Source organism: Puntigrus tetrazona, chromosome 14 (genome assembly GCF_018831695.1).
Source record: "Puntigrus tetrazona isolate hp1 chromosome 14, ASM1883169v1, whole genome shotgun sequence".
Classification (NCBI taxonomy): domain Eukaryota; kingdom Metazoa; phylum Chordata; class Actinopteri; order Cypriniformes; family Cyprinidae; genus Puntigrus; species Puntigrus tetrazona.
In genome coordinates, this window is record NC_056712.1 from 9104573 (window position 1) to 9172779 (window position 68207).

A 68207-nucleotide genomic window follows, 5' to 3' on the forward strand; every position below is an offset into this window, starting at 1 on the left:
GTTGGGACCCCTGAAACTGCCAGATAGAGGAGACACAAATCACACGCAATATGACTCCGGACAGCTGTGAAGATCCAGCAGCTCACAGAAAAAAGAGAAAGCATATCTGCAAGACAGAGTTGGACAGCAGCAAACTTGTTCATGTCCTGAGTGTGTGTGTGTGTGTGTGTGTGTGTGTGTGTGTGTGTGTCGTTTGCAAGAACTCAGAGAAACAAGAGAATAATGCAGAACAACAGGCCCGGGAGGAAAAACAAGTGACACAAAACAGTTTTATGCAGCTCATGTCAGAATTGTCACGCAACAACTTCTCAGATTTCGATGCCGAGGTCTGATCATTTTTAGAATAGAAAATGTAAATAAAACCAGAATAAAATAAAATAAATAAATACTATTTCAGTTTTTCTACTTTAAAACTAATTCAGTGTGTTACTTGCCATTTCTTTTTATAATTCATATTTACTGTAAAATTTACTACTTAATGTTTTTTTTAGTGCAATTCTAAAAACAGCACTAATATTCCATTTAATAAATCTGATTCTAAATCTTAGTCTGACTCTACATTCAGATTTTTAGCTCCTGCTTATGCTTAGAATTCTAATATGAAGCCTCATGACGACACTGTTTTGGTATTGTTGTTGTTTTCCCAAACGACGCAATTTATGCGAAGGGGTTAGCGAATCAGAATAGAGGTAATTTGCATATGTAAATAAGCACTTTTACGTCAATAATGCCTATTTCCGACTTAACGCTCAATAACAACAAATATGTCATATTATGTAACTTATTTCACTATTTTAATTACGGGAAAAAATCTAGCAAAAAAACATAACATTACTGATTAACATTCAGAGGGGGAATAAAATACTGCAAAGTTGCAAAACACGGTAAATGAGAAGATGCAAATGCTTTGGTCGTGTTAAGCCAGATATAAACAAAGCGCCACTGTGCTGAGATTATGTATTAGTCAGCTCTTCTGTCTTCATGAAATTATCACATGTTTGCATGTCCTGCCCTTCAGATGCTGTCTGTATTTATCATTCATCTCTCCAGCATATGCACACATATTTCTTTGCCTTGGTTGAGTCTGTTTATCATGCAGCTGGGTGGCATGTGGAGGACCTTCAGAGCCGCAGACGGGTTCTCCTCTGGAGGATTTTTCTCATATGCTTCAAAGACGGACTTCTCCCCACTCACTGAACTCAACAGATTTATACAAGAGGTTCATTACAATAATGTACTCTCTACTGGTGCCAATGAAAAATGTGTAACTTTGGGATTTTGCTGATTCAGGGTTTAAAGGGATCATTGAAAAATAAATCCATATATGAATTTCCTTGACACTGGGAACTATGTAAAAGATGTTTGTCTTTAAAGAAATTATTACTTTATCAACAATAAATAAGAGCCATTTTTATTAATACATAAACGCTTAGTCTTTTCTGTTTTTTTAATACATATCTAAAATAATACATACCTAAATTTCTTTTATAATTTCTAATAAAAATTCAACATACTAAGAACTAAAAGACTCTTCAAAGAAATTGTTTTATCATCAACAAATAATAGCCATTTTCTATTATTAATAAACTCTATTCTCTATTGAACTTTTCTATTTTTTATTTTTTTTTGAAAATGTGTCATTTTGTTTTCAGAAAAGCAGCACAACTTTTTTTCCAGCACTGATAATAAAAAAGTTCATTAATTAGCACATGAATTAGCATATAATCATGCTGTAATGTACATCACAGCAATAAATTACAATTTAAACTGCAATATTATTTGCACTGTATTTTTGATCAAATAAATGTAGTCTTGGTAAGCTTATTTCAAAAATTCTTACTGACCCCAGACAAAAAAATTTACTTGTTACACAATCACATAATTTCCTACATTAACCATTATTTAAGTCAGCTCATTATAACAGAAAAACAGAATTGTGTGTGTGTGTGTGTGTGAGTTGTCTGGTTCAGTGATCTGTCCACTATTTGATATGGATACAAACTGTGAAACAGATTAAGAAAGAAACAAGACTAATATTAGCGTAGATGACATTGGGTTTTAGGAGTAGTGTTCCCGGATCCGGCTGATCTAATTAATGCAGCCTAGCAATCTTAAATGGATTTGAATAATAAAGCGTATTAGTGTGTTGTTGTGTAGGCTAGGTTAAAAGATGTGTCTTTAATCTAGATTTAAACTGGCAGAGTGTGTCTGCTTCCCGAACAGAGTTAGGAGATTGTTCCAGAGTTTAGGTGCTAGGACAGGAAAATGATCTGCCGCCTGCAGTTGATTTTGATATTCTAGGTATTATCAAACAGGCAGAGTTTTGAGAACAGCAGCGGACGGGCAGGACTATAATGTGATAAGAGCTCGCTCAAGTATTGTGGAGCTACACACCATTCAGGGTAATTGTATAAGGTATTAAAATCTATCCGATGTTGACAGAACCGGGCTGATATGATTGTACTTCCTAGCTCTAGTAAGGACTCTAGCTGCTACGCTTTTGGACTAGCTGAAGTTTGTTTATTAGAACAACCACCCAATAAAGAATTACAACAATCTAACTCGAGGTCATAAACACATGAATTAACATTTCTGCATTTGACGCTCCTAGAGCTTAAAAGATGAAAACAGTCTGTTTAATTCAGAGTCTGAAATGGTTTTTATGTTGTGGTGTGCTTAGTGGTCCAAGTCTAAAGGGTCTGGTTTCAAGACTCTGCAATTTTAAAGTTTCTAGAGGTCTAAAGTCTGTCTTTAATGCAATCTAATGGGATTTTTCCAGCCATGCAAATATAAACGCTTAGATTTAATAAGATTAGTCCTTGACATAAGCAATATAAATAGTGCTGCACCACTAATTATGTTATTAAGGTAAGAAACCCTTGAATAACATTTTAAGTGAACAACAATTAGTATTGTAAAATATAGTTTTTAGATAAGCAGAATGAAAAAAAATACAAAGAGTAACTGATCTTTTTTATCTCACAGTTCTCTACTTTTTCATTACAATTCTGTTTACACCTTCTTTGAATTATGAGTTTATATCTTATGATTATGACTTTTCCCCATACAATCCATACATTTCACAATTCAGACTTTTTCCTCACAGAGTTTATATCTAGTATAACATTTTGTCTAATTCTAACGTTACATTATATTCATGGACTTCTGTTTCTGCCACAGAAAAAAAAGGTAACAGATTTTCACAATTCTCGTTTTTTCTTGTATTTTTTGAGTTTGTTATATCTATGATTTTCTCCCTCAGAATCTAGTTTATTTTTACTTTAGTAATTAGTTTTGTACTTTTTATACTTTTATTTTGACTTTTGTTATCGGAATTCTCTTTGTACCTCAAAATTCTACATTTATTTAATTTGTTTTCTAACAATTCTCAGCTGATATAATTTTGACTTTTGAGCTGTGAGTTTATATTTCACAATTCTATCATATTAATTTAAATATTTCCTTTAAATTCTCTTATTTAATATAAAATAGTGATATAAACTCGCATTTCTGAGAAGAAAACCTGGAAATGAGATGTAAACAAGGAACTGCAAAAAAAAAAAAAAAAAAAAAACCAGTGTGTGTTTACATCTTACAGTTCCTCATCTGTTTTTCTCAGAATTGCAACAAATAAAATGTCAAAATTTTAAAGGAAAGAAATTCTCTCTCTGGCATAAACAGGGAAATCCATATGAACCATTAAGTATTTTAAATAAAATAAGAAAGTAAAATAAATAAAGTTAAGTGAAGTAAAATAAAATACAAATTTAATAAAAAGGGAAAACAAAAGGGAAGGAGCTGTGAAAACTACAGAACTGGTGTCAAGGTCACCCTGCAGCCAGAGGACAGATAGCTCTCTCTCTCTAGCTACTGTATCATTCCTTCCACTTGCTTGTTTGTGAAACATTCAGAAGTCATTTGAATGCCAAGAACTACATTCAAAACAGGACAAACTTTGTCTTTTTTCACTCATCTTTCAGCGCTTTCTCTCTGAATAACAATGTAGACCGGAGCAAGCTGAGAGTCGTGTTGCGCTACCGAAAGCCCTTTGGATTTGACCGCCTGGGATGAATATTCATGCTTGCTGCTCCTCCTCCTACGCGCCTTCTCTTCTCCATTCGTTTTCTTTCTTTATTTTTAGGTCAGAATCTAGTGGAGGCGTTCAGGACAAAAACAGCTTCCATTAAGTCTTAACGATCATCCACAAACACACAAGGAGGTGCATTAGAGAGCAGATTCCAGACTTTGCAGTGTCAGCCCGTTTTCGTCCGGCGAGATGCCCTGTCCACTCTGAGCTATTGTCTGGTGTCTAATGAAAGTCCACCACTGGGCCTGGAAGAGGTTTTTGTTGGTTTGTAGAAGTGGACAGAACGCTGAGGGGTTTGTGATCTCAGGTGTGCCTCAGCTCTGCAGTGGTTGCACTTTTCTTATGCCTCTCTTATAATTTAGCCCTATTCACTCCTGCTGAAGAAAGCGGTGTCCGTTGGGTATAGGTTTATTCTCAGTGTTTCTTCAGTTTTAATGTGATAGTTTTATGAGCGCCTCTGGTATGTGATGTAAACAGTTTGCAGTTTCTGAATAAAAGAAAAGATCCAAAAGGAGGTCACAGAAATGTCATACACTTTTATAAACAAAGGTACTTTACTGGCATTGATGACTCCATGAAGAACCTTTAAAATCTTCCTTAAAAGTTTCCATTCCATAAAAGGCTTTGTTATAGTGGAATAAAATTCTTCAGATGATTAAAATAGCTTTTAACAATTTTTTAAAGAACTGCTCACTGAAATGTTTCTTTTGAGAACCAAACATGGCAACGCTGGGGAAAACAGCTTTTGGAGAACTTTTTCAGTTCTTAAAAAGAACCATGTTTCCTTTAAAAATGTAACTGAAGAAACTTTTTTAGCTGAATGGAAAGATTCCACAATTTCGAAGAGACACAGGATAATCTGACAGTGTTGCATCTATTCAACCCTTCACCAACACCGCTCTCTCACTTGTGTGCATTTATGTGTGTTTGGAGAGGATTTGTAGGGAAGAAGGGATCTTATGCTTTCAAATCAGTGGGGAAGCACGATCTGGTTGTCAGGTTACTTAGAGAGCCAGAAGGTTAAATCAACATAGGCCCCCTCCCTACCCTCTTGGGATTTGGCATTGGTGCTTAGAGAGCCCTACAAAACTGCCCCCTTTGAGACCTTGCTGTCATCTGAGTTGAAGTTTCTTTCTATAAAAACCCTACTCCTGACTGCATTTGCCTCAATCAAGAGAGTGGGGCCTGCAGGCATTTTCGGTCTACTAATTGTGCCTGGAGTTCAGGCCAACGGATTACAGTTCAACACTGAGACCCCGGTCTGGCTATGTGCCCAAGGTTCCTACTTCACTCCTTAAGGGGATCAGGTGGAAGTGAACCCGGTGTACAGAGACAAGCCCTAGCTTCACTCTGTCCCGTACGCACTGCTACAGTATGTGGATAGAATTCAGAGCTTCAGGACCTCAGAACAGCTCTTTGTCTTTTAGGGTGGACAGCAGAAGGGCAATGCTGTTTAAAAGCAGAGGATGGCCTCTGGGTTGTGAATGCCTTCACCTTGGCCTGTGAAGCACAGGTGTTGCCTACCTGCTCAGGGTACATGTTCACTCCACTTGTGGTGTCGTGCATCATCCTGGGCGCTGGCCTCGTGGTGCCTCGCTAGCAGACATCTGTAGAGATGTGGGTTGGGTGACTCCTAACACGCTTGCTAGGTTCTATAGCTTGCACGTAGAACCGGTTTCTCCAGTGTTCTCACTCAAATGGGTATTGGCACTGAGAGGCTCAGCGCGCCGTAGGCTTGCGCGCCATCATTACACCAATTTCTTCAGAGAGTTCCCTGCCCGAGCAAACCCTGCACTCTCTAGCACTCTGACGCCAGATGTGGCGAAGCATTTGGCCTTTTAGCTAATGAATTCTTGAAATCTGGGTGTCAGTGTAGTGCCCATAGGAGTAACTCTGTTGGGATCCACGGTACACTTACTAGGGCCGTGTTTTTCCTGGCAGACCATGTTCTCTAAATGATGCATCCTAAGCCATCTCAGAGACTTTCATCATGCATAGGCCCCTAAAGGGAATCACTCCGTGTGCTTCCCAGTGTTATCCAGTCCTACTCTTTGGGTTTCTGGAGGAAAAGTAGTAGAGCCCTGTCCTATTGGCTGCCTTATATGAAGGACCAGGAGGTCTACACAGGGCACTGGAAGGGGCAGCTCCTGTAGCGGTTTGGTAGGATTCCCAGTTTGAAAAGGAACATCTCAGTTACGTATTTAACCCTTGTTCCCTCATGGAGGGAACAGAGACGCTCACATCACGCTGCCACAGCCGGTGTAACACAGCTGAGCTGCCGGGTCTAGCTCGGCTCTCAGCAAAAACATGAATTATGCGTGCACTAGAGCCCTGCATTTAAGCCCAGTTTCAGATCATTTTTGTGAAGCCCTCCTGTTCAAGATGAGAAGGCAGAAAGCACATATTTTTAAAATCACGCTTTGTTGATATTGTCAGTGCACACAAATAAAAGTAGACCCTTTTTTTAATGATGTATTACTGTTACCATTACCAGAGAAAATGAGGATGAAGACTATAAATGCCACTGTCTTTGCTTTAAAAACAAACTTATATTTAATCTAACAAAAAAACTGCTCCAAACATTTATCTAAATTAACTTAATGAAAATAAAACAAAATCACACAAGATAATAATTTTCCCATTCCATTAAAAATGCAACTATTTTAATAGCTAAAAGAGTAGTATAAGATGTTTTGGTAAAGAGGAGAAAATACGGGCTCGGGCCAGTAATTTGATAAGCTGTTGGACACAGGCTGGTCAGGGTCTGAGCGACTTGGGCCAGGGCTAGGCTAGGGCCTAAAGTTGAGGCCTGCAGGGCTCTAGCATGCACCAGAGGCTCACTTATATGTACGCTCTGATCAGCTGCATCTGGATGCAATCAGCTCAAGCCAATGCTCAATTTTTCTGCAAATCCTTTTTATTTGATTGATACATTCAAAATACTCTAATATATTGAGATACTGGATTTTTGAATGAATGAATCTAAAATATATAAAAGTTTTACTTTTGAAATAAGCTAGCAAAAATAAATAAATAAAAATCACTATATTGTAATGTTTTGAGATGCAACCTGTAATGATTTACAATTTGCAAATGGTTTAAGAATTCTCATCTGTGTTTATGTATGCGTATAAAACATGCTTCTGACTTTATTTTGAAAACAAATATCCTGCAAAACCAGCTTAAACCAGCACAAACTAGCCAGACCAAACAAAGAGAAGGAATCCTGCTGGTCTAAACTGGTCAATTCAGCAGGACTGTCTGAGGAAAACAGTATTGATCTAAGATCCCAGACTCCTTCATCAAGACGAAAACTGATTCTAAATCAATACTCACCTCAATCCAGCTTGAGACCCGATACAGTGAAGCGCCGCATTTTCATTGCATTTAGCTTTCCATTACCGCTAAGCAGGAACCTTTGACCTGTAATCTTACCAACATATTGGGTTACAATAGAGAGGTCAGCAAAAGTAAAGTTTGATTGAAATTTAAGTCATTATTCCCTGAAAAATGCCAAGTCATGTTAGGGTCGAATATGCTATAAGACTTGAAATACAGTGCTGCTTTTATAGTGTTTTTCATTAACTATTCCTTCACCATATTCAATTCAAACAACTCATCACACATGGCTAACTACTGTAATATACTTACAGGCAGTGTTGGGAATGTTACTTTTAAAAGTAATGCATTACAATATAGCATTATTCCTAAGAAAGTAACTAATTATGTTAGTTACTTTTAATGGAAAGGTGTGACATTATTTTTGAGTAACTTTTAAATATAAGCAGGTTTGACGGTTTGTTTTAATTATAAGATTTTCTATTTATAGGAAATGTAGAAGCCCTTTCACACCAAAAAGGTGTAATGAATTAACCATAAACCGACGGAAAAGTGAATTCAGAATACAGAATACAGGAGGTTCAATACTCTTCATCAATTAAAAAAAAAAAAATGAAGCACAATTCTACAGTCAAATGTAGTAGTCTCCAAAGTCAATAAATGGCAAAACCTTTGAAAAAGTAACGATGATATTTCCTTGTAAATAATCTGATTACACTGCTTACAGGTGCGTATGAAGGTAACTGGCTGCTGAAAAACAAGAAACGTCACTGTTGAACATTAGTGCTGTATGCTATTTAGATTTGAACTTTCAGTGTGAAAAATCATCTCGATCAAGTCTCAAACATTACAGTCGCCATTCATTCACTATTATGCATACTGTCCATTTTAGTCCATTTCTTTGCTGTTTAAGGTAGGACGGAGTGTTTTTAAAGTTTGAGCTGAAGGTAATTGCTCAGCTGGGGCGATTTTCCGCTTCTATATTACTCCTGCTGATGTGCTCCTCCACTGAATAGGATTTGTTTTGGCTCTTATGAAGCAGTATAGACGTTTCATAAGCTACTATTAAACTGTAGCTCTAAACAAAAGGCCTAAAGAGACCCAATCCATCTTCTGCTTTAAATGACTCCAGCAGGCAAATTGTTCCTTCCATTAGATGCCTGTGGTAGCAGGCAGACTCCAGCTTTCTCATTCTTTCTTGGTTTTCTATCACATCAATCTCCCATCGACCGCACCCCACGAGTAATTACAGAGGAAAGCAACGCTTGGGAAAGCAGGTGCTTTATTTGGGAGAACGGTTCAAAGATGCTCTGCTTTACAGCACAATGGAGATGAAAGTATCACAAAACAGGAGCAGAATAAATATTGATCTTTGACAGAATAGAATAATGATGCTTTTCAATCACAACATTCATCCTATTAGAGAAAAACTGAAGACTGAACTGTCTTTAGGGAAAGTACATAAACAAAAGAGAAAGAACTGGCAGATAAAAACGCTATTAACTTACTAATAAAAAGGACTGCTAAAATCAACATGAAACTGAAGTCACAATGCATTTTAATTTTATAATGCAATGTTTCTGAAAGAAGTCTCTCATGCTATCGAGGCTACATTTCAAAAATACATTACAATATATTTTTTATTAGTTAATAATAATATTGTGAAATTTTTCTATTTGAACATATTTTAAAATGTAATTTGTTCCTGTGACGCAAGGCCGATTTTTCAGTGTCTCATGATTCTTCAGAAATCATCCGTATTACCATTATAATGCATTATATAGAGTTCCTGAAAACAGGATAAAATCTAATACAGGTGCAAAACCCGGTAAGATGTCGAAACTGATCACGCTTGAGAATACGATCCAGTCACAGGAAGTAAAACAACGGGGTTGCTATTTTCAGCTGCGATCCGACAAGCACAAACAACAACAAACCAAATAAAATCAAACAGATGAAAACGGACCGGATGGAACACGCCCAGATCTCCACGGTTCTATCACACCGCCAGTTTACAGCTGCATTTCTTGGCGGGTTTTTCAATGAAGTAATGGGTGTCTGCTCAGAGGTGTTCGCCCCGCCCCCGCCAGCCCATCTGCACACTGAGCTCTGCTTAAATGAGGGGAAATGACTATCTCTGCCCGCCATCCTCCGCAGGTGAGCCGCAGCTCTTCTATAAGCTTCATTCTCCTCATAAACACAAACCTTTGGCCCTTGACAGCCCCGTTATTACACTCGCAACACACACGCTACACAGACGTATCCCATAAATCCTGCTGAGGCTGAGAAAGCTGAAAGCTTTTCCAGGTGCTTAAACCTACAAACACACACACAGTTTCAAAAGCGAGAATTTAAATAGAGAAACTTTATCCAGAGAGAGAGAGAGAGAGAGAGAAAGCAGCGCTGAGGCTCACAGCACGTCACATGACGCTCGACTCCTGCAAGAAAACATCTCTCTGTGGGAGAGTGAAGTAAACATCCATGAAAGCCGGAGAGAAGAACTGCATTAAATCATTTACTTAATTCACTTTTTTGTTTTGTTTTTCAGTAAAAACCTTTTTATAGCAATATTTTCACCCAAGAAATTGCATAGGATATTAAGACTTGTTTGCAGAGAATATATATATATAGATACAGTCACTGAAAAACAAATCTTAATTCTTGTTTTAAGAACAAAACAAAGTGTTTAAGCAGAGCACGGCACTAATAACGAAAAGGTCACGGGTTCGATTCACTTTGGAGGATAGTGTCTAGTAAACAAATAAATGCAATGCATGTAAATAAATCTAATATAATTTAGGTTATGCTTAAAACAACAAGAAATGTTTAAAATATGTTTCACAAACTTTCATTGTTGTACAAATGTCTAGATATATTTAAAAACAACACTAAAGTGCTGATCAGGAAGATTTTATGTGCTCTTTTATATGCATACCTGAGATGGTCAAAAGGTCTACCATTTAAAAGCTTGAGCTCTTTAAAATAATTTTGGTCCCATTATATATTAGGTGGTCTTCAAAAAATAAGTACAATGCACTTATTGTGTTCATGTTTTATTGTAAAACATGTTTGCTGCTATTGAGGTGGGGTATGGATATGAAAAGGTTTAAGTGTTGGTTAAGTGTGATTACAAATGCAATTGCAGACGTTAATTACAGATGTAATTACATATATATTTATAAAAATAAGTACAATATAAAAAGTTTGTTTTACCGAATTATTCATTTAAATGTAAGTACATAGTAGTTAAGGCCACCAAATATGAAGTGGGACTGATTTTTTTTTAAGTTTAAAGTCAATAAGGCTGCACAGAGCAAAATACTGTAATATTGTGAAATATTATTACAATTTAAAGAACCGTTATGCATTCGAATATATGTTTAAATGCAAAAATCTTCAGCATCATTACTCCAGTCATCAGTGTCACATGATCCTTCAGAAATCATTCTAATATGCTGATTTGGTACAAAACAAAATAGGATAAAATAAAACGTAAACATTTATCAGAACACAGAATTGGTATCACTATTTGTGCATTAACTCTCATATTCATTTCTAATGCAAATGCGCAACATTAATCTGATCGATCCATTGGTTTAAACCTCACCCCGATTCTCTTCACTCAGTGTTAAAATCTGAACTACTTTCCACAGTCACGATCCGATATGAATCGGGAATGCTTACGGATCTCTTCCTCCTGGTATTACGGACCCATTTCACTTAAAAGTAATCAGAAAAAACACAGACGTCAGCTGCCTGTGTAGGCAGCAAGACAGCTCACTGCGAGAGGAATCGCAAGAAGAGGAAAATAAGGGAAACAACCCACAAGGTAGAGCTGTGGAAAAGTGGGACAAAAACAGAGTATGAAGACAGTATGAGAAAAAGAGGCAGTGACAGTCCAGACGAGAGAGTGTGTCTGAATGTTGTGGAGCGGCTGAGCTCTGCTCAATGACTGATAAGAGCTCAGAGAGCAGGGGGACACAGTCTTTAAGGACACCGGCAGGAGACGGATGGACAGTAAACCACATTAAAAAACACACACTAACTCTCCTGTTCACTGACAGAGAGAGAGATGATGATGGACGGGTAACAGAGAATCAGTCTCGGGCTTTAATTCGAGAGGCTTTCATACATTCTCACATCTGCTGCCTGCGGTCTTGGCCGCTTTCTCAACCGACCCACGACCGCTTCAAAGCAAGCACCGAGAGAGTTAGTGAACTCTGGTTATCACATACCGAGGTCAACAGCAGGAAGTCATTTTAAAAAAAGAATAAAATCCATTATAAAGCATTGCGAAAAAGAATTACGAAAGAGAACTAAATATTAAAGAAATAGTTCAACCAAAAATAAAATCTGGCTAAAAATGTAACCACCTTCAGGCGAGAGATGTAGATTAGTTCGTTTCTTCATCAGATTTGAAGAAGCATTGCATCACTTGCTCATTACATTGGATGCTCTGCAGTGAATGGGTGCCGTCCGAATGAGAGTCCAAACAGCTGATAAAAACATCGCAATTATTTAAAAAGTATTCCGCAATTTCTTATAAACATGCAACTTGTCGCTTCGTAAGCCATTCATGTGAATTACTGTGATGTTTTCCTGTTTGGACTCTCATTCTGACGGCACCCATTAACTGCAGAAGATCCATTGGTAAGCAAGTGATGTAATGCTAAATTTCCTCAAATCTGTTCTGAAACAAACTCATCTACATCTTGGATGGCCTGGAGGTGAATAAATAACTATCATTTTTTGGTGAACCATTGCTTTAAATTAAACAAGAAACTGCAAAACATCAAATAATTCACCACACACCACAAATCTCACAGCAGTAATAAATTAATACTTGTCATACAGCTCTCTGGAATTCTGATTAGTCAATCATAGTATTACATGTTTTTTTTTTTTTTTTTAAATGACTCCAATCGCTCCACGCTCTTTCTTTGCACATAAACAAGTAATTTGAACTAAAATAAATATTTAATGTGCATTTATTTATTTATTTATTTGGTAAGCTGCTGTGCAATAAGCAGAATAATGCTCAGTCGCCTAGTCATGATTGCAGAATAAACACACTTGCTGGGATTTAATTAGCCATAATGACTGAACACTATCCCTTATATAAAACGGAGGATAATCATTCAAATGTGAAATACTGAGCATTTTTAAAACGTACAATTAGTGCAGGGTTTCTAAATCAAGCACTCGGGAACACAGTGTGATCAGAACTGAATCCCAGAGGTCAGACTAAACCTCCAGACTGCGTCCGCTCCAGTGGGACAGACTCCACGCTCTCCACTCTTTCCTGGAGGACGCTTGCAGTTCAAAAAGGCATTAGGTTACAGAATCAACTTCTCCAGCCAATAAAAAGGTCAGAGCAGAGCACGATTCACTGGGAGGAAGCAGACATCTCAAAACGCCCACTTACTTCACGGTATCTGCTACGGTTATGGATTAGAATCTTCTTTTAACAGTTTTAATCTTGAACTGCATTGTCCATCAGCATCCTGATGTTAGGTAACATTACAGACTTCTACATAACAGAAACATAATAAGGAGAAACATAAAAAAATCTATGGTTCCTTCACATTTAATATAGCAAAACAGAAACATCCATACATCACATAATATAAAAAAAAAAAAAAAGAAAAATCGCACAACTACTTTTAAAGTTGATGATAGTAATAAAAAAAATGTTTGAATGTTGAATGATTTCTTAAGGAACATGTGAAAGTGAAGACTGGAGTTTTGACTTTTGCATCTAGGGAATATGTTACATTTTAATATATATTTCACAGGATTAGTGTTTAATAAAGTATTTTAGCCTTTTTCGAAAAACATTTTGAATGAAGGCTACTTTTGAATTGTACCGTATGTCAATAGCATCAACAAAATAAATTAAACAGTCCATAACTATAATGGAAGCTAAACTTAAAACATAAAAAAATTAAACCAGAAATTTGCCATTCAGAGCATGTTTGTTTAATACACAGTCACATGGAGCAGATTGTGACCAATGAGATTTCACTATGAACGGAGCTATTAAGCACAATGTAATGAAAACAGAATGTCACTGATTAATAAGTGACCTTTAACATAACTTGTACACAGCAACTGTATCGAAAAATCAAGAGGCAAAACTGTGAATCAAATATTAAAAAGCATGCAGAAACGAATTACTCCCAATCAGAAAAGGTTTTGTTTTATTACTAACCAGATCTAAGCACTGAGATAAAGAAAACACTTATACCGAGATAAATCAGTTTACAATTCACATTCCCAACAGGCGGATTAAATGAAAACGTCACGTAGCTGTGTTTAGATATGATTTAAAAGACTTTTAAGATCCCTTAAAGCTTTCAAGTGCATGAGGAGTTTACATCTGCTGTGATCTCAGCGAGGGGAGAGTTATTAATGATGCATCTTATCTCGTATTATTCTAGAGGTGAAGCAACGGTCAGGAACGGAAATTGCAAGATACAAAAAGAATTACACTCTCCATTATCTGTAAAGCTTTAGGAAGAAAACTGCATAGAGAATGAGAGAGATTATCATATGTACGCCCCACAAGTCTTCTCATAAATTATCTGCACTATCGAAAAACCTCAAAAAATATAAAAATAATTTAATCACACACACACACAAATGAGTAAAAGTCAGTAGAGCGAGTCGAATCTCCAAGCAAGCTCTGAATTCTCAACGTTGACCTCATTCACAGTAGTAGAATTACCGAAATCCTTCTCCCATCGCTTTTTCTCTCAATTCTCCTTTTGGTACACAAAACTCAACTTCACCGTTTGTTCTGTACCTGAGTTTGGCTTTGGTTGTCCCTTTGTATTCACGGTCTGGCCGAGCTGCCCTGATCCATAAAGGTGAAAAACAGACACACGGCGGTGGTGATGAGGGTGTGCATGGCCTCGCACAAGAGTTTCTGGAGAAAACGCCCAAATGAAAAAAAAAAAAAAAAAGTGGTATCGGAGACTAGTGACCAGAACCACGTAAAACACGGCTGGGATGGACCGCAGGAGAGCGAAGCAGTAGCTGCCATGACCAAGACCCATTACAGCCCTGAAAGAGAGAGAAGAAGACCAGAATAAAGATGTGCTGTATGATGTGTGTCATTATATAAGACTATAGTCATAAAACCATCAGGTTTCATTGACTGTGGTTCATTCCTCAGTTAATGCTAATGGAAAAGCTATTACTTCCTTTACTAACGTTTGATTATGTGTTATGTTTCACGACAAATGTCTATGGTACATTCATTAAGACAAATGCCACCTGCCATGGTCTGATGGGGCAGCCATCAGCTGGTCTAGACGCAATTATTGGACATACTAAAAGATAATGGGACATTAATGAATTTGAATAGACTGGATCAGGCTAGCCTAGACTGTGTTAGACTGGACTAGATGGGAAGGACTGGAATGGACAGGCAGAGCTGGATCTGTGTGGATTTCCAAGAAATTACTGAAATATGCTGCACTTAACTGAAGGGGAGTTTATGCTAGACTGGACTAAACTACTTTAAACTGAACTGGACTAGACTTGACTTGAATGGCCAGGACCGTACTAGTATAGACAAGATTGGATGCCCTTAATCTATAAACTAGACTGAATCTAACAGATTAGACAAGATTTCATTAGAATTAACTCAGTTAGACTGGACTAGAAGGGATTGAACTGGACTAAAAACAAGAAGACTAGACTATCATGAACTGAAGTTTGCTATGCTAGATTAAATGACCTCTAGCACTGTGTTGCACTGTATTGACTGAGCTGATAACACACCTCAACCTATAAATTGGAGTTGATAACAGACTGGACTGGATTAGACAATTTTGGACTGAAATGTATTGGACTGCATAATGACTGACTAGAAAGGGCAAGACTGAACTTGAATGGAGGTGAAGTGGGTTAGATTAAAAGGCCTCAAACTATAACTAAACTGACTTCATTGCAGTGAACTGAACTGTAGATGGTTTTACTGGACCAGACTGACCTATATTGCACTGAATTACTGAATTACTAGTATGGACCGAATTGGGTTAGGCTAGATTAGATGGCCTCAACCTGTAATCTAGACTTTAGTTGATGATAGACATGTTTAGACCACTTTGGATTGAATTGGATTGGACTAGAATTGACTAAAGTATCTTAGGCTAGATTAGGTGGTCTCAATCTATAAACTGAACCGACAGAAGTGTATTATACTGACTAGATTAACAGGGCTAGACAACACTGAACTGGATTAGACTGGACTAGAATGGGCAGGAATGAAAGAAATATAATAGTATGAACAAAAGTGGGTTAGGCTAGATAATGTGGACTTAATATATAAACAAGCCTAGAACTGACGACAGGCTGGATTTATTCAGATTACACTGGATTTAAATAGATTGGACTTGACTAGAATGAGTTTAGGTGGGTTAATCAATTTAACTAGTTTAAATGCCCTTATTCTACAAACTAGACTGAACTGGAGTTGATTTTATTGGACTAGACTGACAGGGCTGACAGGACTGTACTGAACTGAATTAGACTGGAATACAATGGACTGTACTGGACTATAATGGGCAGGCATGAACTATTATGGACCAAAGTGGATTAGGCTAGATTAGATGGCCAAAACCTATGAACTGGGCTGAAACTGATGATGGACTGGTTTGAGTAGGATTGATGGATTTGGACTGAAACGGATCGGACTGGATTAGAATAAACTGAAGTGGGTTAGATAGACTAATCTATAAATGGACTGACTGCATTTCTCTGAATTGAAGTGGAACTAATTTTACCGGACTATATTAACTGGTAAAGACTATATTAGATGAAATGGTCTCAACCATTTAACTGGACTATAGTTGATGACAGACTGGATTAGTTTAAACTATGTTGGACTGAAATTAATTAGACTGGACTATAATAGACTGAAGCAGGCTATTCTAGATTAAATGTCCTCAATCTATTAACTGGACTGGACTAAATTTCACTAAACTAAACTTGATCTTGATTATACTGGACTAATTTGATTAAGATAGACTATATTTAGCTAAATTATGGTTGGGCTAGATTAGATGGTCTTAAACTTTCAACTGGACTGATTTACACTACTTTGGACTGAACTGGTTCAAACTGGGCAGGACTGGACTAGATGGCCCCAACTTATAATAAAACAGCATTGTGTCATTTGAACTCGTTTTTGAACAAATACTCAAGTGTTTCAGCCTGAAGAACAAGTGTTACTCATATGATAGACACCAGAATCTGGTTCCTGGATTGCAGGCTGTTGTATCAGAAATCTTTTCTCTAGCCCCGGGCGAATCAATGTGCGAGCAGGCCGGTCAGCCTTTGACTCGCACTGTGAGAGTTTGGCTTCTCCAAGGAGCGCATGCCCTCATTCCTCGTTCACATGAATTTGGATGTAGGGCAGGTTCTACAGCACCAAACAGAAAAATCTCCATGATCTGTGGACATGAGTCAAAGACATTGCGGCACCAGCCTTGCATTAAAAAAAATGAAAATTTATTGTTGTGGCGACATAAATATTGATAGCCCAATTCCCCAAAGTGGTAAACGCAGTGCTTTCTGTCAATACTGATATGACAAGTGAAACATTAGGAGAAAATAATCAAGCATCCAGCTCCCATCTTTCACGAACAGCGAGCTGGATTGAGCCGGCTGAAGATGCTCCCTGGATGAGCGCGATGGCCTGGCGTGTTTTGTTGTGAGTTTAAACTCATTCATTCTTCCACCCAAAGGGACTGCCGCAGTCTGGCCTATAAAACCCCTCTCACAGGAGAGAGAGAGACTCATTCTGGGAGATTTCCTCTCCGGCGTAATTACACTCACAGATTTTATGTGACAGTGAAAGAGAACTAGACAAGGATAAGTGAGATAGCGGTGCAGGGTTCAACCTGGAAACTAATCAGTGAATTTAAATTACATTACGAGACGAACAAGCAAAAGCCGAAGACTGACAGGAGAAATCACTACCAAAACACATTTAAAGGGACAGTAATTTACTCACCCTCATTTGGTGCCAAACCTGAAACATATGGACTACTTTTACAGTAGTTTAATTGTGGTGTTCTTTTGTGCTTTGGAGGAGAAAGAAAGTAATGCGAGGTTTGGAATGACATGAGAACGAATAAATGGTGACAGTTTTCATTTCTGGGGTGAAATGTCCCTTTAAATTTGATTGTTTTTGCTGTTGTAACACGCACAAATCTTGAGCAATCTTGGTTAGTTTCTACTACTTCTGCAAGTTTTACAAAATATGAATGTGACAGAAAGGACAATATAGTTTACTAAGAGCAGACAGGCTGAAAACACGATGCTCTCTGCTCTGTTGGACACACTATCAATCAATGCATGGCAACTACAACAAAACCACATTTAATAGGGAATCAACCGAGGAACAACATATTGTTTAGTCCAGTTTCAACTGCTCCATCATTTTGACTGACAGGTTGCTTGTCTAAACAGACCGGCTGATTTCCAGACCTGCGGAGCTGCTCGTACTCGCAGTGAATCTTCTGTAAACTGTACAGCCACATCACAGTCCTCTGCCGATTCCCGACAGCACTGCCTAAATCATTTTCCGCCTGTCACAAATATCTCTGCGAACAGAACCGCGGCCCTTCTCCGCCTCACGAGGAGTTTGCCGGGGGATGAAGGCATTTGCAATTCAAATCCACACCTCAGACACTCGGGTAGTAGATTGTTTGCAGGATTCAATATCCCTGAACACAAAGCACCTGTTGCCTCGGAGGAAATGAAATATCTCCTAACAAGCCTCTGTATTTCCCTCTCTCAAATGGATTGTGTAAATGCTCGGCTCAGATGGGGGACGGGTCAGCCGGGCCTGCTGGGATTCCAGAAAGCAGAATATTGATCAAAGAGCATTTCCTGGATTTCTTGTGCGTGTGTGCTGTAGTGACACTGCTGACTGAGCATGCTGAATTATATATGTCAGACAGAACGTCTCACCACTTAAGACGGTCATTTATCAGGCGCTGGTCGGACAGCACTTTAGGGGAAATCTTCGAGCCTCACAGGGACAGACTTTGTAATGAGATAAATAAAGAGTGGGTGGTTCACACGGGCAGAGTTTGATACTCTGCATTTACGTGGGATTACGGGATATGTAGAGTGCATCTACCAGGGTCATGCGAACTGCAAATGCCTTTTAAAGTCCTGAATTTGAATTGAGGAAGTAAAATGGGATGCAAAAGTTGGAATGTGAATGGAAGTTAAATGAATTTAACTTATTTTCAACTGGAAAAGACTGAATAGCTTTGAGGTTTGACAGTTTAGAGCTCTTACAGATGGAATGATTGAGCCAAACATAGATTAATTAACCTACAGTATGTGCTTTATCAGAATCCATGTTCAATTTATTTATTTAATTCCTATTCTTGTCATTCCAAATAAAATGTCAACTTCTATTGCAGCTTATATTCTACCAATTTGTAGAGGTTTTTTTTCTCCTTGAATGTTGCCCAATCCTGACATCACTGACACAAATGCAGCTGTTTATATTGATTTGAGGATCCAAAGAGTGCAATTCAAACACTCCCAAACCATTCAAACAGTCCACTGGTGCGGGATGCTGCTCAAACAACGGCCATCTATCCCACAAACATCCTGTTTCTATCTTTTCTCTAAAATGACACAGTGACGTTTCCTCACAAAAACAGAGGTTAAACTCTTCATCTGAAAGACTAGAAATCTAAGAACCACTTAAAATCGATTTTATAATGTTAGAAACATAATCGCTTTTTTCTATTATTCATACTTCAATCAGTCATTCCTCCAATAATTCAAAATTCAATAATTAGTAGTATTTTTATAATAATAATAATAATAATAGCAATTAAATAACAACTGTCATCATAACTGGAATAGCATACCAGTAAAGGGAGTTTTTATGCACACTTCTATGGATGGCATAATTTAATCTTCTCAAAAATGCAAACAATGTATCATTCTCAGGCATACCTGAAAAAGTGTCATTACAACTGCAAAGTGAAAAAAGGTGGTGCAATACTAAAGTGCTGGTGTAAAAGCAAATAAATAATGCATGCATCCTGTGTTTTATGATAATCAGATATGGATTTCATCACGACTGCACCAGTCTAAGCACTAGAATTATTTAAAATCATGAATATTAAAATTTCATTTACACATGATGAAAACAACAACTCCCAAACCCCACCTAAGACTGTCGTGCCTTTAAAACATTTTTACAGTACGTGAATGCCCTCTGTGTTTGCATACTAAATGAGAAGCAACTCTAATAAAATCCAGAGGCGTGATTTAAAGATGGGATCCTTCTGAAGGATCTGCAGCAGCTACGTAAAGGCTGCACACACACTGCAGCTAAATTTGGCCGTCAGTTCACCTTTTAGTGCTTAATCCTGTTCTGCACACATAGTTCAGTCATTTACGTGAGTCTACAACCAAGAATGTATAATATTAATAAGGTAGTGAGAACAGCATTTACAGAAATTATATTTAATGTGAACAGAACCGGACCGAACAACTAGTTGATAATATTGTATTTAAAAGAATATAAGAGATGAATATTTTCTGCAAGAAATAAGAAAATCACAAAATAAGTTTAGGCTTTGACCTCAAATAGCATTGCCAGACCTCAACAACAAATAGGAACAGGTCTATAATGAACCCAAAAACAAATGGTTTGTCTTAGAAATAAGCCACATAACTCCATAAACTGGACTGATTTTTGACATGAGCCCTAACTGCAGGCCCAAAGATGCTTAGTAAGTGTCGCTTATAATAAGTGGAAAAATAAGTAGTTATTCCTGAAAACTTCACAGTGTATAAATGGCCTTAATCAAAACCAGCAGATTTGACAGATCTTAAAGGGGTCACATAACACCAATTTCCCACAAGCTGATGATTTTTAAGGGTCTGTAATGCAGTTTGTTTTAAAGTAGTCTAAAGTAGTTTAAATGAAAAAAACCTTTTACCTCTCTCAAAAACAGCTCTTTTCAAAACAATCTGTTCTGTGTACTTCCCCTTTAAATCTTTACGAGGTCTGCTGACCCCGCCCTTCTTTTCCAAGGCCCTCTCAGAGGATGTTTATTTAGCCGTATTCAGCCCTACACTTTACACTTTATAGTGAAACTTGCAAATTAAAACAGAACATTTTGAGAAAGGAAAAAAACACTAAATAAAAAATCACTGGGTGGATTTTTATCGTTGTCTGCGCACACTGCCAACACACATTTCAGCTCAAACTAAAAAAGTAAAAGTGCATCTAGCATTATACGACCCCTTTAAATTCTTCATCTGTTCAATAATAACAGTATCTACAGTACCTGTTGTGTATTATCTCATCATGACTGGATGGAAAAACTTTTGAACACCTCGGTGTGCGTGTGGGTGGTCTTACGCGTCCTGATGTCAGAACGCTTTTGCGAAGTCGCGAGGAAGTCTTGAGGGCTGAACGTTACAGTATGTTTTGATGGCAGATTGAACTCTTTTAGCTCAGAAGATCAGAAAAATGTCATTCCTCCTGGAATGACTCTCTTAAAGAATAAATTCAGTGTGTAAAAATCGAGAGTCCAGTACAATCTGTGTGTGTGTGTGTGTGTGTATCTTGGGTGAAGTCTGATTGTCTCGGCATGATTTCCATTATTCATTGTTCTGTGAGTGGCTCTAATTGTACCATCATTACAGCTCTCGAGCTCTAATAACTGCCCCCGATTCCTCATTCGCTTCTGACAGATCACTTCAAGCGCCATTAAAACAATTATCTTAAGAAGACTAGCACTGATTAATATTCCCATAATGCTCTGTAATTACGCATCACTGATATGTGGATGTGGCCTGAATCTTTGAAAACAGTCTTTTTTTTTGTCTGTCTTTTATTTTAAAGTGATACAAATGTTGAGATATTTTAGGAAAAATTCTGCACAAATTTCTGAGGCTAAGAAAAATGAAAGAAGGGGTTTGCTATAAGAAGAAAAGATTGCAGACGTCCCTATTACAGTGAACTACAGAAGCGCTGTTATTGCCCTATAACTCATAAGTAATTTTAAGGTTTTTCACTGCACTGCAGTATTTTTAATAAAAAGCGCACATCGGAAGATTGTTGCAGCATTCTTGCATAAAACTCTATTTAATGAGGGCCATCGTTGAATAAAACACAATGTTCTTTGACTAAAACATTGTAGAACGACTCTAAGAATAGAAAATTTTCCCATAGCTACGAAAATATAGTTTAAATATTTTAGTTATATATATATATATATATATATATATATATATATATATTATATAAAATATTAATATAGTTAAATATATTTTAGTATAATTGGGATCATTTTTATTCATATTTTTTTTATTTTATTTTTTTAATTTTTCATTTTCATTTTATGCGATTTTCAGAAGTTTTGTTATTTATTTTAAATGTCTATTACATATTTTAAATTCGGTTTTGGCTAAATTAAACAATGAAAATGAGAAATAAATTCAATATAAATATAAAATACATTTTTTTCTTAAATATTGTATTTCAGTTCAGCTTTATTCTTTAATTGTGTTAGTCGCCGTTAACAATAATAACCCTGTAACAGGCATGAATTATATATGATGAAACTCCAATCAGAATTTAGAGTCAAAACTATTAGTTTACATACATATACAGTACATATAGGAGCCTTAAAGGTATAGTGTTTAATTCTAAGGGTCAGTGACGAGTCTAACAATGGAAACAGTAAGAAAAATTTGTGTAGGACTCATGAAAACATTATGTTGATATGATAAATATTATAAGTTGATGTGATAAATGTAGCGTCACTCACTGAAACTACCGCAGAAGGTAAAAGTGAGGCACCTGTAGTCACCAGTGCATGAGGATTTTAATAAACACTCCAGATTAAAATAAAAGGTTGTTATTTTAGGACTAGCTTTTGCTGGGAGTTCAAATGAACACATTTAGAAATCATCTTCTCAAGAGCTCAAAAGACCTGTTTGTAAGTAGACCACGTTCAAGATGATTACTGTGTTTGTAAGGCAGCATTCAGCTCCAAACACTTAAGGTACAGGCTCCATTCAGACCGTTCTCCGGCGCTTTCTGCAGTGGTACTGTTTCTGTAGCTCAGGCAAAGTACTAACCTTGACACTAGCAATGCCGAGGTCACGGCTTTTGATTCCTAAATAAAACACACGGACGCATCTACTAAACAACACATAATACACTGCAGTTCAGGCATATTTATAATGTTTGTAAGTCTGTAAGTAATTGAGTCTGTAATGCTCACCAGGAGTGCATTTATTTGATCAAAAATACAGATCTATTCTGAAATATTTTTACAATTTCAACTAAATTCAAATTGAAAACGATTTTCTTTGTGAATATATTATAAATATTTTTGTTATATACGCAAATCACAGTGCTTCCCAACCTTTTCTCTGGCTAATTTTTTACAGTTTTGATATTTGATACACCACTAAGCATATATATGTTTATGCTTATATGTATATTGCAATATATGGCAAAATGTGCTTGAAGAAAAATAATTATAAATTTTTTAAATTCTATACATACATACACACACACACACACACACACACACACACACACACATACATACATACATACATATATATATATATATATATATATATATATATATATATATATATATATATATTTTATTTTATTTTTATTTTTTCAAGCACATTTTACCAATCCCAAACCACACCAATCTTAATAACCACTACTGATTTTGTATTTATAGTTATTCTATAAGACATTTATGCATTAGTTCATGAAGGCTGGAAGTGAAAAACTCCTTATATTCAGGTGTGCAGAATTATTAGGCGTGTTTTCTTTTACTGATAAAAAAAGATGTTTAATTATGCAAGCAGTGTATATAAGATTAGACACTTGCACTTAATTTCTGAAAATCACACTCAACTGGAGTTAACTAGGCTTTGTGGACCGAGTAAAAAAATCAATTTGCAGGTTTATTGTAGCTATATGGGTACTCAGTCTTATTTTATAATACATTTGGTTAAATATCACAATATAAAACATGAAAAGTGAAGTGGTTTCATGAAACATGAAGTGTATTGGTTAAAACTAGACAGCAAAAGACTCTTCTCTGCTTTTTAAACTTGCAAAAACATTAATTTTACAACAAAATGCTGCTCTTATTCAAACATTAGTGCTTTATTTGCTATTATTTTGCGAAAAACTAGTCTTTTTACTATGCGCCACAGCACTTCATTCAGAACGGAGGAGTGATGAAGTTTGATTGACAATTTGAGGATCAGATGGTTTAGTCACAAGCTTTTTTTGAATTCTCTTCATTGGTTAAATATTTTTTAAATCCTAAAACAGACATAACGATGACCAATAGCGCTGATTCACAATGATGATATGACATGGAAGTTTTAGATCATTTTCAATGGCACATCCGACAACCTGTGGCTGGAGAAAACTGCTCTATCAGAATACTATGAGATCATATATCTCCAGTCCCACAGCATGGTCTTGTGTGTGTGTGTGTGTGTGTGTGTGTGTGTGTGTTACCTGTCTCTCTGTGAGCTGAGGAAGCACAGCAGATGACAGGCCCAGAGCAGCGGTCCCGGGCAGGTGCTCAGAGCCGTCAGGAAAATGGCAGGTGCTTCCACATAACTCTCCAGACCCACAAAACCCACGGAGATGTCCACCGTCCCGATGTTATTAGAGTTTCCTGAAGAGACCGGAAAGCATCAACACAACATAGGTTAACGCGCCTGCTTCACATTTCATGAAGACCCAAAAAGAGAATGCGCCAAGGCTGTCTGGAATTACACGAGAGCGAGGGGAAATGATATTTTTGAGTTAACTCCTTTAATAATTTGTGCTAGGGGGCTTTGAAAAGCCCTTAGCTGTAAATATATGCTAAATTCTTGATGAAAAGATAAAAATATTAAATGAAATATTAAATTAAAATAAATAAATGTGGAAGCACATGTCCATAAAAATGACATTTCAATATAATACAGTGCGATTATAAAATCATAGGCAGAGATGTAAATATTAGTATTGTACATTATAATTATTAAATACTCTTTTGGTCACACTTTACATTAGTTGGCCTTAACTACTATGTACTTACACCAAAAATAAGAACCATGAAAAGTAGTCTTATATACAGTATAAATAATTTAAATTAAATTAAATTAAAAATATTAATTCAAAAAGTAGTGTTCATGTTATTTGTCTGTTAAACATCCAACATCAGGACATCAGTAATAATTAATAACACATTATTATCATCATTAGCAATACCAATCCCTATAGCATATACACGAATCCCTATAATAAATCATTTTCAACACCTACTAAAAATAAATTTTCAAAAACTTCAATGCAATTTGACCAACATTAACCATCAACATATAAATTAGTCATAAGTGTCTATATTAATATTAAAGATGTCAGGCGCAGGGTTGAGCTGACAGAGGAAGTTTGGAAATGGCTGATATAAACAGTAGTGAAGTGATGCAGCAGAGGCTTGAGGCGTCCTGCAGTTATTCAGGTGAGGTGAGAGCAGCGCCGTGTTTCTAGTCTCCGCTGACAGACTCCAGTCTGAGGGTCCCTCGGCTGATGGACGGATGAGGAAGAGGGGAAACAAACGAACAGATCCTGCTCTTTCCTGTCAGCGGCTCACAGGAGGCTGTGTCTGTCAGAACGGGCAGAAAATCCTCCTCCTCAATCTCTCTCCTCTCGCCTCTCTCTCACTCCCCATTACTTCATGCTAGTTTGCAGTGTCAGGGTGGGCGGGAAAAAGGGCCTGGCCTGACAAAATGAGCTAAATCAATGTGACAATTTACAATTAACAATCACCTCCACCCTGCTTAACGACTAGAGAGAGGGAAAATATATCCGCTCTTTGACAGTTCAGTTGCATTGACCCTGACTGTCCCTCGATGATGATGTCATTGTCAAGCCCATAATTCCATGCTCGGGTGCTTTAAATGATAATTGGCCAGTAAAGCATCATTTATGACCCTCACTTACACACACACACACACACATCTCAACTCAGCTCTGATTTGATTTACTCTCAACTTCTCACTATAAAACTCATTCTTTTGACCAGGTGTATAAACCGTCCATCCATCTGTCATCAGCTAGGTTTTGTGACTTTTATGCCACGTCTGTCAGTTTTGAGGTTATATATACTAAAGGTCAAAATGTTGACATTTTTAAAATTACAGCAACTACATTTCTGAAATATTACAATTTAAAATAAATAATTGTTGATATCTTAAGTTTAATTTCGCCTTGTGATGTCTTAATACTTCTTCATGTAAATTGTGATACACTGTTATTCATCATATACTCTTTTCTCGGCTGTAACAGCTGGCTAGAAAATGTGTTTTTAAAAATGTCTCCAGCAGCAGCAGCTGATGATTTTATGGTTGAACTGATGAAATACGCAAAGAAAAGGCCTGCGCATTTTGCTGAGTCAAGATTCAATAATGAAATCTGAAATGAATGGAAGAATTGTGCTGTCGTCATTGTTTACAAGACTATATGGCTTTTTCACACTCATTTTTGTTTGTTTTATTTCACAAATATATATATATATATATATATATATATATATATATATATATATATATATATATATATATATAAAAGATATTATTAGTATATATATATTTTATATATATATATATATATATATATATATATATATATATATATATATATATATATATATATATTGTGACGAAGCGCCCCGAGGATCGATCAGCGTTGCCCTGGGAACAAACACGAACACCTACACCAGCCACTCAACGACGGATTCGCCACACCTGGAGCTCATCAGCCGCGGGCCAGATAAGCCCGGCCAGGCGACGGCTTCAGTGAGCCACGAGACTGGAAACGCAAGCTAACCTGTTGTCTCTTTCTTTGTCTCCCAGAAGCTACAACGTGACGGGCCTGCCTGAGCTACTTCCCCTACTACCTCACAGTGGACTCCTCACGTTACTAAGCACGGAAACACAGAGACGACTCACCGCTGCACTCACCGGATTCACCGCTACACCACCCGGACTCACCGCCGCACTCCTCGCACGGACTCACCGCCACCTTCTGTGTATTGTCTAATAAATACACACCTCCGGGTTTTCACTGCACCTGTTTCTCTTGTGCTTCCTCTGCCTCGCCACAAGTGGTGGAGAATGCGAGCAGTTTTTAAGCGCAAGAGAACGGAGGAAACAAAGAGAAAAAGGAAGAGCGCTTATCGCCGCCTCTATTAAAGGTTCCCACAACATCAACTTCTCTCTTTGTTTTCCCAGGCAAGCGCCGCTTCCCGGCGAAGATGGAGGAATTCTCCAACGCCTCTCAGAGGTTTCCATTCGCCAGCAACAGATCGTCGAGCATTTGGCTACCCGCCAGAACGAGACCGAGCAGGAGCTCGCTGCTCTCCGCGCGCCACTCAACCACGCCCCGTCCGTGCCTGATCCCCGGATGCAAGCCACACAGCTGCTACCCAAAATGGCCGCCAGCGATGACCCTGAAATATATCTCGAGATGTTCGAGAGCGCCGCAACCACGGAAGGATGGGACCGGAGGGATTGGGCACGCTGCGTTGGCCCCGCTGCTGTCAGGAGAGCCCCAGCGCCGCTATTTCAGCATGCCGGCCGACCTGACGAATGTATACGACGACCTAAAGAGGGAAATCTTGGGCAGGGTCGGTCTATCACCGGTCTGCGCAGCCCAAGCCTTCCAAGAGTGGGTCTTCCAGTCTCGCCAGCCGGCAAGGACCCAGGCCGCCGAACTTACTCGGCTAGCGCAACACTGGCTCCTGGATGGGACACCAACCCCCGCCATCATTGTGGAAAGGGTGGTGATAGACTGCTCCCGCGGGCTCTCCCCGGAATTATCGGGCAGGCGGTCGGTATGAGAAACCCCAAGAACGCTCATGGAGTTGGTTGAGGCGGTCGAGCTGGCGGAAGCCGCGCAGCGTCGAGAGGCCGGGGAGCGGGCGCCATCTTTTCCCCGGAGGGTGTCCCAGGAGCGACGCGCGCCGGAGGGCACCCGGCGACCGATGGAGAGGGCGGCGGTCCCGACCGTGAGAGATGAGCCGATGCCAACCGAAGAGGCTTCCAACCTCTAGAGCGTGGCTGGCAGGCTGCAGTCTCCACCGGAGCTTCCCGCCGCCGCACCGGAAATCCCCATCGGCCTGAATGGACGGAAGTTCAGAGCCCTCCTTGACTCTGGCAGTACCATCAGCCTGGTTCAGTCCCGCCTCCTACCCCGCGCACGGAACCGCGGAAACGGCTGCCACTGACCTGCGCCCACGGGACACCAGGAAAGTCTCCACCCGCCTCATCACCGTGACGACGACAGGAGGAAGCTGGCCCCTGGAGGTGGGCCTCGTACAGGACCTGCCGGTACCAATCATCCTCGGGCGGGACTGGCCGGGTTTCCCGAGGAGGCGCTACACACCGCGACACAGCCTGTCAGCCTCAAAGCCCTCGCCGGAAGAGGCGAGGGGGAGAGGAAACCGCCGCCTGCCGCTCTCCTAGCATCGGACAGCGGAAGAGATGGTGAGTCCTCCCGAATACTACTAATGTATTCTTTGATGTGTTCCAACAGGTAGTCGGAGGGGGCCTGCTCGGCCGGGCTCAGCGGAGGATGACCGGCTCAAGAATTGCTGGAACCAGGTACATTTCATGGATGGAGAAGAGACGCGGCCCGGCCCCCATCCTCTTCCCCATTTTATTGTGGAGAACGGCCTACTCTATTGTGTCGCCCAGCGGAGGGGGAGGAGAACGGCTCCTGGTGGTGCCCCGAGGGAAAGTGGACACCATCTTGGAGGATCCGGGACCGCTTCCACTGGCCGGGCTCGACGGAGATGTGAAACTGTTCTGCCAGGCCTGCCCCGAGTGCCAGAAGACCTCGCCCGCCACCTCCCCTAGTCCACTTATCCCGCTGCCCATAATCGAGGTGCCCTTCGAGCGCATCGATGGATCTGGTGGGCCCGCTGCCGAGGTCTGCCCGCGCCACGAACACATCCTGGTGATCGTGGACTACGCCACCCGGTACTCGGCCATCCCACTCCGCAGCCACCGCCAAGGCGACGCCCAGGAGCTCTTTCACCCTGTCCACCAGAGTGGGGATACCCGGGAGATACTGACCGACCAAGGCACCCGCTCATGTCCCGAGTGATGGCCGACCTCTGCCGGCTGCTACGGATCCAGCAGCTGCGACCTCAGTGTACCACCCCAGACGGACGGACTTGTGGAGCGGTTCAACCAGACACTGAAGCAGATGTTGAGAAGGGTTGTCTCCGAGGACAAACGGGACTGGGACCAGATGCTCCCCTACGCCCCTCTTCGGGTGCGAGAGGTGCCCCAGGCCTCCACCGCTTCACCCCATTCGAAGTTGCTGTTCGCCGACAGCCGCGAGGCCTGCTGGACGTGGCAAAAGAGGCCTGGGAGCAGCAGCAGCAGCCGGATGCCCAGAGGTCGGTCGAGAACACGCCCAAGCCATGCGGGACCGAATTGAACGGGTGATGCCTCTGCAAGGGAGCACATGACGCAGGCCCAGCAGCAACAACAACGACACTATAACCGCCCTGCACAACCCCGGAATTCCAGGTCGGCGACCGGCCATGGTACTAGTCCCCACCAATGCTTGCAAATTCCTGGCCACCTGGCAGGGTCCATATACCATCCTGGAAAAGGTTGGCCCGGTTATTTACCGAGTCCGCCAACCAGACCGTCCGACGCACCGAACAAATATACCACATTAACTTGTTAAAGAAGTGGGTGGGGACTAGGGAACACCTTTCCACACTCGCCATTCAGGAGGGCCCGGTCGTCGACACCAACGCCTTGCTCGCTTCCCGCACAGAAGACGGAACTCCAACATTTGGTCGGCCGTTCTCGGATGTGTTCTCGCCCACGCCCGGGCAGACTAACCTCCTCCAGCACGATCCGGACTCTCCCCGACGCCATCGCCCGCAGCGCCCTACCGATCCCTGAGGCTCGCCGGCGAGCTATTGAGGAGGAGGTAAACCAAATGCTGAAGTTGGGGGTGATTGAACCATCGACGCAGCCCGTGGTCCAGCCCCATCGCCCTGGTTCCAAAACCGACGGCACCCTCCGCTTCTGCAATGACTACCGCGCGACTAACCAGGTCTCCGAGTTCGACGGATATCCCATGCCCCGTGTGTAGACGAACTGCTGGAACGCCTTGGAAGGGCCCGGTATATCTCCACCCTCGATCTCACCAAAGGATACTGGCAGGTTCCGCTGTCAGAGGAAGCCAAGCCAAAACGGCTTTCCACCCCCCGCGGCCACTGGCAATACCGGTCCCTTCCTTCGGTCTACACGGGCACCAGCCACCTTCCAGAGACTAATGGACATCTTACTCCGACCCCACCAACAGCACGCCGCAGCCTATCTCGACGACCTTGTGATTCACTCTCGAGACCTGGGAAGACCATCTGGAGCGCCTGCGGAGGGTGCTTCGGGATCTTCGACGGGCTGGACTCACCGCCAACCCCAAGAAATGTCACCTGGCGCTCTTCGGCGAAGTACCTGGGTTACCGAGTTGGCGAGGACTGATCCGCCACAGGAGAGTAAAGTCACCGCGGTCCAGGAGACCCCAGGCCCACCAACAAAACCCAGGTACGCGCCTTCTTGGGGTTGGCAGGGTACTATCGTTGTTTCATCCCCGACTTCTCCTCCATAGCCGCCTCTGACAGACCTGACCAGGAAGGGGCAGCCTGAACGGGTTCTGTGGAACCCCGACGCGGAGGAAGCGCCCAGAGGATTAAGGCCGCACTCACCTCAGACCCTGTCCTGAGAGCCCCGGACTTCGGCTGCCCCTTCCTGCTACAGACGGATGCTTCTGATGTGGGTCTGGGAGCCGTGCTGTCCCAGATCCAGGAGGGTGAGGAGCATCCGGTCTTATATATCAGTAGGAAGCTGACCCCGCCGCCGAGAAGAACTACGCCATGGTGGAGAAGGAGGCCCTAGCCACAAGGCGGGCAGTCCTGGAACTGCGGTACTACCTCCTGGGCGGGCGGTTCACCCTACTTACCGACCCACGCACTCTCCAGTGGATGGCCAGGCCAAGGACACGAACGCCAGGGTGACCCGCTGGTTCCTCGCGCCCAGGACTTCCACTTTGACGCAACACCGCGCGCCGGACAGCCAACGCCAACGCCGACGCCTATCGCGGATGTGGTCGGCTTTTGCAGGTCTGTCAGGGTCACCCCACCCACCCCAAATTTCCCGTTATTACGCTCTGCTTTATCCACCAGGACCAGGACAGCGCTTGGGGGGAGTGTGACGAGCGGCCCCGAGGATCGATCAGCGCTGCCCTGGGAACAAACACGAACACCTACACCAGCCACTCAACGACGGATTCGCCACACCTGGAGCTCATCAGCCGCGGGCCAGATAAGCCCGGCCAGGCGACGGCTTCAGTGAGCCACGAGACTGAAACGCAAGCTAACCTGTTGTCTCTTTCTTTGTCTCCCAGAAGCTACAACGTGACGGGCCTGCCTGAGCTACTTCCCTACTACCTCACAGTGGACTCCCTCACGCACTAAGCACGGGAAACACAGAGACGACTCACCGCTGCACTCACCGGATTCACCGCTACACCACCCCGGACTCACCGCCGCACTCCTCGCACGGACTCACCGCCACCTTCTGTGTATTGTCTAATAAATACACCCTCCGGGTTTTTCACTGCACCTGTTTCTCTTGTGCTTCCTCTGCCTCGCGCACAATATATATATATATATATTATTTTAATTAATGAAAATTATTTTTAATAGTTTTATTAAAAATAGTAGCACTGCAACAGAAAGTCAAGAGAACTAACTATAACTAGAAGAACTAACTATACGGCATTCTCCATTAAGTCTCAATGGTGATCTTACAACAACGATAATGCAAACATACCAAGCTTCATCTCCAAATTAGTTACAATAAGCCTCCAAAGTAAATCATTCAGAAATCCAATGTGAAAACTGTTTCAGCTCTTGATGTAATCAAACTTGTGTTTAGGCCGAGCGATCGAGCTCAATGTGTGAAAAAACCCCGAGAACAACGAAAGTGCAATTAATAAATCGATACGCATATTGGAGAAAACCGGACCAGTATTGTCTTCACTAAACGAAGACATCCTTAAAGATGTTTTCTCATCATTACCTGAAAGTAGAAGAAAGCCTGGCCAACCAGTAGTGCATGATGGTAGTCTGGGCGGCATCGTAGTGCAGCTTCTTCCAGATGAACTGAGCCATGACGGTCTGGATGAGCAGACAGCAGGCCAGCGTGGGCAAATTATGAGCTCGGAACAGCAGAGCCACCAATAACACCACCCCGCTGTACACCTCCCATAATCCTCTGCTCTTCAGACGCACGCTGTCCACCCCCGACGACATCACCTGCGAGCGCAACAGGTCCTTCACGCCGGTGAACAAGATGCCGAGGACGCAAACGTGAGACGAATCGCGCCGACGGTTCCTCTGAAAGAGAACGTGAGAAAAACAGAAGGAAAGATTCTTGTTTAGGCTCATCAAAGATGCTCGATTTTCACCCGCTCTCTTTCTTACACACGGAAGAATCAATATCGACTTGCAAGCAGCCTTTTGTTTGATAGCTCGCCTTCGCGCTTTGAAGTCTGGAGAGAATCGATAACAGCGAGGTTCGGTGCTTCGCAGCGGGAGCAGAAGTTACTTATTATAGCCCACAGGGGTCAGTGGGGTCGCCTGAGGAAATCAGCAGAAACTGCCTAAAAGACCACCTACTCGCTTTTGACAATGTAGTAAACGCAGCAAAACTGCCAGGACAATATCAGGTCAACATCAGATGCAGAGATTATACAGTACGCAAATATACCGAATAAATGCTTCTACTGTCAGGACAAAGCACGCTGAAGCCATTTAATGGGACAATATACAGTACCATGTGCTAAACTAGATCTCATCATGATGTTGGCATTACAGTATATGTTATGATTTAATCAGAGCAGTATTTCCAGGTCAAGAACATAGGTTTTGAAGTGCCCCGTAATGGATTTAGTGTAATCTCTCAAAAGAAAGAGTTGACTCCGAAGCACTGAAATGAATCGTTTTAAAACGAAATCCCAAGGAACATGAAATATTCGTTTTAAAAATGACTCGTTTCAATGATTCATAGTCAACTCTTTCTTTCCATTTCAATAACTCTTTTCACGTTGGTCTGAGTGAAAATGCTAATTCATTCTCTGCCACTAGATGCTGCTTTCGGAGGGGTAAAAATAGCGCTTTACCCGGTAACACGAAACACAGCTTTATCAGGCGTTAAAGGCATGAGGAAATGAAAACGACACCAATCATCTCACAAGTACGGTTAAAATAAATGTATATTATTAAACAAAGAAATTTTTTTTCCTTGCATGCATGTCAGCCTGTTCTTAGGGATTCTTAGGGAAGCAAAAGATTAACCTTTTATTACCCATGATAGGGGCATTTTAACATTATGATGCCGTTCACATGAGTACTTTTTAATTTCTGTATTATATCTTAGTTCAATCACGTTTTTTTTTAATATTTTGTACTTCTATTGGATTTTATGGTATTGAATTATATGTATGCAGAGAAACTTGCGATATTCTCTATTCTCTATCATATTGGCAGATATGACACACTATTCAGTGCATATTTGTGTTTGCGCTCAAAACATTTCTGTTTACATCGTGTTTTTTTGCAGCATTGAGCAGTGTAGCCAATCACAGACATATCTGTTGATTTCATTCAACGTAACTGCCAATCGGAGGCGTTTAGTTAGAATCAACAGTCTTTGTCCATGCAAGCTCACAAATCCTCTCATTATATCAAAAAATTATGAGATGAACTGAGAAGAGATTGCTCTCTTTGTGTTCTAGGCAATAATGTATTTACAAATTGTATAAAACCTTTTTTTTCTGGGAACACACACACGGCAAAGTTTCCGGAATGACATCTGCGTATTTATGTGGGGTTTACACTTGAAAGAGCAACGGACAGGACAAAAATATAATCGACATGAAAATGTATGCGCACCGAGGCTAGAGCACATTCACTAATTTCTGAAGCACCCTCAGTATTTAATTCTGGAACCGAGCCTGAATAAAACTGTGTTTGAGCAGTTTTCATTATCAGTAGCTCATATTTAGGCGATCACACTGACTGTTATGCTTCAAAAAAAAAAAAAAAAGGAGGATATTAGTTATCGTAAATCATTAATCCTTAATGCATGCCGGCTGCATCTGTTACTTCTTGCATCTTTTCATTTCATTTCATAAGTGGATTGTTTGGTTTCATTTAGTCTAAATCTCCGGTATCAACATTATTTACCCGCTTTGCATGTATGGAATAGTTATGAACCACTAACTACCCGTTAACCAATCCACAGCCATAATTCTAAACTAGTTGTGCGGTACCAAATGTTCCCACTGGAGGAAATGATTTCCGTTCCATCATTTTTGATGTCATTGTCATGTTTTCAAAAGGTGTTCTAAACAACTTATGTCTGTCAATCGATTGCAACATCAAGAACTTTTTGTTAACTTAATTTACTATCCTTGAAAAACATAATACAAAAATCTGAAACTGTATTTCAAGACCATTGTTAGCTGTGATTGATGTAATTTGTAAGGGCTCAGCCATGCACATATTACTTGCACTTTTATATATAATAATGACATTTTCTTTAATTTAATAATAAACAGCGTATATATTTAGCTACATTATATATATATATATATATATATATATATATATATATATATATATATACACACCTAAACACTATTTTTTATTAAATTAATGTCAATTTCATTACTGTAAATGTTAATTCAGTAATGTGTGATATTGGTTGCGTTTATTGTTACTATATGATCAACTTTGATGCTGTCATCATTATCATAGTTAACTTTTTTCTTTAAAAAAAAAAAAAAAAAAAGGTATAATAGCAAATAATACAATTTCAAAAAAATGTGCAGTATAGGGTGACAAAACTACAATATAAATGGCTGTTTCAAATTGTCATATTGTACAAATGATCATTTCAATAGATATCAATTTAAGAATTTGTTCCCACAACTTATTAACTGATTATTCATTCTCTCTTTTAGTTAAGTCACGCCCATGATTAAACTAAATTATTCAATGTTTTATTTAATTCATGGCCACATTATTTTTTTTTGGTTGCATTAAAAAGTCCGAATCATTTTAGCGAACTGGTTTATTGTAATGATTCACAGATCAAATCAAACTTCATCTCTGCACAAAAGTCTAGAATTATTTGTTAAACGTTTTTAATTCTATATCTGTTTTTTTTGTGTACATTTATCTTTTCATGTGTAACGCTGTCACTCTAATCAAAATCCATTAATTTGAAACCCTTGTTCTTAAGCTAAAAATACTCCTCTGATTAAATGATATTATGCAATCCAATTATGACGATCTTATCTAGTTCATCATACAGTGCACTGCCCCCTTGAACAGCTTCAATGCACTTTGCTTGTCTAGTGCACTTTTTCCAAAGGGCAGCGTGACTGTATGTACTTTAACTATGTTAAATCAGGAGTCGCTTGTAGCTGGAGACTCTACAGTTTCACACAACACTGGATCAGTCACATTAAATGTGATTAGAGCAAAACAGGCGGGGATTTCAGCAATTTCCCTGGAGAAGAAGGAAAATCTCATCATTTTTATTGCCGCTGTTTCTCTGTTCCTCTTCACTGTAAATAAGCTCCATCAGAGAGCAAACTACATCTGCACAAAACACTTTAATCCAGCACGCGTTACCATGCCAACCAGAACTTGGCAACGGCACGTTGTTCCCAGGCATGGACGCATATGCCGAGAGAGTGACGCAGCAGGAAAAGTGACGGCAGGAGAAAATCATCAGAAGCGCACACACACGCACACACACACGCACGCACGCACACACACACACACACACACACACACACGAATACAGACGCTTTATTCGCTTTAACATGCACAAATGTGCAACAATTAGATTTGTGTTTCATTACAATAAAGCCACCTGCAAAGCTAAAGCTTAGGTCAATAAACTGTGAATTCTATTTTAAGGTTAAAAAGGAGTGTTTCACATGAAAAATAAAAATACTGTAATCATTTACTCTCTTGATATGTCATGTCTTTTTTTGTATTATTTATAAATTCATTCAGTAGGCCAAGCTATTTGTTTAATCAAATTGTTTGTTTATATTGTCGTTCATTAGATTTTTTTTCTTTTATTTTGTATTTCAACAAGTCTTTCATTTTTTCCAATTATTTGATCTTTCTTTTCTTTTCTTTTTTTTTTGGTCTTTGTTTTGGTATTTTCTTCCTTTGATCTTTTCTCCTCATGTGTTCACACAGTTTTGGAGTTTATTTATTTATTCAAAATATTTTTTCCGTGTGTTTTTTTTTCTTTAGTTCGTTCTGTTTATTGATCTTTCTTTTTGTTTGTTCATTTGTAAATTCCTGCAACTGTTCAGTACTTTATTTATTAATTCAGCCTAAATATTTGTCCGTTTTCATTTATTCTGTTTTATATTATTATTTTTATTTATTCCCTTATTTGGTTAATAAAATAGTTCGTTTCACTACAAACATACAAAAGCTGTCCCGGGGGCCTGTACTTTTTCAAAAGAAGCACGTTTGTCCCTAAAGTGTACATATTTGAACCTAATAGAGACAAAAGTGTGACTTCCTGTGCGCAATAATGCTGCTCACCAAAAGAATAAGTTAAATACATTTATGAACTCATAAATCATATTTATAAAAGATTGGACATTGTTTGCTTACGCTCATTACATAAAACACATATTTTTTTTTCTGTACAACACAAAATTAGACTCTGTTTATGTAATATGTTTGCACTGCTCTTTTCCAATCTCTCTGAAGACATACAATACATGGAAAAGAGCAGAATGAATCATTTTTCAACATTTTAGTTCAACAAAAGAGAGAAAGTCACACCGGGTTTGAAATTACACGAGGGACAGCAACAAAGTGCCAAGCAGTTTTAAAAAGCAATTGTGAACTAAAACGTAAGAAACGAGAGCTAAAAGCTAAACGCATTAGCATGTCTTTGCCTGGAGAAAGAAAGCAGATGTTCCATTATGCTTTATTTATCTACAGAAACTCAATCAGAGCGTGAGAAAGAAAGAATGAGAGCGATTGAAAACGTGAGTGTTCATTCACGTTTGGTGTTATTTATACCGTACCATCACCCAGAGAGAAGAATGACCATAAAACGCTGAGGAAAAAAATCTAACGTAATAGAGATAAATAGAGCGATGTGGCAGGAAAGAAATAAAGACCAAAGATTTGGAATAAATAAATAAATAAATATTGAACACAATTTAATACACTTTGTGTGTATTAAATTACTAATTATTAAATTATTGCGTGCTGCATGTTTTTACATTGTACCTGTATTTTTAAAAATGCCTACACCTCAACAGCAGAAAAGTGTTTTGCAATACAATTTGAGCATAATAAATGCACTGCAATAAAGAGTGACCAATCAATCAATAAGTAAATAAACAAAAATAAAATTGAATGATCAAACAACAAAAAAAAAAAGAAAGAAAGAAGACTGATAACCAATCAGGCGCTCCTCGCAGACCCCGCCCTTTCAGTGAGAGCCAATCAAATGGCCCATTCAGTAACAGGGTGTTGTTAAAGCAGCTGGAATACAGTTTGAACACAATAAATACGCTGTACTTATTTTCTGATGTAAGTACATAGTAGTTAAGGCCACCTAATTTAACAATAACTAAACAAACAAAAAGACAATCAATCAAACAAACTAATGAACAGCAAGAAAAACGAATGAAAGGTCAAAATAATTAAGAAAGAAAGCAAGAAGAAAGAAAGAAGGAAGACTGAGCACCAATCAGGAGGTCTTTCTCGCAGAGCCCGCCCCTTCAGCGAGCTCTAACCAAATGGTGTTCTCCCAGACTCCGCCCCCTCAGACAAACCAGCTCCACTAAACCGCTGTGGATGAACGGGTTGCACACTTAAAGGACTCTGTATTTCTATAAAGTCCATATATAGACCTTTACGAAGCGTCACAGAATGAGTAAAAGTAACATCAGTGCACTTGAGTTCACTGGAGTCAGCAAAAGCTTCTCAATAATAAAATAAAAAAACAAAAGCCGCCCTGGAATCGTGTTTTACTACTAAACTCAGGTTCAACCTGACAGTGCGCCTTGAACAGTTTAGAAGCCGATAACCTGACCAATAAACTAAACCTTCCAGCAACAAATAACAGGGAAAGTGAAGACGCTGCATTAATCCGGACATATCTGATCCTCGACATTACAGCAAGCAAGGAAAGCAGCAGCGTATGCACTTTCACAGTGCTGCAACACGCATATTTAAATGAGGTCAATCTTCATTAGGCAAAACCATGCAAATGAGGCTAATTCTGCAACGTGCTGGATTCACAAGCATTATACACCTTGTAAACTGTGCCAAGTCCACTAAAAAAAACCTGTGCACCCTTGCTCTCAGAAACTGTGCAGGTCTTGCCAACCAGACTGAAGTTGGTCCGTTTTGCATTCATCTGCATATCGTTAATCTCTGAGTTCTGCCAGCGATTCACTCGGTCTGACGGCTTTCAGTCTGGCACCGAAGGTGTGTAAAACGCACTAAAATAACAATAATATCTGTGTGTGTGTGTGATACGTGTGAAAGAGAGGTGGTTTAGGTTGCCAGATATTGCGTCAGATTTAAAAATGTCCGCTCTAATAAAGGAAAACGTTGAGCAAGACCGTGGCCGGCGGTCTCCAGACAACAGACCCCACGCGCCGCCTTACATAAACTCAATAAATATGCTGAAGACACGAAATGTCTGTTTATTTATTCATTCACCCCGTCTTTCTGTTTTATTCAATTCCAGTGTTGCTGATCTGTTGTGCCCGCAGCCGTCCGTCTGCTTTTGGAGGAAATGAGAGAACTATATGACCTTTCACCTTAGAGCACAGCACTTCGACTTAAGAGTCAAGCAGGTTATCGTGATCAACATAAACACATGCAGAAGTCCTGCCGTTATTCCTTGGGTGTGCTAGATGGTTGTTAGGGTGTTGTGGGTGGGTTGCTAGGTGTTGAATTCTGATGAATAAATAAATTAGGTTGAACAACTGCAGGAGTCCACAAGTGAATGGATAAACAAACAAACAAGAAAGAGAGCGGAAGTTAAAATAATCACATACTTAAGTACTTAAATACTTACATTTAAGTACTATTAAGTAATATTAGGATTAATATAATTTTTTAGGATTAGGATTGGGTTTTTGTGCAAAAAATGCAAAAACTAATAATGAATATACCGAATAAATGATAAATAGAAATAAAATAATATACATTCATAAAATGAAACCAATATAAATGCTGCTAGGGTGTTGGATTCTTATAAAGAATGAAAAGCGAATGAATGAATGAACAGAAAGAAGGAATGATCAAAAAAGCAAACTAACAAAAATTAATAAAAAATTAATAAAAAATTAATAAAAAAACACACACAAATCAAAACTGAAAATTCAGGATGTAATTGGCTGAAATCTAAAATGCTTTGTAATGATTATGTTTTACTTTTATTAAATAATATAATATTTGTTATAAGACTTTTTCAACTGGTTACTAAAAATAACCACACTTTTACTGAAAGTAACAAACCCGACAGAATTTAGGTTATATTAATCATTTTCAGCTTGTATTTTGGGCCGTTTTTCTCTTTGGCATTTTCGGACGATAATTTTAGCTGGCCGTAATTTTGGCGCAACCCTAATTAAACGATGATCTTGTCATTCAAGTTATTATGATAAATACAAACGTGCACAAAAGTTGTGATATTGCTGCTCGGGTTTTGCCGTATTCTTCACGGTAGTCGCAAAGTAGCCAAAACAGCCCATCTCCCTCTCCGTCCTCCTAACGATATTCCGGTTCATTGACACAGCTCAAGACCGTCCCCCTATGGGAATTACTTTACCGTCTGCCGGGCAAAAACTGCACATCTGATTGCTGAGGAAAGCACCTCACGCCTCTCCTCAACAAGCCGCACGATTTGAAACATGGCTCGTATTCATAGAACAAACCATGCGAGACGGGCAACACGCCGCACTTGTTGTTTAATACATTTTTTATACAGGTAGTATCTCAAAGTGCTTCAGAAGAGAAATACGTGAGCGTGCGCGCGCACGGTAATACGCCTATTTCTTGATCTGAGGCAGAATTCATTTCCATCTCTATGTGGGATCCGCATGCATAAACACTCTCAGACGAGGTGTCAGCACAACACACACCCCTGGATTAATCAGGATAAAAATACAGAGCTTTTTATGGGCCTCGTCCGACGCAGGTGTGCAGGTGTGCCGGAGTGCTTTTAATTATTCTCTTCAGATGCGTTCGGATCTAAAAGCAGAGAAAAAGGGCAAATTCCACTTGAAAGTGAGCGTCGAGGACCGTGGCCTGCTCACTCGGGAGGGCAGTGCACTTGAGACGAGTGCTTTCTAGGGTGCGGGGCAGTACAGTCTCATAAATGGCCTTTGGACGATTTAATATGAATGTGACATTAGTAACCTAACAGGAAAAAAAAAAAAAAAAAAAACTTGCAGTATAAAATCATGTTTGGCTGATTAAACCTCGTTTATCCAAAATAAAGGTTTTTCTTTACATAATATATTTGTGTACACTTAATTATGTGTATATAAATGCAAACGCAGCATGTATATATTTAATGAAAATATGCTATGTTTAAATATAGTTATATGTAATATCGAACATAAGAAAATCAATTTTACATGTAAATACTTTCAAAATATATATTGTATGTGTGCATTTTAATATACACATAACAAATAAACAGTACAAACACACACATTATGTAAAGAAAAAATTGTGTGCATCCTTTCCTGATAAAAAAATTACTTCAGATATTACCAAAAATGTGACAGCTACATGTTTTTGGGTTTTTTTTTAATACGTCAAACATGTGACAAAATAAACTTTGACATAACAGTTTATGGGCATCAATCACCTGAGTACAGGCCAGCTAAAAAATAAAATAAAATTATATATATATATATATATATATATATATATATATATATATATATATATATATATATATATATATATATATATATGCATCTGTTTTCAAATCCACATGATTTGAATATCACAACATCGATATTTGTCAAAATAATAACATGCACAATATACTGTAGTATTTAGAAGAAGCTAGCAGGAGTCCAGCAAGTAAACACATTTCCTGGAAGACCCTGGAGAAACGGCAGCCCGAGCAGCTTCAACAAGCAGTCTGTCAGATACTGTAACATAACTAATACTTAAAGCAGGCAAGTAAACATTTGTTCTTCACTTGCTAAAAACTAAATTCTCAGGGAACCCAGTGAAATACATCACAGCACACGCTAAACTGAACAAGAACCACCTCACCAGGTGAGTGAACATGGTTCAACATTTTAGTTTAAGAGAGAAACAGAAAGTTTACAGTGTTCAATTTCATATTAACTTGCTCTTTTGAGCTTTCCATTCGAATAAATGAACGTACCACCTGTTTACCACCTTGATAATCGAAAAACGTTTTTGAGCAGCAAGACAGATGATTATATATTACATCTTAGAAAAGGCAGCTTTGCATCATAAATAAATGGCATTTTAAAAAAAACAGATGCTTTTAATAATATTTTTGCTCAAGTAACTTATATAACCATTCATGTAATCATTCCAAACCTTTGTCCATATATAAGCAAGTACAGAAAAAGTCTGTTAGTCACACGAGCTGCAGACCGTGAAGAAAAATGAAAAATTCATAAACCAGCAATCAACTGTCGAGTTACTATTTGGCCATGTATTTATTTCGTGAATACATCTGCTCCGCCTGAAGAAAACATATTTGAATTTTTCCCTTTTGTTTTATATTTTTTTATTATTATTTACCGCACCGAGCGGCTACGCTTCAGCTCGTTCCTCTGGCTTGCGCGCATATCTGCGAGAAGAAAACATTAAGCTTTAATGCTCAAAGCGCTCTGATTCCACCAGACCTGCAGCAGCACACAATATTTCCTCCGTCCCTTGAGAAGCGCTTCAGGAAATCGTGTTTTCCTCTCTGACGGTAAACGCAGACATCGTTGAAGTCTTCTGGCTGCGGAGAGTCTATATTCTGCATGTGAGATGCCTTTCAGACAAACAGGGTTTATGATGTTGGCTTGGGCTCACATCTCACACTGTCGCTGCTGAACTCAGACGCTCCCGCACTTCATTTTCCACACTCCATTCAGACACTCCAAAACTTGCGTCTCGGCCAAAATTCCTGTTTATTTCTTCCGCGCTTGGCTTTCTCTGACAACAATCACCCCCCCCTCCTCCGTAAACAGCTTTGAGCATAAACTCTGATTAAAAAAAAAAAAAACATCTTGCTTGACATCTTTTCACTCCGTCTTTTGTGCGTTTGTGGTTTTTCCTCCACTACGGTCAACTGCGTTTTGTTTAATTCATATTTTCGATCAAAGGCTGCACGATATTGCAAAAAAAAAAAAAAAAAAAGCAAAAACCGAACAACGATGAGATCAAAATCAAGCTCGGATTTGCGGAGGTGCATTCTGGGATTGCCTGGTATGTAAAAGATGTGATGCTGTGGAACGTGATTACGCCGTGTACATGCTAAAAATATGCTTATGAAAGCAGAAAAGCTATTAATACATCTTGTTTACACGAAGGAGCCTTTTTTTGAATGGACTAAATACCACACGCTGAGTTGTTTAGTAGCTTGTTTCATGCATGTGGTGCAATAATTCTTGTTTTGGTCTTTTGACACGAATAAATCAGATGCAAAACAGACTCAAGGTTGTTTACGCCTCTAAAAGCCGCGTGAAACATATCTGCGATTTACATATCTATTCAGAAAGGTATTAAGCGTGTTAATGGCTAGATCATACAGCACACAGAAGATTTTTAGTTTTTCATTGCCTCATGCGTTATCGTATACCTTACTGAATATAGCTTTGCTGGATATTGACAGTAAAAACAGTATTTTAATTTCATTTCATTAGATTTGATTCGATTCGATTTCTTCATATGTTTAATTATTGTTAATTATTATAACTATTTAACAAACAGAAAAACATTACAGAAACATATCGAACTAGAGTGCAAAAATGCTGTAAGAAAATGAATGTAATAAATACACAAAATTAAAAATGTAAAAAAAAATTAATAAATAAACTTCTAAAATGTAAAAGAGCCTTAAACTTTAAGGCAACATCATGCAAGTACTCAAACTACATCTAAATAACTTAAAACCAATAAATTAACATTTATAAAAGCTATATACACATGCTAAAAAAAATACAAAAAAGTTAAATTCATAAAACTACTAAAAGGTAATTAGGCAACAGAAAATCTAATTCAAAATATTAACAAAAACAAAACCACACACAGATACTGTATATAAATAAATGTAAATACTTAATAAAATGTTATTTTATATATGTAATACACATACACAAACATTAAATACAATAACATACTAACTGTATCATATAATGCATCATCTTAAATATGGCAAAATTTGGTACATCTAAAGTGCAAGTATATACTAGGGAAAAACAATAAGATGATTGTTATTTTATAAATAAGGCTGATTTAACTCTTTCTTTCTGTGCTGTGATTTGCCCAATACGCTTGGTCAATACTTGAAAGGCAGTTTAAATAAATGAGAACTTTTTGCGGAACCCATTTATTGTATTTGCATGGGAAAAACCAACCAGCGCAAGACACATCATGCAGGTTTAAAAACGCCAAATGTAAACTATAATTTTTTTAGCTGAACTACCCCTTTAAACGCACTACAATCAACATTCATTTGGGTCAAAAGCAGAATATGTGATAAAAAAAAACACAAAAAAAAAACAGAAAGCGAAGGAGAGAGAGCGAGTCTAAATGATGGGGTGGAAGTCAGCGGACGTCTGCTTAACAGGCGAGCCAGAGGTTGCCAGGGCAACATAAACAATGTCCTGCAGTGATTAATGAGTGTGAGAGTGACTCTGGTGGCACAGGGTGGCACTGCCAATTACCTCACGCTCGCGCTCCCTCTGTCATATGGAGAGTGTGTAATGGAACACAGCCTGTGGCGCTACACCAAGGGCAGGAGGTCAAAGATTTAATTAGGTGGGAGTAAATGTCAAGGGGAAGAGGCGAGCAGCGAGATATCGTCACAGGAGTAAACTGTGTGTGTGTGTGCTCAGAAAACACTTTGCACTTTTATGCAAAAGTTGAACATTACATTAAAACAAAACAAATGCAGAAATTCAAAGCCACGCTAGCCTTGACTGGCAGTGTAGCAGTTTTACCAAGTTCAAACACATTAACATCGTCACGTACATTACAATGCAACGTGCGCGTGCATAATATCTGAACAGTAAAGACATCTAAAATATAATAAATCATATTATTTATTTCTATTTCCAGCAAAATATGAAGCAGCTGTAACTGTTTTCAACATTTATAATATTCAGAAATGTTTCCTGAGCAGCAAATAAGAATATTAGAAAGATTTTGAATGACACTGAAGACTGGAGTAATAACGCTGAAAAGTCAGCTTTGCATCACAGGAATAATTTACTTTTTAAAAATATATTCAAACAGTTATATTAATATTTGCTGATATATTAAATTTGCTGATTTTATGCTAAGTCCAAATTCATTTTTACTTGACTGTAAGCAGTTATTTTAAATTGCAATATTACTTTTTTTTTTTTTTATTCATTACGGGTTAAATAAATACAGCTTTCGTGTGCATAAGACACTTCTTTCAGGACAATAAAAAACATATTGCTCACCCTTAACTTATGAATGCTACTGTATATAAATGCAAGTTTCAAGGTTAAAAAAAATATTGGTAACACTTTAGAAATAGGTAACACTTAGGTAACCGCAAAATAAAGTGTTACCAAAATATTTACAGTATGGTCTTTAACATGCTTAGGACTGTATAACTACATAATTACATTCATACCCACATTATGGTATATAAAACATATTATAGAGAAACTAATACTGTTATACTTTAAATAATGCTTAGGGTCAGCTTATATGATGACTAGATTTAGTCCAATTCAAGCCAGAGACAGAAGAAACTCCTGTTAAAGTGACAGTTCACCCAAAAATGCTGTTATTTACTCACTCTCAGATTACTCCGGACCTGATTTTTTTATATTTTGAAGAACGTTAGTAACCAAACAGTTGACGGTAGCTGTTTCCATAGCCTTTTTATCCCAAACAATGGAAGTCAATGGCTACCGTCAATAGTTTAAAAACTTTTTGGGTGAACTATTCCTATTTCTGAGTCTCTTGGGTCAAGCTCTCGCGTAAAAAAAAAAAAAAAAAAAAACCCTCGAAAAACACTGCTTCCCCGAATTTAGCGAGAGCCACCTTCCCAACGAGAGGAGCTCACCAACATGAAGTTAGCGAAGAAACTTCAGACAATTCAACAACAATGATAATGAGGGGAGCTAATTTATTCACCATCTGACATTCAAGGAATGTCAATAAGATATTTAAATATCATCAAACTTACTTGGAGACGGCACGGCTGCTGTGTTGCCATGGGAACAGGACGTTTCCGACGGCGGCGCGATAGCTGTAAACTCCGAGCAGGCCGAGAGCCAGAGCGATCTTAGACACCAGCGAGCAGTGACGCTGAACCAGGAGGAAGATCAGAACCAGAGACACCGCTGCCAACACGGAGAGGAACACCTTATGATCCCCACTGAAAACACACAAACACACACACACGCGCGGCGAATAAATAACAGGCCAGACATGTTCTTCTTACATATGCACGCGAACGCTGAATATAAAACAGCAGAAAGACAAACCCCTTATGATTTGAACTCAAAACAAACACTGCATAAACAGGCATGATGCAACAAATCTTCCACGTTAAGCTGAGTTTCTTTGCAATAACACACTCTGTTGGTGTTTCCATTTGGATTTCTGTCATGTCGGAAATCTCACTGCTCCAAATACGCTGCGTTCCATTTAACTCAGAATTTCACACTTCTTGCTCGGTGAAGTGCAGTAGAACGTCAAGTTGCAACAGAACATGTGACTTGGGAACTTTAAATCCACAGCCACTTTGTCTTGGCGCTGAGATTAATGATAAACAAGCGCATTTAAATAACTGGACCTGATTAGCGAAAGGGGAAAAAAAAAAACGTGGTAAGAGATCGAACAGCGTATGCTATGTTTACTCTTTTTGTTTATTTATACATCACACAAAATGCTACTCGGCCAAAAGTATGTAATAACGTTAATATATCATATAAAATTAAAATACAAAAAAAAAAAAATCAAATCATTTGTTTTTTTGGGGGAAGATCAAAAATCATTTGTATTCGACGTTTAATTTTCATTATTAACCCAGTATAAACCTGACATAAATAAATTCATAATTCAATGTTCAATTGAATTGACCGGCATCGCAAATGATAAATTCCCACAAAGCATTAAAAAAGATATAATAAAATAAATTTAAAAAAAGAGAATGTTATCAGAACTTTGGCTAACGTGGCAAGGCTCTCTCAAGGTTCTGAACAAATTTTGTTTCAGTAACATTAATAGAACATTTGTTTAAAAAGGCATTCGCTGGACGCCTAACAAATGAAATTTAACTCATATTCCACTCACAAAAACTGATTTTGGGACTGACGTGAGGGAGGTAGCATGTCAAATTATTGATATTGATGTTAAAAATCTCAAATAATGTCAGATGTATCAGTCCATCAGAATTCAGGAGGCGGAGAAGCCGAGCTGCAGCATGAGTGTGTGTGTGTGTGTTCATGTGAGAGAGAGAGAAAGAGAAAGAGTGTTCAGAATGCAGCTGGAGTGCTCTTCTCATCTAAGGTAATCAGGTGTGGGCCACACAGGCCAGGTTAAAAGGTGTGTGTGTGTGTGTGTGTCTCTGTCAGCAGTGCGGACATGATGAGGTGTGTGTCCTGGAGTGAAGCAGAGGTGAGTGTGTGTGTGTGTGTGCGTGCGCAGTGAAGTGAAGGAAAAGGTGAGCGCTAAAGGTGCACATGAATGTGGCCCTGACATGAAGCCACACAATCTACTGCTCATTACCTACAGAAGAGACAGACAGACAGACAGCCGGGCGAACAGACGACAGACGGACAGATAGATAGCTATCTGTCATGCAGTCTACAGCCTACACAAGCAGCTGTCTTCTACTGGAACCCTTTAAGTGACTCTTTGGAAGGCTCTCTATGGCCAGAACAGTGCCAAAACTTGCATTAGCAAATATTTACACGCTATTCAAAATCAAATTAAATGTACTATTCATAAGCAGTTTAAATGAATAAATTAAACTGAATAATTAAACTTCAACTCGTGTTTGTTATTATAAATTATATATTGTTACATCAGCTTTTGTAGTTATATTTGATTTTAAATTAAAAAGCTTAAGTCGATGTAAAGGTTTTACCATTTTATTGTTTTATTATTACTATTTATAATGCAATTTTGAAGTGGTCATGTGATACAATGTCAAATTATTATTATTATTATTTTTTTTGAGTAGTTTGAAGCTGTTTGTGCGTGTATACGATCTGCAGAGTTACAAAGCGCAAAGGATTTATTCTATTTAAAAGAGAAGGCTGATCCAGACCGGGTTAAAACGGCTCATTAAAGCAGAAAATGTAACTTACTTAAAAGTTGTGAGTCAGAGGCACCAGACTGTTCTTGCAGAGTTACTTTATAATCTCTGCGCACAGCCAGCATAGGCTGCTCTGTCAGGTTCAGGAAATAGTCCACCGTAAATGCCCTGAACACACTCTAATAATTGTGTTGAACTGTTCTGGAACAGTGGTGTAAATACAACCTGATCACTGGGAATGGAACATTTGAACTCGTATAATATGACCCGTTCAGACAGGAATCTCAGATCAGCCTGAAAAAAAACATTTGGGTGGATTTTTTATTATATGCATACGCACTAGGAGCTGAACAACTTTAGATTGTTTGACTTTTATTTGTTTAAAGTTGAGTGAACGTCGACTATTCGCTGGTCATTAATAAAACAAAGCTGCATTTACACTAGTGTAGGGTGACCATGAGGAACCGATGTCATACACTGATCGTTGCGCGTACAAACAAAGCCAAAACCTAGATATTTTAGGCAGCAAAGAAATCCTGGCCAGGACGCCTACGGGATAAATGCCTTTTATGATCACCCTACACTAGTGCTTTTAGTTTTTAAAACGCATAACTTTTACTGTAAACGTGTGAAAAAGGCGCAAAATGGAGACGATGGCGTGGCTCACATTCAGACAGGCGTATCCTTGACGACCGAGTAAACGATGACATCACGCACGCTGCGATCTGTGTTGGTCGATTTCCGTCCGCGATCTAAGTATTAGAGAATCTACCTACACATATTTACAGTCGTGCAGGCATGAATGGTCACCATGCGATATTTTGCAAGTGACATTTTTACCAGTTTCACCAACAGAAAAATATTTCCACACTGCTATATTTCCACAAAATATATATCTCTGCTGCTTTGCTGAAATGAGCCACCTGGTTCCCGATCGGTCCTCCTGTTTAAGGCTGCCCCTGCAAGCTTATAGTGTGCCCGAAATAATCAGACTTTTACTAAATAATATGAAGTTTTTAGTCTAAATCAGTTTAACGTGTCAAAATGAACTTGATCTCCAAAAGACTCAAACTCCAGTTCTAATCATTTATGTTTCTCAACACAAGTGCTGATTTTATTTGGTGTATTCAGAATAAATTTAGGACCAATAATCCGGGTGATAATTGGGGATGGAGCAGACAGTGAGACTGAGAGGGATAGAAGGAAAGAATGAGGTAGAGAGGGCACTGACAGAGCACGCAAGAAAGGAAGTAGAGAAAAAAAGACTGATAACGCAGACGGAGAGAGAAATTTTCATCCCGATGCCAGTGACCCTGAGCGTCTCTCTGCTCCCCATCTATCTGCTCCGAGACAGCCAGAAGAATACTAATGCATCTCCCACACACACACACACACACACACACACACACACACACACACACACACCTGTGTGCATGTGTGTGTGCGCATAAGTGCACATTTCAGGGTCGGGTTTCAAAATAAGTGCAAGGGCATGTATGATAGTCTCAGATTGCTCCGGAAAGTATGTATGAGTGAAAAATTCCTCAATGTGAAGCTCAGATCTATAACCCGACGAGCTACAAGAATCACAGGTGCGTTCTTGATGCAAATAGCTGCTTAAAAATATCACCAGAATAAGAAATACAGTATAAGGCAGCGTAGGAAAAAAGGATCCTAGAATACTTCACAAGTCAAAGAAAAAGAATCAAAATATAGGACAAAGTAAAAGAAATTATGACATTCAACACCTAAATAGATTTAAGTACATAATGATTATTTGATGCAATAATTGTGTTACATAACTGTACAATTTTTTTTTTTTCATGTTTTTATGATTTTATGAAAAGTGTCCAGTTTATTTGACCAATATATTTTAAAAACCGTAATGTTGTGGAATACTATTACCAATTAAAATAACAGTTTCAATAATGTGTTTTTATTTATATTTATTATTACTCTATTAATTATTTTTTTCTTCAATATTTTAAGGTTGAACTAACAAATTATTTTATATATAATAAATAAACTTAAATTTTTACTATACCATTTATTCATTTCAGTTAATTTTATTTGAAAGTTTCAGTCATTTTCACTTTAAGTCATTTTAAAGTTCCAGTGCTGTTTCCATTTTTATAGTGTTTTTTTTTATTTTTCAGTATCATAGATATTTACATAGATATTTCAGCTGCAGCGATCTTAAACTTAGTTAAAATATTTAATTTTACGCTTAACAGTCGACAAGAGTTTAGTTTAGTAAAACTAAAAATATCCACTATCAATTTTGATCAGTTTATCAATCTTTGCTGAATTAATATTTGTAAAATTTTATTTTAACACAATTTATTTTAATTTCAGTTTTAGGTGTTACAGTGTAATTTTGCTATTATATAATTTTGATATTATAATAATTTTGTCATTTTTATTATTTTAATATATATTGTTATTTAGATATGTTCATTTAAATTTTAGTTTCAGTCATTTCAAACTTATCAAACTTACTGATTAACGATCTTTGCTGAATTGCATGATTCAGTGCGTTTCTTAAAATCATTTGATGACAGTGTACATTTTTACTTACTATAGTATCATGTTGTTTAGCTTAGCCTCTTCTCAGTCAGCACGGTACTCTTAAAAGGCAGCTGTCTACAGTTTGTAGGCACTCAAGACCATCCGCTTTCCAACAGTAGACACAACTAGTCTCTAATTCCCACCCCAATCCATTTATTCTGCTCATTTCTCTCTTCCTTCAACCTTAGAAGCCGGACCTCGCACCGCCCCATAAGGCATGAAACACACGCAAAACCCCCCAAAATGCAACATTGAGACTCTGTTGACCACAGCAGCATATAGAAACCAGCGTCCAGACCTGTCAATTCAGACATAAACTTCATCTCATTTACGACAGCAAACGTTTGCTCAGCAGAACCTCTGAATGAATACTACGCAACGCCCATCCAATTAGACTCTTCAAACAATAACGCTGACATATCGCAGGAATGAGAAAGCTGTGTTCTGTCAGAGTAAAGCCGGATAATACCAGAGAGGGTCAGCGCAGGACAATACCAGACCTGTCAATCTGAGCAAATGAACAGAGCCGGCGAAAGAGAGGATAATTACTTTATTTGTGCAACCGTTCTTAAGTCTAAAGTTCAGCTCAAGTGTCAACCGCGTCGTATATGAATTATGAAGTCGAATCTTTCATAAGAAGCAACCAAAAGTGTTTTTGCGCAAATCAGCTACACTTAAAATATTCATCTTTGCCATCAAATGATAAGAGTTCTCAAATCCGGTGCACTGATTGTATACTATTTCTGGCTTTCTATTTTCCAAGCGTGCATTCATGCATGCTTTTTGGGTGAATAATAAAACAGCCCTTTGCACAACGAAAGAGGAGTTTGTGAGAAGCTCGCTAGAGACTTTCTGAGTCAAAGTGCAGGGGAAAACTAGAATGAAGCTGCTTTTTTTTTTTTAAACGCGTGAAGCTAAAATCAAGCGAAAACGAACTGAGAGTTAATATCAAATCAACGAAGTGCAAAAAAGAGCAAATGAAAATCTCACGAATGTGAACCAAACTATCGTTTAAAGTTCTCTCATGCTCACTAGAGCTGGATTCGGGTTTAACTCTGTATTTTACCCTCGATTAATGAGCACTGGCTTTGTTAAATAAATAAAGACCTAATTGTTTATTCAATCAAAAACAAAGCGCAAACAGTGAAATATTTAAAAAAATCAATGTCATTTAATAACATGATCCTTTAGAAATCACTCTAATATGATGATTTGCTACTTAAGAGACATTTATTATTATTATTATTATAAGTATTGCTCGTTAATATTTTTGTAAAAAATAATTTTTGGAATTCTTTACTGAACAAAAAGCTCAGAAGAACAGCATTTTTGAGATCTTTTAAAACATCATAAACGTCTCTACCGTCACTTTTGTTCGACTCAATGTGTCCTTGCTAAATAAAAGCATTTTTACTGTTACCAAACTTTTTGAACGCAGCGCTGATGATATAAAATCCTCAGCAAAAACAAGGCAACGATCGCTTACAACCTTCAGATGAAGTGTTGTTCACAGCTGTGCTCTGTTTGCGTTAGTAACAGATCTAAGCGGAAGGGAAGAGGAGCGAGCGTTTCTCGCAGAGATAATGCAGATTCTACCCGTAGGGCCCGTTTCAGCCGGGTAATGAAATATTAATTAGAGCAAACTAAAACAATAATACGAGCCGCCAAATCCCAAACACAGAAACACACATCTAAAAAAATAAAATCTAACTGGAATAAAAACATCAAAGCGTTCGAAAACACAAACACCACTCAAAACTTTTCATCCAATATTCCAAATTCCAAATCGATAACTTTTTTAAAACAAAGTTAAACACGAACTGCCAAAAAAAAAAAAAGCAGTCATGTTAGAATTTGATATAAAACTTAATTAAATTGGATTCGCTTTAGTATGTAAAAGAGCGGCTTTATCCTTCAGCAAAATTTCTTCTTCAGCATTTCATTAAAAGAAAGTCATTTATAAGGTTTGCGAAGACACGAGAGCGAGTAAAAGGAGTCTCCTTTTTTCGTTTATTTTGGACGAACTATTCTTTTAAACTCAATTCAATTATCTCAGCCGGTTCCCGCATCAGTTCACTCGCTCTCATGCTGTGTGCTTTAAACATAATCATAATAAAAGCCATCTGCGCGAGATTCATTGCAGCACGTATAATTATAAGCTCCATATATGTAATGAGAAGTCCACCGATGGACGCTTCAAATCACAAGAACAGGAAATCACGCTCTCCTTCCTGTAACCCCAGAGACGCTGGCACATGTCCATCTCTCCCGTATGAACGCCATGATTTATTACGACCGCAATAATTGTTCTTCATCAGAGTGGGCCGGTGGGCGGAAGAGAGGGAGAGAAATAGAGAGGAAAGTCTTTATGTGCGGCATCGAAGGCTTTTTAGATGTGGACGGCAGGTGATGCACTTAAGAGACGGGAGCCATCGATCCATGATCTCATCTGAGAAGACACATCAGTGGAAAGCTCTGCGAGGTCGGCTGAAACTTATAGTTTGCGTGACCCACCTCTATAAACACTTCAGATACAGACTGAAAGAGCGCAGATTCTACGCTCTGAAACTGAGTGCATCGTTTTTATACGTATGAATTTGCTGTTAAAATCGACGGATACCATCGCTGCGCTGAAAATGCGTTGCATATAACATTTTGCAACTGTATTGCTTTTACAGTTTTTGTAATCATATAAATGGAGTCTTGATGAGATATTCAGAAAAATAAATAAATCTGTCAGTCTATACAGTATATTATTTACCAAACATAACCCAGACAACGTACAGATTAGCCTAAGCTAAACTAAACTAACACTTAACAGTGTTTTTATTAGGAGAGTAAAATTAACCAATCGGAGCGCAACAAGAAAGGGCTCTCCATTTTTTGTTGCATTACTTATCAGATGGACTTGTCACGTGATTCTGAGACTAGAGAAAGTGTATTCATGAAATCTCATTACAAGTGAACTTTAGGGAAAATATATTACACTCTTTAAAAAAAAAAAAAAAAAAAAAAAAAAAGTTAAAAGGTTCTTCAAAGTGATGCCCAGTGTTGGGGTAACGCATTACAAGTAACCTGAGTTACATAATCAGATTACTTTTTCAAGTAACTAGTGAAGTAACATTACTTTTTAATTGACAAGAATCCTTTTTCAAAAAAGTAACTCTAATTACTTTGTTTTCCCATTTATTGACTGGTTTCCTGTCTCCATGTCGAGGTAAAAAAAATGTGGAAGTGCAAGCTTCTAAGGATTGTTGGCAAATTTTGTCTGTTGCTTTACTCGTGAGGCTCTTTGTGTGAGACCAAGCTGGGTTTTGATTGGTTGACCGGTTGGAATCTGGCTAATGGGGTAGAATAACGCTGGCACAGACCGGCGCTGTACCATCTGTCTGTAAGTGTGTGTTCGTGTGTGTGCCTCTTCCAGAGACGCACGGATCACAACACACAGGAGAGAACAAAGTTAATCGCCCGGGGTGAAGTGTGTTTAGACGCTGGAATTTTAAAGGATATTTATCAAACGCACTGCAAGAGCGTGTTTGGTTGGCTGACAAATAACTTGCTCACAAAAAGAGCTGTTATATATGCAAAATAGTTTAGTCATCGTTGCGATTTGACCATTGTTGAATGGTTTTGCAGATACTTCAACGGTCCTGCGGTGTGACAAAATAATCTTGAAAGGAGCCAGAATGATTATTAAAATGCCAGCTAATTAAAATGCTTAATAAAAGGGACGAATACATTAAAATTTCTTTGCCGTGTAGCAATTAGTCCTCTTTTCATAAAACAATGATTTCATTAGCCAAACAGTCTGCAGGCAGTCTGAATATAAGCCCAGGAGAGTCCAGAGTCCTTCTCTCTGATATAAAACCAAAGAGAGCGTGTGATTCGGAGGTTGTGAACATTAATTGCTTGCTGTCTGACTGTAGCCTGAGTCTTCTGAAGTTATATGATAGTCCTGTTTGAGGATCGGACCAGAGCACTTGATATTCACTGATTATCTTCGGCAGCAGCTCTCGACAAAATATGGCACAAATCTGAGGAGTAACATATAATATTGGTCTAAAAACAAGAATGAGCAAACGAATGAATCGAACAGAATGCAATAAACGAATGCAACGGGGAAACAAATAAAAGAAAGAAAAACCAAAAGAATAAACTGAACAAGAAAGAGCGAGACAAAAGAACAAAAAACTATTGATAGAAAAACAATGAACACAGACTAAGAAAACCAAGTGCAAACAAACAAAAAAAAACACTGTGCAAACAAACGAAGAGTGCAAACAAATGAGAAAGCAACCTAAGAAAAGAACAAACAAATGAGCGAGCGAAATAATTCACAAACGAAAGGAAGAAAGACCACAAAATGGACAAACTACGAAAAACAAAGTGAAAGCAAATGAGAAAACAACCACAGAAAAGAACGAACAAACAACTAAACAAACGAGCAATAATACACAAATGAGTGGACGAACGAACCAAAGGAAGAATGAACAGCAAAACGAACAAACGGAGAGGGAAATTAAGAACAAAATAATGGATGAAAGCACGTAACGGAAAGCAAACAGAAAAAAATACAATAAACAACCGAACAATGACACGAAAGAAGCGACCAAACAATGAAAGAATGAACTTAACGAGAAACGAGGCGGAACAAGAACGAAAAAAAATGGCCAAACTAAGAAAATGTGCAAACCAAAAGAAAATAATGGCAAACAAAAAATAACGGTATGAGCAAACGAACAAAATAATACACAAATGATTGGAAGAATGAGCACAGTAAACAGCCATTAAGAAAAAAATAAATAAATAACGCATCAAATCAATGTCACAAAACAGCAAAGAAATATATATTATTTTTCAAATCAATGTATTACTACATTAATTCATACTTTATAATGAGTTAGTCTTGCTACATAGATATACAGATACTATATAGTGTATAGTTAACGATGCACAAAAACAATAACGATGTATATATGTAAAATATGTTACTGGAACCGTCTGCAAGCATTAGATGCTCTCGCTTCACACGACTGGCCATGAAGTGTTTCAAACGGTTTCACGACGGCAGCGACTCGCAGCGCGATTCATTCACTTCTCGACTTGAGCGAGAGGCCGTATGATATGACAAAGTTGTAGAGAGATCCAGACACGGCCGAGTACCGCAGTCGAGCTGAAACGCCTACAAGCAACCAACAGCGCAGCGACCCGACAACCTGCGGTGATTTAATCGCTGTCAGTGTGAATGCACCATTAACTCTCTGTGCAGACAGTCAGACGTCTCACTACGGTTCAGAGCAGAGCAGCACAAAAATGACTAAAAACTATCCTAGTTAGCGGGGCTGTGCGATTCACTGAATCTCAGCGTCGACAATTATACAAACACAATAATCAGGATAAAACCAGCCATCTGCTTCTTTTCCTTCATAGCGGTGAGCTTTTGCCCCTTCTTAAGAAGTTTGAACATAGAAATTGAGTCAAATTAAACAAGGCTATTGTAAAACGTATTCTACCGAAGGACGTGCTTGATATTTAGAAGCTGCGAAAGAGAACTGGAGCATTCTGTATGATGTAAATAATCAGAATTGAATATAATAAACTTTCTCTTTGGAGATCTTAAATATTCAATCTATAATGTGTGCATAAGCTCTGTGTACATACTATGTGTGTGCTAGGTATATATAAATAAACACACATCTGTAGATATTCAAGAAAAATGTTATGGTTATACATTAAATATATTTATATACAAATTAAATTATATGACATGTAAATAAAAGTAGACATTCCAAATATATACTGTATGTGTGTGTCTTTATATATACAAATTATGAATATAGACAGTACACACACACACACACACACATATATATATTATGTTCCCAAAAACTTTTATTTTGGATGTGATCAATCATGATTAACCGTTGCTCAGCACAGTTGGTCATTTGTAACTTTTTCCATTGTATTTCTTTTATTGTTTGCAGTTTATGTTTTTATGGTATGACTGACTGCTAACTTGTCTTGAGTAATTGTTTGAGGACTTTTTTTTAATTTTTACTAGTTAAACTTAAAACTGGTATTAGTTTCGGTTGCAACTAGCATTAAGAATTGTAAACTTTTGCTGGTATCTAAATGTCTGATATCAGCAACCTTACCTCCATCAAATTATACTTAATACGTGAAGGTAAAAACACAGGTTTTAATAAATAATATAACATTTTATAAAAAAAAATAATAATAATAATAATAATACAATAAAAATTAATAAATAAAAAAATAAATGTTATTAACCTTAAACCTTAACTTAATTAATTTGAATTAATTAAAATATTACCTTATATTATGTCATAATAACAGTTAATCAACAGGCTCCACATAGGGACACAAATCCAAACGTGACATCATCTCTTACCTGTTGAGCCAGTGTCCAAAGTCTGGCAGGTGTGCCCACTGCACTCCGGTCTGGTTCAGTGACCTCAGCAGGCGACAGCAGGTCAAGGTCAGCAGCGGGGTTGCCAGGGCCAGCCACTTCTCCGAGCCGAGACTCATCCCCAGCTCTGCCGCCGGGGAGAATGACGGCCCTTCCTCGGCACCGGAAGGAAGCAAAGGCCCCTCGTCCTCTTCCTCATCCCGACATCGCTGTTCCCTGAAGTACTTCCTGCAGACGTCCTGGAAGACGGCCAGGCACAGCGTGTTGAGCAGGAAGTACCAGGTCTGGTGTTCCTCCTCTATGAAGCTGCTGGAAGCCAAACTGAGGGTGTGACCCACCGTACCGATCAGCAACAGAGCGTCCAACTCCGACAGAGTCCAGTCAGAACCCTACAGTGAGAGAGAGAGAGAGGGTACGTATTAGCCTCGTTTCAAACCGGCTCTGTTTACTAATTAGGCAGGTACCTTCAAACTAAGCAAAGCCTCAAAGTTTACACAGACAGCAACACATGATCTTTCAGAAATCATTCTAATGTGATTTGCAGCTCAACTGAAAACGGTTATATTTTTGTGAAACAATGTTTTAGGAAGCTCAAAAACAGCATTTATTTGAAACAGAATTATAATGAGAGACAAATGATAAACACAATTAACACACGCAAAGTTTTTACGTAGTTTTGCGCTGACGCAGTACATTAAACTGCCACATCTATCAATATTTTCAGCAACGCATGATGCACGGGATCTTCCATACAGACAGAAGTTTGCACAAAAACACACCAAAAAAAAAAATCAATAGAGCAGTCAGATGTGAGGCATAGAGAGAGAAATGGAGCAGAAAAGGTGAAGCGGTGAGAGTTGAAAAGGGCAAAAACCACAAATAACCGAAACATCTGACAGTGTGTGACAGTAAAACGGCACTGACACCAAAGTCACCGGTGTCCAAGACTGTAAAACAACTCTACAGACAGCACTTTGATGTGTAGAGCCCTGAGCTAACACACACACACACACACACACACACACACACACACACACACACACACACACACACACAGAGGTGAGGGTGCATGTTGTGACTGTTTCACACTGTATGTAAGTGCAGGGCTGCAGGGAGCAGAGTTGTGTTGACTTAAAGGAAAGTGCTAACAGTCTCACACACACACACAAACACACACACACACACACTCGTTTCTCTGGGTAACCCTGCACACTGGTCGATGTCTTCAAAATCGCAATCACACACCGTGGCATCCCATCTTAATACACTTCTTCTTTTTTTTTCTCGTTGCAAATGATTCATCACTGCTTCTATTCTGAAGACACAAATGTTTGTTTTCATCATTTTTCATCAAAGTGTAATCACAATCTTTTGCATCTGAAACAAATTTTCTTTCTAACCGCAGCCACGATGGGTGAAAATATTACTAACCAACTATATTTTTTGTGAACAAAATATCATTGGTGTTTGCATGATGTTACAGTAGTGTGGGTGGATGACAGATCACTGCTATATGGTTGTTAGGGAGCATTTAGTCATACAGTGGCAGATTTATTCTGCAATCAAAGTGCAATCAAAATGAAATCAAGCAACAATTTCTGCCAGTTCAATGACACACACACACACAGCTAATAAATATGAAACAAAATAAAACAGCTTCTTAATATCATATTCAGTTTTTCCTCCTTCAGTTTAAAAAGACTTATATTCACCATTTATATTAGTAGAATAATAATTTATATGTGCAAAATATATACATATTACATGACACATCACGTATAAATAGATTTCGTCTGGATCCGTGTGGCCAAAGACTTACGCCAAAGACACTTACGAATGGGAGAAATCATAGATAATCTTTAGATTCCTTATTCGACCGCTCCAGATACTGTAACGCACGAAACGGCCGCCATGAAAGCACACTTCTGTTACAACAAATGCATTTCCATTAAATTCTCAATTTTTCATTATAAAAAAAACGTATATTTTTTCATGCTCTGCTCTCTTTTGTCCATACTTTTCCAAACCTATGTTTAGGACTCGGTCTTGTTTGAGCTACCTGAAGGTGTTTCTGAAAGCGACCCTGCCCAAAACAACAGAAAATGTTATTTGAATAGCTATAATTGTAACTGTGCTGGTTTTAAAATAGAAAGCATATTGGTGTGATGGATTCCATTGATGTGACTTTAAATACTACTGAAAAAGTGTCCTACAAAATGGAATTAATGGTTCATAATGGTATTTTAATGGAAACCATTAGAATTCTGTGATGGTTTTTTATAGTTTTTTTTGGTGTGGTAATGTTTATGCTCATTCTGCTTTCGACACATATCGATATCGATTAATTTATCGAACATGTTATGATTTTATCAAGAGAAGCATCATCATCGATATTGTTCGTCAACACAAAGCCCAATCCCAAGCCTTCTTTCCTTCAGCTTCCCTCTACATCACGTGCTGCTCGTCCTCTCACTTCAAACAACAGGCAGTGTTTCTAAGCTGCCGATAACGCGATACTAATTGGTCGCTCTGTGGCTGGTTGTGTGTGCGTCCCTGGTCGTGATGAATACGACGATCGCGCAGCCTTGACGCTAGCGTTACCAACGGGACCGTCGCATCTCACCGGCGCGTGACAAGGCCTCGCCACCGCAAACCCATGCCTCCCATTCATCACCCGGAGCAACACCTGGGCGGAAGTCGGCCGGCGGGAAATGGATTGTGTAAGCAACTCGTGTCTGTGTAAACACCGTCTGGGACGAACTCGCTCTGGCTTCTGCTTTCTGCGCGAACCGTCTCTCTCTCTTTACTTTGTGCTTTTTCGTATCGTCGGTCCCATCGAAGGGAATATTTGGATCCGCGAGAGTCTGGACCGAAAGCAGCACAAAAGCGTCAGGAGTTTGTTTTCTAGGCTGCGCGCTCAGGTCTCCGATGGTTTCATCATCGCAGGAGCGATGCGCTGAGCTAACGGGTCACGCGACGCTAATCTATATGCTAATGCAAAAACAGACAGAAGCTCTCTCTGACGACCGGCCGCGTGTGGGCCTCATGTGTAACCAAACAGACTGTTTGTGATCACATCGTATAGTATTCGAGGCTTTCCCTTAAGTCCACTTATAATGTTACGCTTTCCGCACTGTAAATGAGTTTTTCACAAGTGTTTTGCACCCTTTCTCTTGACCCGTACAAATAAACAGCCCGCTTTCGCAGCTCAACACGAAACAGCATTTACAGCCCATTTTACTTCTGTAATTAGAGTAGAATGGAATATTCATTTAGGGAAAAAAATACTTTTATCCATCAGGAAATGATGCGAATGCGCACAGCAGTGTCGATGTTGTACTTGAGACCGTCAAGAAGTCATTTGTGATTTTAATGTCTTTTGTGCCTGGTCAGAATTTAAAAGGGAAATAACAGAATACAAAAATCTAATATTTGACTGCAAAAGGTACTTGTGTGAGACCCGTTTACATATAAAATTAATGTCAAGAGCAAGAGGGTCGTTTAAGGACATGAGCATAGTTTATATAAATGTATTTTATGTAATTTTGCATAATGCATTACTTTTAATTACTTTATGCATTTTATGTAAATGTTTTATACAAATGTTCAACAAACAAGAATTTTGTGAATAAGTGAATGATATTTTGCACACCGTTTGTTCCTTCATGCATTTATGTATCTATTTATGCTGTTTTGGCCAAAAAAAAAAAATAGTGTTCGTATTGTGTTTATTTTCAGCAATTCAAATATTTCCAAATAAATCCACAGCAGAACTTTTGTGCTTTTCCGAGCAACAAAGAGCAGTGACTTCTTGCTGCAGAAATCATCTGTTTTGAACAAACTGGTTGAATAAATGATTCTCAGAAATTTTTATTTTAATAATTTTCAATTTCTTTTTTTTATATATATATTTCGTTTTAATTATTTATTAAATAAAATATCTATAGATACATTTCTTCTGTTCTATTTTATGGATATGAAGCAGAGCTAAACATACTTTTTCTGAGTTTATTAATAGATGTTGTTTCAAAGAGGACCAAATGTTTGTTTGCCCAAAAATGACAAAAAAAAAAAAAAAAAAAAAAAAAAGTTTTTTCCATGGGATGTACTTACTTTTTTCTTCCTGAATACCACACTTTTGAGACTTTTTCATTAACAATAAGCTAACAATCATTAAATAGCAATTTGGTGAATAGTTTAAGTTTCAAAAGTTTCAAAAGGAATGAATGATTGACTGATTAATTGGGTTTTTTTTCTTTCTGTGATGCAACAGAAGAACGTTTTATATATAAAGAATCTTTGAGTGAGCAATATTTAATATTTATCTTTTTTCTTAGTCTGAAAAACCACTTCAAATCTCTGAAGAACATTGTCGATTAAAAAGATCTTTCTAAAACAGAGAGATCCTATGGATTTTACAGGTTCAAAAAAATAACCTTTATTTTTTAACCTTTATTTTAATAGCATAAAACAAAAAAATAGCAAAAAATAAAAGCGAAATATAGTATGTTACATTTTGATAAAAAATTACAAAGACTTATGCAAATGAGCACATTTAAAAACAGATGCAGGACTGAGAGATGCGATCAGAGTGAGTTTTAACTTCTGAGTTTTGGATTATAAGAAGAATCAAAACATCGTCTGAAGTGCCGAGTAAACATCTCTATTAACAAGGATGACAGCAGCACTAATTGATCAGGAGGCAATTAATGCAGACTAATTAAACACTGTGTCGGATTTCCCGACAGCAAGGGGCATGAAACATAGAAACATCCCACATCTGCTAGATGTCACAGCACCAGCAAAACAAGACCGCAAGACGGATTTTGTAACATTGATTGTATATATATATATATATATATATATATATATATATATATATATATATATATATATATATATATATATATATATATAGAAGAAAACAATAGAAAAAATGAATAAAAATGAAAATAATAGAAAAACCAAAAAAGTTACTGTCATTGAAATGAGCCTTCTTTTGACATAGGTCTTAGTATTAATCGTCAATGTTTTAGCTCTAATTTATACTGATCTCCAATAAGCCTTTCGTGAGGGAGGTTAATGCCAATCATGAGCAACTAGCAGAAGCTTGACGTCAATCCCATGATTCCCTTCACCTCTGTTTCACAGCTATATGAGAGGTCACTGTCACGCATGTGGGAGTAACTCGAATTTCTGTCAAATTGCCCTGGATCCTCAGAGAGCCCATTACCTGGAGAATGAATTGGAAATACAGCCAATTGTCTTCTGGATCTGCACCTGTCAATTATACATCTGAGGCTGCAGTGCATTTCAAAGGAGCAATAGCCTATTTATATGTAGAAATTTATATATTTTTTATTCACTGGTTATCACGTTGGTCAAGAAAATGTGCACCAAAAACCAGAGTGTATCAGTCGGATTCTAAAACTATATATATGCCTTCCAAAAGTATTCATACCCCTTAATTTTTTTAATTATGAATGTAACTTACGATAAACTGCTTTAAACAACTTTTTTTTTTTTCCACATCAATCATCAATCCACCATAACTGCCTTGCAAAAAAAGGTTTTTTATCATCCCTTTTAAATTAATTTAAAATAAAAAAACTTAAATAAGACCATTGCATACATATTCAAACCATAAGCTAAATATTTAGCCGAAGCATCTTTACAGTCTAAAGTCTTTTTTGTTTGATGCGAGAAGCTTTGCTCATCAGAGATTTTTCAATTATCTGCCACTCTTCTCCTCTCCAGCTCTGTCAGGCTGGATGGGGGCAGATGCGCATGTTCAGGTTTCTCCAGAAATATAGATTTGGTTCAATCCTAAAAGTTGTGTCTGGGGCACTCAAGGACATTCACAGAGCTGTCTATAAGCCACTCTTGCTGTGTGCTTAGGGTCACTCTCCTGCTGGAAGGTGAACCTTCTGCCCAGTCTGAGTTTCTGAATGCTCTGGACTGGGTTTCCTTCAAAAAGCTATCTCTATATTTTGCTGCACTGAGTGTTCCTTCTTCTCTGATGAGTCCTCAGTCCTACCTCTAAAAAAACAGCCCCAAAGCATGAGGCTGAGTCCAGCACACTTTACTTTTGGGATGGTACTCTGCAGGTCATGAGCAAAGCTAGTTTTCTTCAAACATGATGCTTAGAATCGAGGTTAATCAAAACAGAGAATCTGTCTCTGTCTCAGAGCCTGAGGTCTTTTTGTGTGTTTTCATGTGTCTTAATTGAGGAGAGGTTTGAGTCTCACCACACTGCCATAAAGCCCAAATTGATGAAGTGTTGCAGTAAAGTTTGTCCTTCTGTAGATTTCCTCTATCTCTACATATGATCATGAAGCTCCACTAGAGTCACCATCAGGTTGTTGGTCAACCCTCTAACCAAAGCCCTTCTCCATCAGTTGCTCAGTTTGGCTAGGAGACTAGATCTAGGTAGATCCTGGTTATCTTCCTGTTTTTGTCCTGTACAGTTATGGTATATAGAGTGTAGATTGATACACACACACACACACACACACACACACACACACACACACACACACACACATATATATATATTAGTTGACATGCATGTGACTGCGCTTGTGTGTGTATAAAGTATAATAAAAATATTTAAAAAAGTACTAATGAAGTAATAAATTACTAATAAATTATAATTAATACTAATTAATTAATCATTTGTAGTAGTATTAATCAGTAGTTTCATATTAATTCGCTTTAAAAAACGTTTCATTTTAATTTTCATAATTTTTTTATATTTTATTTATATGTACTCTTTTTATTTTTTATTAGTTTGTCCTTTTAAAATAATTATTATTATCAGTTTTCATTTAGTTTTCATTTATTTTCATTTTAGTATTTCAAACTATTTCAGTTATTAACTTTATTAATTTTTTTAATCTAATATTTAAATTGTATTTTTAATTACATTTTCAACTATTTAACATGCAAAGCACAATATTGTCAATATTTTTTCCTATCATTTTTCATTTTAACAACCTTTATTCCTCTCCAAAAGTTCACAACCTAAAACATGACATTGAAAAATACTGTATTACTGCTGTCCAGCAAAACTGCAAAAACAGCATCAGATTTGCTAAACGAGTAACAAAAACTGTTACGTGGGATAGGTTTCACTAAATGCATGTTGTATCCCATTTCCAGCTGACTTGGATGCCAGGGAATGCACAAACGCATAAAACCGCCGTCCTAACCCAAATATGCCACCATCACCGATCACATAAATCATTAGTGTGTTTTCACGAACGATCATCACTGTCATTCGAGTTCTCGAGTACGCGCAGTACATCAAACGAGCAGGAAAAAACCCTGATTTCCATGATACGGCCCCTTGAAGACGCCTCAGGCCAGACGATTTCTCTTTATTCAACCTGAATGCTCCTAAAAGCCAGCGTTTAATTTAGAGCCCAACATATTCTCTGTGCATGTATCCGAGCTCTTGCCACCAGAGACGGAATCCGAGCAAAAAAACCTGCTCATTAAATATTGAGCGTGAGTGATGCTTCAAAATAACAGACAGCCGTCTGGAAGGTGGAAGGTGACAGGAACTCGACTGGGAATCGAGGAGTGATGCTGCAAAACTTTCACTCTGCTCGTCTCACAGTCACTTCCTAGCCTTATTGCTCTTCTCCTCTGCAGCAACCGCTCTCTCTCTCTAATGATCGTTCTGTTTGTTCTCACCTCTGACTGTCAGCAATTTTTCTCCCCAAGGTGCCACAGAAAGAGAGAGCGAGGAGATCTTTCTTTCCTGTAAAGAGGTAATTAAAAGAGGTGTCCTCTTCTTATCTCATTAACTCTGGAGCAAATTCTTTTTTTTATCCCTGAAAACTTTCCCCGTGTCTCTGCTGTTGGAGGAGGCCAAAAGCAGATATGCATTATTAAGAGGAGTTTATGAAGAAAGAAGTCTCTAGAAGCCTAACACAACTTCTTCCTTATGATTTTGGGGATGAAATATGACCCAGAATGGATTTTTTTGTGAGACTCTACTAGTGCTATAAACTTCACTGATGTTTAATGATGACATTTCTATCCCATGTGATGCAAGAGAAGGCTGATATAATGGTCATATTGTCATCTCACATTCATCATGGAGACCAAAGAGCAGCTCAATCTCAAACCAACAAAGAAATGCGTTTAAGATTGCTTACAGTTTCCTATAAAAGTTTACTAACACTCTAGATTCTAGCTTTTGGATTGGGATGCATTAAAATAACTTGCAATTATTTTGAAAACTATCAATAATAGGGTATATATATATATTTTTAGATGATATAAAATGGCAATAAACTTTGGCAGGTGTATGTCTGGTTGATATATATATAAAACAGTTGATATATGCGTTATGAATAGATTTACTGCTACTGTATTTAAATCCATTAATTATAATTTTTTCCGTAACTTCATCTTAATAATGCAAAGTCATCACAGAAGGATGCTGATATTGTTAAAAAAAATCTTACCTGGGGCCTCAACTAACTTAAAATTATTTAAAATAATACAAAAATACATTAAAAAGAGCTACGTTCATTGAGAATCAAAAAGCTGACATCGTAATTCTTATTTTAATTCATTTACATTTAGCCATTTAGAAGGTGATTTTATCCAAAGCAACTTAGTTTCAGTTAGCCTAACACAGTACAAGTAACGAGGGTTTTTTTATTGTAAAAAGGGACTTTTTTATATAGAATATAAAAAAACAACAACAACATATAATTAGAATTGAGATTGCAAGAATTGGAGGGTCAAATAAAGAGAGAAGAAATGTGTTTTTAGCCAGTTCTTGAAGATTGCTAAGGACTGAGTTGGGCATTTCATTCCACCAGGAGGGAACATTTAATGTGAAAGTCTGTGATTTGGTGAAGCATGGATTGTGAACACTTCGCTCTGGATTAATTGTAAAGGTTTCATAGAACTGCCTTGAAAGACTTGCTAAGAGAGCGTGACAATAGTCCAGCCTGGGCAGAACAAGTTTGAGAAGAAAAAAGGCCTGATCTTCTTGATGTTCAAGTTTTAGCTGTATGGTCTGAGAAAATCATCTGATCATCAATGTTATGGGGAAATTATGATTAATTAATGACTCTGTTACAGTCATTTCTTGTATTTGCTTTGCTGCGTTGTGTGGCTCTCTCTTTCCTTCCTCCCCATTGTCTGTTCTTTGATACTGTAAGTCACTGTAAGATGTGTTCATGCATTATTGGTTACTCTAAAGTCTTTTTTATGAATGTCACAGGCAGCAGTTTATTGTCTGTGTGTCCATGAATAAGTTGCGAGATCCTGGCTTCCTCTTGGATTAATCTAGTCTTGAATAAATGTTGTTTTGATAAGGAGTTAGTGTTCATATTTGCTGAAGTGCTCACTGGTAAACAAAGCGGAGGGGTTTACTGCAGCCGTGCTGGGGAATCTGTTTGGGCTTCGTTTCTGTTAAAGGAACACTGAAAAATTTGAATTCTGTCATTAATTACTCAGACTTATATCATTCCAAACCTGTAAGACCTTAGTTCTTCTTTGGAACATAAATTAAGATATTTTTAATCCAATCTAATGTCGTATTCATTAGTTTTCTGAAGATTAACAAGAATCTTACAGGCTTGGAACAATGAGGGTACCAATGAGGGTAACTTATTAATGACAGAATTAATTATTAATTTTTGGGGTCAACTACTGCATCCCTTTAAAGAGGTAGATAGAGGTAGTAGAGGTAGATTTTTCTGTATTTTATTACATGTCTTTGTGGAATACTTGATTCTGATTGGTTGAACTGCGACATCCAGAGATCTGTTTTCTTTATGGAAGCTTTGCATTTGGCCAGTTAACAAAATATTAAAACTTAAATCAATATTATTAGTATAATTATTTAATTATGTCAACCTGGTTTCGCAGACTCACTCTCTTGATTCATATAAATGCAGATCCTAATTAGTACTAACAAACTGCTAACAGTTTCGTCTTAAGTAAATACCTCTTATTGCCATTCTTACTTATGTGTAATAAGTACTGTGACAGCTCTGTCCTGATCACCCTGTTGGGGATTATTCTGTGATCAAATCCAGCTAGATGTTCATTGCACATTTATTTTATTGTTCCTTTAGTTTAATTCCTTTATTTTTTTTTTCAGGTTTCCTTTCCTCCTTTCGCTATTTTGACATGTGGCAACCCTGAAGACAAGCTCTTCATCTTACAACAGTCTCTAACAAAACAAGTTTACCTTATTTAATTGTGCACACCACTACAGCCTTATCTTTATTACACCCCTTACCGTGCAACTAGACACAGGATGGTATACCTTCAACAACTAACATTTTTATTTAAGAATAAAACTCAGATATTAGAGGGATACAATTTAAAATGTAATTTTTATAATTGAGATACAAACTATTTTTTTTTCTTCTATTAAATCAAAGCATCCTGGAAAGCAGCACAACATTGATAATAATTTTTTTAATAATTGCTTGAGCAGCATATTAGAATGATTTCTGAAGGACACTGAATATGTCGCTGAAAGTTCAACTTTGCATCAGAGGAATAAATTACATTTTACAATATATTTAAATCTAAAATCATTTTTCATTATAATAATATTTACTGCATATTCAATTAAATGCATAAAATACTTTTTAAAACCTCAAACCTTACCGTCCTCAAACATCTGGTAGTGTATAGCATTAGCACTTTTTTATTTTTTTAACATCTTAAGCTGGCTTATTGCCAAAGCCGTCTTTTGACAAAGGCTCCTGTTCACTCATGACCTTTAAACAAGTAAAAGGACATTATGTTTACAGCAAAGCCTCTGTCTAAAGTAACCAGAGAGCTTCTCAACTTGTCCTTAAATAAACTGCCAAGGATAAAACTTCAATCAGGGTTTGTTTTTGGTGTTTTGAGCAAAATGGAAAATCTGAAACTCTGCTTGGTCCTCCAGAGACATAAAGCTGCTGTGTGTGATGCTTCTGATGTTCAAAAACTTTCTCCCATCACAGCCTAATGTGCAGAGACGACTACAAGACACACATTCACAGGTTGACTTCCTGAAAAGTGTAAACACGATGGCAAAACATTGCTTTGTTTGTTTGTCCCACCAATGGAAGACAAGTGGCTGGCTTTTTTTTTCAGTAAGTTGATTTCAAAAGTGACATGAATCCATCTCTAAGAGGTTTTTACTACTTGATCTCATGGCATAATTGTACCTGGGTGCACTTTTTTAGTGAGACACGAAATATGTACCAATAAGTACATATCACTGCAGTTCCCAAAAGGAATGAACACTACAGGCAGTAAAACTGACACCTTTTACTACTGTTTACACAAATTTACAGCGTTTTAATTAATAAAGCATCATTTTCTAACGTTTACTTGAAGGATATCATGTCATGACTTCAAAACAATACTAATATGCTTGGATATTTAAAAAATAATGCTTTAGTATATTAGCATCACACATATCCAGCTTCATATGGGTTTTCAGACGGTAGGTTTGTTCAGTAGCTCACGGAGTACAGAGATGTACTTGAGAGGAATCCTGTGTAACTACAGTTCAAAAAAACAGTTCAAATCTGTGTAAAAAGGAAGTTGAAATGGCACGTTGCCCAACAAATGCTTTTTATATTAGTTTTGCATTTGCTTAACACTATCGTAGGGTTGGATTTGGTGTAGAGCATATTTCCTACATGATAGAGCATTAACTTTAGGGACAGTCGCAATACATAGATATATAACGTTTGAAGATCGTGCAAGGGTTCACGTATTGAACCTGTGTTTTAGCGCCAATCAGTCGGCATTTCTCTTTGAAAGTATGGAATGTAAAAACAGTGCTGCACAAAAAGTGCACAGAAGTACACATCTTTATCAGTCCAGGTTGAGTTTTTAATCTTAACCATTGCTTCTGGCTAAAATGTGAGCCCATAATCCCTAATATTGATTTCACTGGTAGAAAGGTTGTTTCATCTGAATCAGGAGAGAAATATTTTCAGATCAAGCAGTCAAAACCGCTCTCAACAAAAATGTGGGTGGATTTTTGTGAGAGAGCAAAAGGGGATGAAACCTGTATTT

The 68207-nt window shown here is 38.2% G+C and overlaps 1 protein-coding gene across 1 annotated transcript; it reads right to left on the bottom strand.

Annotated features, from left to right (window-relative positions):
- Nucleotides 1–31892: 31892 nt before the first annotated feature.
- Nucleotides 31893–58818, bottom strand: LOC122358213 (GPI ethanolamine phosphate transferase 2-like). Its single transcript, XM_043258001.1, has 4 exons — nucleotides 58771–58818; nucleotides 56130–56536; nucleotides 45071–45262; nucleotides 31893–31953 (listed from the first exon to the last, which is right to left on the bottom strand). The coding sequence occupies exons 1-4, from the start codon at nucleotides 58816–58818 to the stop codon at nucleotides 31893–31895; spliced, it is 708 nt and encodes a 235-aa protein (XP_043113936.1).
- Between the last annotated feature and the right edge of the window lie 9389 nt (nucleotides 58819–68207).

Bases quoted from the DNA above. Each gene is read 5' to 3' on its own strand.
- LOC122358213 (XM_043258001.1), bottom strand. From the start codon at position 58,818: ATGAATGGGAGGCATGGGTTTGCGGTGGCGAGGCCTTGTCACGCGCCG. The intron at 56,537-58,770 runs GTGAGATGCGAC...CTCTCACTGTAG, and splicing joins CGAGGCCTTGTCACGCGCCG to GGTTCTGACTGGACTCTGTC. The intron at 45,263-56,129 runs GTAAGAGATGAT...GTGTGTTTTCAG, and splicing joins TTTGGACACTGGCTCAACAG to TGGGGATCATAAGGTGTTCC.